The 72,089-nt window shown below is 40.8% G+C and overlaps 1 protein-coding gene and 1 non-coding gene across 2 annotated transcripts; one reads left to right on the top strand and one right to left on the bottom strand.

Moving 5' to 3' along the window:
- Positions 1-46,624: 46,624 nt before the first annotated feature.
- On the bottom strand, positions 46,625-47,296 carry LOC127127199 (uncharacterized; the record flags this gene model as incomplete). Its single annotated transcript, XM_051056324.1, has 2 exons — positions 46,625-47,110; positions 47,156-47,296. Coding segments are annotated over 2 exons (627 nt in total), but the record flags the coding sequence as incomplete, so codon positions are not given.
- Positions 47,297-48,277: 981 nt separating this feature from the next.
- On the top strand, positions 48,278-48,384 carry LOC127133892 (small nucleolar RNA R71). The gene has a single exon (XR_007807695.1). It is a non-coding gene; the product is annotated as a small nucleolar RNA R71 (small nucleolar RNA).
- Positions 48,385-72,089: the final 23,705 nt, after the last annotated feature.

Here is a 72,089-nt window from a genome sequence, read left to right as displayed (position 1 = left end):
GGCTGCCTCCATATCGGCCTTCTCTTTGGCGAGTCGATCATACCTCCTCTTCCAGAACTTAGAAGACTGAGGAAGTAGAGAAGTCCATACATCATCAGGGTCATCAATAACCTGACGCTCAAGAAACTCAATCAACGCATCCTTCTCCTTAATCTGCTGAAGCAACTCTTCACGTTCACGGATCCAGGCACGTGAACGGTCTTCGTCTCTCAACTCCTCTACTCCTTGATTAGGGAGGGTTGAAGGCCCAGCCATAATCATAGGTGTAGGTCTCGGATACTCATAAGGCATGAGATACTCAGACGCCCTCTTCCTAACCCAAACAGTGTAAGGCTCCAAAACGATGCAATTCTTAGGACCCAACTCTTTCCTTCCTTTCCTATGAATCTTGCGCCAAGCACGGACCATCCTAGCTTTCAAGCCTTGGGGATCTTTACCATCCTGAAAGAATACACCCTCTAACAGAATGTTATTGGGTTTATCCTTTAAGGGGAACCCAAGCTGCCGACGTGCCAAAACGGGATTGTAGTTAATCCCACCACATGTACCAAGAAGAGGTACATTGGAGAATTCGCCACAAGAGTCAATAATCTGCACACCATCATACACACGGTTATACCAAGAGATATCATCATTAGTGAGAGACATAAGTCTCGTGGACCACCGTAGACATTCCTTGTTCTCCTTGAAAGTGACCGTCTGAGGTAAGTGAGAAATAAACCACTTATACAACAAAGGCAAACAACACACAATGGCTCCACCACCCTTTGCATTCCTCATATGCAAAGAGAAGTAGGTATCGCCCAACAGAGTCGGAACGGGATTAAGAGTAGAGAAAATCCTAATAGCATTCACATCCACAAACTTGTCGATGTTGGGGAATAACACTAGCCCATAGATGAGAAGTACAAATATGGCCTCAAAGGCGTCCTCACTCATGGCCTTCCCATACATAGTAGCTTGAGCAATGAGGAACTCAGAAGGGAGACCTTGAATTCCCCCTTTGGTAGTCATATGAGCATCAACCAGAGATTCATCTATGTGTAACATGTCTGCTATCTCTTGAGAAGTGGGAACCCTTTCCAAGCCACTGAACGACAACTGATCTAGAACAGGTATACCCACAAGATAAGCATACTCCTCAAGTGTAGGCAAAAGCTGAAAATCCAGAAACGTGAAGCAACGGTACAAAGGATCGTAAAACTGCACCAATACACTCATCAATCCTTCATCCACCTGAGTAGTCAGAAGAGGAAGAAGCGTCCCAAAACGAGCTTTGAAACCCAAGGGATCTAATACATAGGATGTCAGATTCCTTAACTCTTTCAAATCTGGTTTCCTGAAGCTGTACTTCTTTGTATTCCTTCTTTGTCTTTCCATGTCTGAAAATTTTGCAAATAAACCCCTTAAGTTCCTTGAAAATTTTCTTATTTATTGATGATATGAATGCAAATGGGTGCATGAATGCATGAATGCAACAATCACACTCAAGGATCAAGCAAAGCACACCAAACAAAGGTCATGGGATGGATCATGTTATCCTTAATATCAACCATCCATTTTGGTGGATTATGGTTTACACCTTATCAACACCCAAGTTCCATTGATATTAAGGATACCCGAACGGATCAACCATGAATCAAGGGTTTGTTGTAAGTCACGAGCATGGAGTTAGGTTAAGAACCACCCAAAAGGGAGTGTACTAGGGTTTAAACCTGCCAAACATGTTCTACAAGAGGTTCCCATAGTCATCATCCCATCTTTCGGATATTATTGGAGAAACGACTACTCGTATTCCGAAAATATTCTCAAGAGAGACTCTTATGAGTGTAGTATCGTGTAACAATCATATCAAATCTTACACTTGAACGACTTTCGCACAACATCCTAAGAATAGGCCAAGATGGGCTTGGTAAACTAAGGTCCTTGGCTTCTAAGGTCTATATTGGAAAAAGTAATGTCTAACCACAACTTACTTGTGTGACAATATTGATCCCAACATGACCTCCACCAAGTGAATGGGCTTGCAAGTCAACTTGCTAAGGAATAACTCCACACAAGTCGACAAGACTATTCCATTCTCTTATCCTAAGTGCACTCGAGTTTGGGTATAGAACTCATCTCACAAAGATCACCAAGCATACAAGGAATTAATATTCAAACAATTCAATCATTACATACAATACAGTAATCCCAAATTGCACAAAAATATGTCACACAAAAAATATACAATACAATACAACAAATATGAAAAGTAGGCAAAACTCACTAGGATGATTCATCCCCAGCAGAGGTGGGTTGAAAACCCGAAAGGGCGGTCCAGGCAAAAGTTAGAGACATAAAATAGAAAAATTATCCCGATAAATTGAGTACCCACCTTTGGGCAATTTATGCAAAAATTAGGGATTATGGAAAGTAATTGTATCTTGTTGATATTCAGTTTTGAAGACATTCTTGAGCATGTCATTCAATTTTGATTCGTCATTCTCAGCCGAAGCCAAGAGCACAGTGGATATTGAAGTTGGTAGAAGGATTAGTGATCATTGTATTCAATTTAGCCCTTTCCCATGTAAATTACCATTTTTCAACTTTTGTAAAGATATATGAGTCTTGTCATTTATAGACTACCATTAAAATTAAATAAAGTTGAGTTTTTTATCCAATTGTTTCTATTCTTATTTATCTTTAAGCCAGATAGAATTAAATATTATGATGATCATTTCAAAATTGAATTTTAAAAATCAAAATCACGTTTTCTTAAATAATAAAAGCAGTTACTTTTTAAAGAGCAATCGATTTCATTTAAGGAATATCAACAGCGTTCTGAGAATAGGTGAGCCCTAAAATGCGAAGCATTGTTGGTTTTCCCCAAGAAGTTGGCGTGATCTCTGTTTCCTCCCCAGCAACATTTCGGCATCTCCAGCCGAGTTTTGTTGGTTTCCCCAGCTGAATTTGCAATTGCCACCCTCGAGTTATAGGCACATTGTCTCGGCAGTTTGCATAGATCCAACACAAGATTTTGTTTCCCCTCAAGTCGCCAGCAGATTTCATTCAGCACTGATTCTAGAGTAGTATGTCTGATCCTCTGTAAGGTTGTCTCCCATTTGATATGGTGTTGACCTAAAATTCCCCACAGAGTTGATGGTGCAGATTCTCGGCAGATCTTTTCCTTTTCCCCAGCCAGGGTTGAGCCTTTGAGATAGATGATTGACATTCATCCTTCACCTCTTTTTGTCCAATTGGTTCTCTCCTGTTGAGATTGGCTGAGTGTTGTATTGATGATTCAGACCAGTGACATTTGTATCCATTGTGATCATTTTGTCAACAGAATCATCATATATACATATACATATACATTCATAGGTTTCATTATGGCATTATTATTGCACTTTGTGATTCGTTATTTCTCTAATTCTCTGCTATGATGGTATCCTTTCCTCCCGCGCAGATTTGGTGTGTTTGTCCTCCTTCAATTGTAGTGTCTCATCCCCTTTAAGCATGAAGAATTTAACCTTTCTCATTCCCCACTGAGTTACTTCCTCGTGGATGATTATTATTTCAGCTTCCTCCCTAGTTGATTATCTGGAAGGAACCACTCCCCCTGGGTTATATCCTCATTGGGTTGAGTCTTTGATTGACCTTTTCTTTCTAGCTCTTACCTTGATGGATGCTTTTGGTCCCCCGAGATTCTATTACCCAGTAACGGGTAATATTCTTCTCGATTTGTAAGTATTTTACTCTTGCCCAATGCCCGACAAAGGTAATCTACTTCCTTTTTTTTCTCCCCTGTAGCGGTGTATTCGTCGCTATATGATTTATTGATTAAATCAAAAGCAAAGCATACAATGAATTCGAGTCGCCACCGCACTTTTATTTATCCAAAGGACTGGCTAAAAAGCGAACAAAAGCCTAAGAAGTTTTACGCGTAGAAAACTAATCAAAAGATCAGAGAGTCTGGGTAAGGGGTAAATTACACAATGGGAAGGTGTTAGGCACCCATCACGTTCTAGGTACTCCTAGGGAGCCCTTTTCACACTTGTTGTATAAAATTGTTATTTGTTATGAAATATTTATTGTGCAAACATGATTGGGATGATGAGAAAAGAATATACAATTTAATTATTTTTGTGTTCGAACGGATGAACCCGTTGCCTACGTACCTTCCATCAAAGGTAAGGATCAAAACGCCGTAGTTCGGCTAAAAGATTTCCAAAAGTTAGTGGATTCAATTTTAAACACAAGCCTTAAGGTCTTACGTTATCCACGGGAGAAAACTCAACCTTATACAAACAACGAGTCCAGCATGTGAGAAAAGCTTCAACTTGCTAGTGAGGGGTTAACCCTATAATAAGCAAGGAAGACTTACAATTCAATCAACTAAGGACAAATAGGTGAGGTTAACATCAACCAACTAGGATAAATCAAACCTATGGCTAATGTATGAAAACTTAACAAGAATGGACAAAGCCACAAAACAATTGAATGGGTGAAGTTAATTGATTATGATTATTCACAAAAGGAGGGTCAAAGTATGATTAAGATTGATTCAAAAGAAGTATTATGAAATGGAGTTTGAAAAAGTCAAGGACTTGGGGTCCAGGTTTTTAATTTAAAAGCATGAAGATGTTTGCACAATATTTATCTCAAGTTTTGAAAGCAATGTGTGAAAAGGTTTAGGACAAAATGGATGAATGGATGAAGATGGAGTGTAAAACTTCTTAGAAGGTTCACCTCTTGAAATCATATAGAAGATGACTCAAGTGTGTCCTTTGGAATAGGCAATGAGCAATAACAAACAAGCAAAGCAAAAGAGGAAAGTCAACTAAAGCGGATACCGGATGCCAATTACTGGACTTATACCAATCTCCTAAAGCAAAACTGGATATCAGAGGCCACTCTATGGACTTATACCAATCTCCTCAACAAAGAAATAAAAAGTGGATACCGGATGCCAATCTATCTGGGCTTATACCAATCTCCAACAACAAAGCAAACACTTGGATGTCAGATGCCAATCTATCTGGGCTTACTCTAACCTCCAACATATGATCATAGGAAAACAAGTGCCAAATTACATGGACTTACAATTGCATCCTCACATAAATCAAACCAATGCATCAAGCAAAGAGAAGATGAGTGGCCAATGAAATGGTCTTATACTCACTTCCATATCATAGGAACAATGGCCAATGAATGGTCTTACAATTGTCCTCAATGGGCAAACAACAAGGATATGTCACAAAGACAAATGAAATGATCATGCACTAATGAGCAATTAATGATGATAAATGCACAAAGCATGCAAGCAGACATATGCATATGAAATAAGCAATCAATCAAATGAAGTCATTCAGCACACACTATAACCAAGCAATAAGGCTCATACAAAAGGGTTAGGCATTAAAGCCAACTGGAATAGGGTTAATGGTGCTCTTAACCTTGACATTGAGAGCCAAGGTGAAGCAGATGAAAGGATATGAGGGGTGTGCCTCATGCTCTTATCCCTGGTCAGGGAGAGCTTTGAATATCAGAAGGTGCGGGAGTTCAGAAAATAGGAACTCTCTCCATAAGTTATTGACTCGATAGATCTTGGGTTTTTACTCACTATGCATCAACACATGTGGTGTGAGCAAGGTGAGTGACTCACAGAGTAGTAGGAGATAGGTTACATATCTCTTTTGTCTACCAATTGCCTTATTTAAAGGACTTTTCCTGCTTGGGACAAAAGTAAACAAGCACAAACATCGCCTCTTAAGGAGGACTTCAGACAGTTGCCTGGCCAAGTAACAGGCCAGGTCTTCCAGACTACATGGAGTAAGGAAATTATACCTCAATGCAAATTGCTTATCAAGCAAAGCAAAGCAAAGTTCACAAGGAACTAATAGCAACTAAAGTACCTGAAATCAGTCAAGCACAATTAGTATACCAGACACAAAGTTAAAACAAAACAGCATAAGCCAACAGATAATACAGTCAAGCATATGTGCAAAGCAACAAGCTCATAACAAGTGAGCTAGGCAACCTACAAAACAAACAAGTTAGTTCATAATAAACAATCAAACTTATTCAACTTGTATTGATCTCTTTGAAGCATTTGTTGCTTAACCTGAAAAACCAAGCTTAAACATGAGTGACAAGACCACTAGGACAAGCCTAGGGTCAAAAGGAGATAAAAAATCCAAAACAGCAAGTGAAAGATATCCAAAATCAAGTTCAAACAATCAAGAAACAAACCCAAGTGGTTTCACATTCATATCATTCATCATTATCATTTCACAAACAAATTAGGTCAAGGCATGTCATATAGAACCTTAAAGAAGTCAACAGAATGATTCAAGTCAAATCCAATCACAAACATTTCAATAAATCCTCAAATAAATCATGATCAAACATCATCCATAACATGATAAGCATACCAAATTTCAGCTCATTTGGGTCAAAGGAAGTAGGTCAATGAAAATCAGAAAATCAAAGCAAGTTCAAGCATACTCATACAAAGCATCAAAACATGCACCAACTTCAATTAATCATAAAACAGTGACAACACATGATAAATGAATGGGACTAAAACCATGACAAACTTTAAGATGTCTACAATTCACATGTCAAATTTCATGTCCATCCAATTAAGCATTATAATTTCACAAATCAAATAAAAACATTTGTCACAAAAAGTCAACAAATGACCAAACAGGGGAGAAAATTCCAATCAAATAGGAAATGCCATCAATAATTCCAGAAAAATTCACATGTATTCTGAACATCCATAAGTATGTTCATGCAAAAATCCAGACCATTTTGAGTTCAATAAACATGGTAATTAAAATCATGAAGTTGGGCATGAATGGTGTGACACAAATTGTCACACCCCTATTCAAAAAATCATATCTCCACAACCAGCAAGGATAAAATCACAAACTCTACACCAAAATCACCATGAATATGTCTAGTTTAAGCACAAAAAATTTCATGGGCATTGGATAAAGTATCATCATTTCACAAGTAATTTGGCAAGGCATACACAAAACGGACAACATGAACAAACCCTAGCACATTTTAAAATCCACACATGCAAAAAATCTGGAAAAATCATCATAAAAAACTAGAGGTCATGAGGAGCATTTCACAAAAAATCCCATCAAATTTGGATTAAAAATGAGTGACTTATGAATTTTTGAAGTCAGCCATACAAAATGAAATAAAAATTAAAAAAAAAAGAAATGATTTAATGGAATTATAACACGGCAGTGGCAAACTTGTAATATAGCGTCCATTAAATGGAACGCTGCGTTCCAATTAGAATGCGTGGCACGCTGCCATTCGCTACATGGCAATGCAACAGTGATAACATGCAAAACACGGGTTCCAGCAAGCAAAACAAATTCTGGGTTTTCAAATTAGGGTTCGTGTTTACTGTTCATCATCATCATCAATCGTGATGAACTTTTTTCTCAGAATTGGAAAATGAGCATACCATTCGAATCAGCTAAACATGTACATCACAAATCCAACCTTGATTTTCATTATTTCAAGCTAACCAAGAAGAACTAAGCACAAACATATTTGAATGTTAAACTTTAAATCCATGTTTCTCCCTCAATACACAACCATTTTTCACGATTCAAAGTTCAAAATAATCAGCATGGCAAGATCTTTCTAAAGCATAGCATGATTTTGAGAATGGTGTGATTCGAGATTTTACCTAGCTTGAAGCACAGTGATGAAATAGAGGTTGTTTGACTGTGTATGCACGAAACAGATGCTTCTTAATGCTCCAGATGATGAATGAATGAGTTTTGAAAGTTCAGTTGTCTTGATTCTAGCTCCAAATTCGAGCTGCCATGGAAATGCTTCAATAGAACAGTAATGGATTCTTGCTGTACAGCTAAGAAATAACACTTGCTAAAGCTTCCAAAAGGATGGCATATGATGAAACAATCAACTCAAGCTCGAGCTCTTTGAAGATTTTCAGCAAAAAGTTCAAATGAAGAAATGAGTGTTTTGAGAGCAAATGAATTTTTGATCTGTTTTGCAAAGTGTGGCTAGGGCTTTTGCAGTCAGAAATGTCAAATATATACCCTGTTTAATGTTGCATAAGCTTGGTTAGTGGAAATGATAATCACAATTTGGTTAATGGAGTGTTTTGGCCAATTAATGAAATTCCACTTAAGTTGCATGTTCATGGCTCTACAGTGCGAAATTGGGCCTAAGCACATCCAAAACATGATTTCTGAACATTTTCAATTGGTAAAATATGTTGGAAATGGTTAATTTGCAAAGTCATTTTTTCACCTCCTCTTTTTAAATTCAAGCCACTTGAAAAAGGCCATTTTGATTGGTTGATTTTTGGTGAATTGTGATGAAGGATTTGGATAGAGCACATCAAATATGACTTGTAGCAAAAAACCTCACTCAATTTGGCCAAATGGTTTGGAAGATATGCCACTTTGAAGTTCAAAAATGTTTGAGAATGATTTGATCATAACTTGCCAACCACACATGAGAAAAGAGTGTTCTTGGACTTTTTGGAAATGGGAGAACAAGATCTTCAACTTCCATGTTGGACAAAAATTCATTTGAAGCTTGTATGATGATGTAATTTTGAGGAGAAGAACTTTCCATTTTTGGCAAATTCCAATTACAGGTCAACTTTCTATTTTGGGAAATTTCTTGTCTGACTTCAAATTCTTCACTGTGGATGTTTGACATGTTATATGAGGCTTATATGGACATGAATGAGACCTCTCAAATCAATTCCCACCATCAAATCACTGATTAAATGCACAGTTGACCACAGTTGACTTCTGTTGACTTTGCTAGGGTTTTGGCTGACTGAACCATGTTCTGATGAATTCCAAGCCCCTACCACTTGATATCTTGATTCAAAATGATGTCATAACTCATATGAACTCTTGATGAATGATCATGGTGTCCAAATTCTTCAAGAATGGGCACCATCTATTGCTCAATGACTGGTTTGACTGATTTGACCTAGTTAGCTTCATCTGCAAGTAACATGGTTAGATGATAATATTTTTGTACCTTTGGTTAATAGATAGATGGAAAGCAATGATATACAAATGCAATACATGCTTGGTGATCAAGAAGCACACTCACAAGATAACCCACTCACTAGGAGGGAAGCAAAGGTGTTCAAAGATCCTTGAGGCAATGATATGGTATGATATGATGCCATGAGGGATCTTAGGGACAAAATTGGGGTCTTAAAGATGCCCCTATTTAAGGTCATTCTAGCCGGAGAAGTGAAGTTTAGAAATCTTCATCTCGACGCGGTAGAATGGGCTTAAATAACAGTAATGAGACAAATTTTGGTCCCTAAGAGACCTCGTGATGCAAATGTATGCATGCAAAACAAGCAAAACTCTGTGGGGGATATGGGTCCACAAAGAAGAAAAGACGATCCATCGGAGTAATTCACTCACCAGGAACAGAGACATTAACAAGACTCTCATTGGGGATAGTAAAAGAAAAAGGATGCGTGAGCAGGACACGACTTCAAGTTGGGAAAAACAAAACTGACACAGCGGGAACAAGACACGACTCTGATTAGGGTGACAGAAATCAGACTGGAGACCTCACTGGGGAGTGAAGGACTCACACTGGGGAAAAGAAAATTCCAAAGGCAGAACATCCATTGGAGATACATAAGCTGACTCCTGGGGAGCAGCAACAGGAAAACTCCACTGAGGAAGCACCAAAGAATTGAGGTGTTACCGGTATAAGGGTAACAAACTCAGGACGAATGAATATCTAAGACCGGTATAAGGGTGAGAGATATCAATCAACCAAACATCTGAGAAAGACCTGGAAAAGGTACATAAACTCAGGAAAATCTGACTCCATAGGGGACCGAAGTCATAATAGGGAGCAGAAAGGAAGGGACACCAGGGATACCGAGGTATATAATAGGTGACCGACCAAAGCGTGAATTGGTATATATGCCAAAACACTCATCATCCGAAAGGAGGGCTTGAAAAAGAAAATCGACTTACAGGATGGACATTCGAATCCGCAACGGGAAAACGAATCTTACTCAAACTGGGGACACAAACCCAAAGAGTGCATGAGATATAATATCCATCACCGGCAGACCGTGGATAAGAAAACTCGCATGAGATATATTATCTATTACCGTCAGAACGTAGATAATAAACTCGCATGGTAAGAAACACCAGAGATACCGAAGTATATAATAGGTGATCCACCGAACACGTGAATTGGTATATATGCCAAAACACTCATCATCCGAAACACAAACTGGTTAAAGGATGGATATTCGATTCTACAAAGAATACGAATCTTGCTCAGCTAGGGAAAATCAACAAAGGATTCCAACTAAAGAGCGCTTGAGACATATTATTCATTACCGGCAGACCGTGAATAATATACTCGAAAGGAAAAGACACCAGAGATACCGAAGTATATAATAGGTGACTAACCAAAAAGAGAGACAATCGATACCAAGCATCCGGGTAAACGAAAGACAACTCAAAGGGATAAATTGCAAGCATTCGGCAATTACCCAACAACAAAGAATATTCGATTCCGCAAAGGGGAAATAACGAAACTTACTCGACCAGGGAAACACAAAAAGGCTTCAACTGAAGAGTGCATGAGATATATTATTCATTACCGGCAGACCGTGAATAACATACTCGCATGGAAGATTATCCACAACCGGTATAAGGGTTAATAAAGGATAAATCAACCGAAAAGAAAGGTATCGGGATACCAAACTAGGTATATAATGATGACCAATCAAAAGGAGCAACAGACATTACCAACAAGAGGGTAAATGAAAGGCGATCTGCTGAGGATTCACTGGTGAGAATCAATGATCCGGGGATGAATTGCATAAATAGCAATTACCCACAACGACAAGCTGGGGATATATTGATGACATTCAACTATCCGGGGAACACAATCACTGACAAACGGTGAAGGGACCCGCTGGGGATAAATTGCAATCATCCGGCAATTATCCAACTGTACCACAAGGCACAAACTCCGCTGGGGAGAAACATCAACACTTGGGATTTACAGCTACCGAATACGGGGTAGAAGACCACAAACTCAACTGGGGATAGAAATCACCACAGGGAGACACCAACTCTGTTAGGGATAAAACCACAACAACAAGAATCCACTTACAATCAGGACGAACCACAAAGGTTACCTCTGTTAGGGGAAAAGAGATAGGACTTACAATTACCGAATACGAGGTAATAGCCATACTCTGGTGGGGATAACTATGAATTAGGGTTTACATCTACCGAATACGGGGTAGAAGACCAACAACTCTGCGTGGGGATAGAACAAATCACAAATCCGCACGGGAAACCAAAATAGGGCTCATAACAAACCACAAACTGCTGGAGAGCAGGAAAAAAGGATTTACAAACCGATTGCTAGGTAGAAAATCAAAACTCTTGCCGCGGAATAAAGGTATATAACCACCAATTCCATCAAAAGGGCAAGGAAAATAGGACTTACAACTACCGGTATGAGGGTAGAGGCCCGAAAAAACTCCGCTGGGGAACAACCCACTGGGAAGCACAAGACAGTTGACAAATAGCCAATTCGGGAATAATCCGAAAAGACAGACTGAATCAAGACACGTCCTAATGAGGATGTAACTCAAATAGGAAAATCCATCCCAATATATGTGTTGGGAGGAAACGGAAGAAACCGTCATCCACGAGGATATATCTCAGTGGGGAACTGCAGAAGGAAAGATAACAGACACTTTCTGCTTATGGGGCTGACTCTATATGGAGAGATTTAACACCCGATATTTGCTAGGGGAGATCTATTGGGGATCTGCACCACCATAGCAAGTAACAATCAACAAAAGATATATGGCGAGAAATGCAACATGAATATCTGAATGTTTATGAATATGCATGAATATGCGTGATTTATGTTTGATGAATGCTGACAAAACAGACATATCTAACACAAACAGGTCCAGGAATCAAACGCCCGATATTATACTTCCAGGGGAAAACCAACTGGAAAGTCAATCTGCGGAGATCTACATGCTATAAAGCATAGATCTGCGGGTACTGCTGGGAAAGCAGGGGATCAAAGATATCAGGAAACACCAAATCTCTGAGTGATGGATCAGCAAACAACCCAACCAGGGTACAGAAAGTCACAACGGGCGAAACAGCCACCAAGACGAATCTATTGGGGAACAAGAAAAAATCTCGAAGATCCACAGAGGATCTCAGCATCAACTGAGAAACAAAGAGCTTTGCAACTCCAAACAACTCCTGGGAACAACCCACTGAAGGAGAAAAACATCATCCAAGTAGAATCCAACTTCATAAGCAACTCTACTGGGGAAAACTGCTGCTGGAGAAAACTGAGTCTTCAACAATACTCTGCTTGCAACTATGCTGGGGAACAACCCCATCACAAGATCTGGAGAAAGAAGATACAACCAAACCAGGCATATGAACCAAATGTCTTACCTGTTGGAGATCATGCCACCCTTGGGAGAGCACTGAGATATTCTTGAGTATCCTTTCAACCTTGTGAATATTCACTTTGTTTAAAAACAACAATTTTAAAAAATTTGATTTGTTTAACAACAATGATATTTTATCAATTAAAACATGCAAAACATTTGTTGAATTGAAACAAATAAGAGTGCAAATAATTGGATAAAGCTCAAATTCATTTGATGGAATGGTAGCCTGCAAATGGCAAGACTCCATAGATCTGTACAAATTTGAAATCAGTGATATATATTGGAAGAGGGCTACATTGAACATAATGATCCTTTCTCTACCAATTTGAATCTCGATGTATTCGAAGCTTCAGTTTGACGACGAATCGAGAATCTTCTGACGAAATGACAGCTGGTGAAACAGAAAGTCTTGTCAGGATGCAGTTACTTGCCAAATCCCTAATTTTTGCCTAGATTGCCCCAGAGTGAGGTACTCAATCTAGCGGGATGCAAATATTCTCTCTTTTTTTTTCAAGTCTCTAATTTTTTGCCTGGATTACCCTTGCGGGTTCTCCACCGAGACGCTCATTTTTGCCTAAGCCTCCCTTTCGGGTTTTCAACTTAGCGAGCTATTTTGTTTTTCATTTGCATATAATTTTTTTTTCTAGGCAAAGTATTTCTTGACTGCATCTGAATTCACAGGACGAGTGAAATCCTCCCCATCCATTGTTGTAAGCATCAAAGCTCCGCCTGAAAAGGCTCTCTTAACAACATATGGACCCTCGTAGTTTGGAGTCCACTTGCCCCTGGAATCGGGCGCGAAAGACAAAACTTTCTTGAGCACAAGGTCACCCTCCCGGAACACACGAGGCTTGACCTTCTTATCGAATGCTTTCTTCATTCTCTGCTGATATAACTGACCATGACACATGGCAGTTAACCGCTTCTCTTCAATCAAATTCAATTGGTCATAACGACTCTGCATCCATTCAGCATCAGTCAACTTGGCTTCCATCAAGACTCTCATTGATGGGATCTCCACCTCTACTGGGAGAACAGCTTCCATGCCGTAAACAAGAGAGAAAGGGGTTGCCCTTGTTGAAGTGCGTACAGACGTACGATATCCATGCAAAGCAAATGGCAGCATCTCATGCCAATCTTTGTACGTGACAGTCATCTTCTGGATAATCCTCTTGATATTCTTATTAGCAGCTTCAACAGCCCCATTCATCTTAGGTCTGTAGGGAGAGGAATTATGGTGTGCAATCTTGAATTCAGCGCACAACTCATCCATCATCTTATTATTCAGATTAGATCCATTATCAGTAATGATCCTCTCTGGCACACCATAACGGCAAATTAGTTGGTTCTTGATAAACTTCACAACCACCTGCCTGGTTACATTCACATACGAAGCGGCTTCAACCCATTTGGTGAAGTAATCAATTGCTACGAGAATAAACCGGTGTCCGTTGGACGCTTTCGGTTCAATCATGCCGATCATGTCGATTCCCCACATAGAGAAAGGCCATGGTGACGAAATCACATTCAGAAGTGTCGGAGGAATATGAATCTTATCCGCATAAATTTGACACTTGTGACATTTCTTCACATACTTGCAACAGTCAGACTCCATTGTCAGCCAATAGTAGCCTGCTCTCAACATCTTCTTAGCCATGGCATGTCCATTGGAATGAGTACCAAATGAACCCTCATGGACCTCAGTCATCAATAGGTTTGCTTCGTGTCTATCCACGCATCTGAGCAAAACCATGTCAAAATTTCTTTTATACAGCACTTCACCACTGAGGTAGAAACTGCCTGACAACCTTCTCAAAGTTTTCCTATCTTTCACAGATGCCCCAGGCGGGTAGACCTGGTTCTGGAGGAAATTTTTGATATCAAAATACCAAGGCTTGTCATCTTTCACTTCTTCAATTGCAAATATGTGAGCTGGTCTGTCCAAGCGCATCACAGTAATATTGGGGACATCATTCCACCATCTGACCACAATCATGGAAGCAAGCGTAGCAAGCGCATCTGCCATTCGATTATCCTCTCGAGGAATGTGATAAAATTCAACTTCTGTGAAGAATGTTGAAATCCTTCTTGCATAATCTCTGTACGGGATGAGACCAGGTTGATTCGTCTCCCATTCTCCCTTGATCTGATTAACAACCAGGGCCGAATCACCATACACATCTAGATACTTGATTCTCAAATCAATGCATTCTTCAAGTCCCATAATACAGGCTTCATACTCCGCCATATTATTCGTGCATTTGAAAGTCAGCCTTGCTGTAAACGGAATGTGTGAACCTTGAGGAGTAATGATTACTGCCCCAATTCCATTTCCATATTGATTAACAGCGCCATCAAACACCATCGTCCATCTGGAACCAGGTTCTGGACCTTCATCAAGTATAGGCTCATCGCAATCTTTCATCTTCAAATACAGAATTTCCTCATCAGGGAAGTCATACTGAACAGACTGATGATCTTCAATCGGCTGGTGCGCTAAATGGTCAACCAAGATACTACCTTTGATAGCTTTCTGAGCTCGATACTCAATATCATACTCAGACAACAGCATCTGCCAACGGGAAATCCTCCCAGTTAAAGCAGGCTTCTCGAAGATATACTTAATCGGATCCATTCTGGATATCAACCAAGTTGTATGATTTATCATGTACTGGCGCAAACGCTTAGCAGCCCAAGCTAAAGCACAGCACGTCTTCTCAAGCGTAGAGTACCGAGACTCACAATCAGTAAACTTCTTACTGAGGTAGTATATAGCAAATTCCTTCTTCCCTGATTCATCTTGTTGACCGAGTACGCAACCCATCGAGTCTTCAAGAACTGTCAAATACATGATCAGAGGTCTTCCTTCCACAGGCGGAGACAATATCGGAGGTTCAGACAGATATTCTTTGATACTGTTGAAAGCTTTCTGGCAATCCTCGGTCCAATCATGAGACTGATCTTTCCGAAGAAGCTTGAATATCGGCGCACATGTGGCAGTCATGTGGGATATAAACCTGGAAATGTAATTCAAGCGGCCAAGAAAACCTCGGACTTGCTTCTCAGTTTTGGGTGCAGGCATCTCTTGTATTGCTTTGACCTTTGCAGGATCAACTTCAATACCTCTTTTACTTACCACAAAACCCAACAATTTGCCAGAACGGACTCCAAATGTACATTTGTTCGGATTCAGGCGAAGTTTAAACTTCCTCAAACGTTGAAAAAGCTTCAACAAATGCTCAATATGCTCAACTTTCGTTCGGGACTTAGCAATCATATCATCAACGTAGACCTCTATCTCCTTGTGCATCATATCATGAAACAAGGTAGTCATAGCTCATTGATACGTGGCTCCGGCGTTCTTCAAACCGAAGGGCATCACTCGATAACAGAATGTTCCCCAAGGTGTGATGAATGTTGTCTTCTCCATATCCTCTGGTGCCATCTTGATTTGATTATATCCGGAAAATCCGTCCATAAAGGAAAAGACTTTGAATTTAGCTGTATTGTCTACCAACATATCAATGTGTGGTAAAGGAAAATCATCTTTCGGACTAGCTTTATTCAAATCTCTGTAATCAACGCACATACGGACTTTTCCATCCTTCTTAGGAACAGGCACAATATTGGCCACCCATTGAGGATATGTAGAAGTCACCAGAAACCTCGCATCAATTTGCTTCTAAACTTCCTCTTTGTTCTTCACTGCCATATCTGGATGAGTTCTTCTGAGCTTCTGCTTCACAGGTACGTGTCGCATCCGCGAAAAACAACCGGCGGGCTAAAACAAAAAAACAACACAGAGCCGCCACTGCGCGTTATTTATCCCAAAATAGGGAAAGGAAACGCTCAGAGAAACCTGGAAAAAGCATGGTCTCGCGACCAAAGAGAAAGGGTAAGGGAGTCGGTTACGCAAGGGGAAGGTATTAGCACCCCTCACGTCCGTCGTACTCGACGGGATCCACGCTCTAAAAGAAAGAATAGGTTGCTAAAATAAACAGACAAACATCATACACACACGCTAAGACAACACAGGTGGGGTTAAGAAGAAGAGAGCTCGATAGGACGTCGCATCCTATGCCTACGTATCTCGTCTGGAACGAGAATCAGAGCTGCCGTAGTTAGGCTCACGCACGCCAAACAAGCAAACACCAACACAGGCAAACATGGAGCCTGAATGCCAATCACTGGAGTTACATCAGCATCCGAACCAAAACGCACCCAAGAAGGCAAACGTGGAGCCCGAAAGCCAATCACTGGACTTACATCGGCATCCGAACCAAACACACACAAGAAGATAACAAGCAAACACACACAAAAAAGAAAAAAGTGCCCGGAGAGACCTCGCACGGTCTCCTGCCTACATACCTCGTCTGGAACGAGGATCAGGGCAATGTAGTTCCCCTGAAAGGGAAGGAAATTCTAGCCAGAAACCAAGGGGAGGCACACTACCAGGGAGCTGTACTCGAGCCTAGTGTTATCATGCATCATTGCCCTATGTTGTGGTTTCTACCTACTTGCACAACAGCAAGCTAATCCTATCCAGGAAGAAAGCAAGCATGCAAGCATCAACAGATCAAAACAAGCATTTCAAACAAATATTCACAAAGCACACACTATATCCAGTCAAGTGGGCTCAAACAATGGGTTTGACTGCCTAGGCAAGTCATCTGTACAGGGGTAGTATTCGCTCTTAACCTTGCCATTGAGGGGCTAAGGTGAAGCAGATGAAAGGTGAGTGAAGATTAGACTTCACAGCTCTTATCCCTGACCAGGGAGAGCTTCAGACAAAGGAGCGTGGGTCCAGAATGGAGGGACCCTTCTACGCTCAAGACTCTGACACAACTGTACAAAGTACAAGATCTTGGGTTTGTGTCCCAATGCATCAACACAGTGGTGTGAGCAGAGGGACGACTCAACAGAATAGCGGGGGATAGATTGCATATCCCTTGGGTTCCGCCAATTGCCTCACAGAGGTCTTCACCTGCTTGGCACAAAAGTAAACAATCACAATCATCGCCTCTTAAGGAGGACTTCAGACAGTTGCCTGGCTAAATAACAAGCCAGGTCTTCCAGACTACATGAAGACAAGAAAGTCTACCTCAACTGGTTTAAAAACCAAGCAACAGCAAGCAAGTTCTTAAAGAACTGTAAGCGACTAAATGTACCTGAAATCAATCAAAGCATCATCAGTACTCAGACAAACCAACAATAAACAGCAAAAGTCAATCTATACAGACAACACAAGTTAATGCACATAAGTGCAAGCCATGAGCTCAAGCTCAAGCATCAAACCTACAACACAAAGCCAATGTTAGTTCACAACATCAAACAAAACTCAATTTAATCAACTTGCACTTTTTTCTTTAAGCCTTTTGCATTTCAACCTGAAAATCCACACCAAATGTGAGAAACTAGACCACTAGGCCAAGCCTAGGGTCCAAAGGGGATAAAAAAATCAAAACAGCAAATGAAATTTATCCAACATCACATTCAAACAAATAAAAAGCAAATGCAATTGGTCCCATGCTCATATCAATCACCATTATTATTTCATGCACAATTTAACATCAATCATGTAATTTGCAACTTCAAATGACCAAACAGAACTATCTCAATCAAATCCATATCAAAACAATTCAATTAATTCCACAAAAATTCACACCTAAACAGGACCCATTAAATGTATAGCATGTCAATTTTCAGCTCAATTGGACAAAAGAAAGTAGGTCAATGAAAATCAAGAAGTCCAGACACATTTATACAAGCCAAAACAAGGCATTCAAACAAGCATTAACTTCCATAAATCATAAAACAGTGACAACAATTAAGAAATGAATGGGATCAAAACCATAATGTCCTATAATGTGTCTACGATGCTCACACCAAATTTCATCTTCATCCAATACAATATGAGAATTTCACAAGCAAAATGCGAACATGTGTCACACAAGATCACCAAATGAGCATACAGAGAAGAAAATTATCAATCAATTAGAAAACTCCATCAAAAATTCCAACAAAAATCACATGTTATCTTGACATATCAATGATCATTCATGCAAAAAATTAGAGAAATCAAACATTTCTAGGCTAGGCAAATAAAATCAGAAAGTTGACCTAGCTTGGTGTGACACAAATTGTCACACCTTAATTCAAAAATTTATATCTCCATCACCAAGTATCCAAAAATCACAAACTCTACATGAAAATAACCATCAACATGTCCAGAATAAGCACAAAAATTTTCATTCATTTCTTTGTAAGTATGAGTATTTCATGAAGGTTTTGGCAAAACATACAAAAATGTGACACATTCCACAAACCCTAAGCCAATCATTTTTCCACACATGCAAAAAATCCAAAAAAATCATGATAAAATTCTACACATTTCAAGAAGAACAATGCAAAAAATCTCACCAAAATTGGACAAGAAATGAATGAGATATGATTTTTACAAGATCATGTAACAAAAATGAAATTGAAATAAGAAAAAGAAAATGAAATAACAAAATAAATTGAAGGAATGGCATTTTTGTAATACTTATGAACTAAGCCAAAACGGCGTCGTTCCGAACATAAGCCAAGGCGCGCTCTGATTGGCCAGAGCTGGCGCCAAACACGAATTTAAATGAGGCGAGGCAAATGGAAGATCAAAACGCATATTTTCCAGAAAAAACTCCAAGAACTTCATCGTTCTTCATCATAACCAACTCAGAAATTGCAGAAAATGAAAATCCTCAAATCTCAATGAAAATCAACAAACTCATAGTCAAAAGAACCGTCTCTCAACAAGGAACATGAACATGTAATCTATTTCTCCTAATACCTAACATAGCAACGGGATCGAACGTTTTAAGTTATGCACATAAAACCTAAAATCGCGATAACTTTCTCTACAGTTAACCAATTCACAAACCAAGCATAGCATGATCATCTACATTCAAAGATCTACACAACGCACATAACAATTCACGCAATGATGAGATTCGAAAAAATCACCTTGTGAGATGGCAGTGATGATTCCTGAAGCTTTTGCGTATGATTATCCAAAACAGATGCAGATGAAGCTTTAGGAAGATGATTGGAGAAGCTATCTCAGCTCAAACACGATCCAGAAGCAAGAATTCTTAAATCACCATTGATGAGCATCACATGAACAGTCGAGGTTCTTGAAGATTCTTGCAACAATTCACCAAAACAGTTGGAGAGGAAGATGTAAGGAGCACGAATCAAGAAGAATTTCACAATTTGGTTGAGAATTGGTGAAGATTTTGTGAAATATGCTTGATGGAGTTCTTGATGAATTTGGAGAAAATGGAGGGAAAGTTTGTTAGATTCTTGAGAATTGTGATTATGATTTTCAATTCTGTTACAATTAGAACTTTATACTTCAGCTTAATCATTCTCTTAATCACCAATTAGCCAAAATGAAATAATTAACATAATGTCAAATTTCAATGAAAACTCCAAAATGCCCTTGCCAAATATTGAACCATGACAGCTCATGACAGCTCAAACCACTTCTATTTGGCATTTGTGATGTGTTGCAAAAACCCCCATTCCAAAATTCCAATTATTTTGCAAGTTGGACCATTTTGCCCTTGGATTTAATTAGTACACTTGAAAATTGACCTTTTGCATTGACCATTTTCGATGAATTCTGATTATGCACCATGAAAGTACATGTGAAATGGAGTTTGCTCATAAAAAGATCAACCATTTTGGACATTCCATGTGGAAGTTATGCCACTTTGATTATAGGCATTTTTGGAAAATGAATGGACCATAACTTGCCAACCATACATGGGAATTTCAAGTTCTTGGACTTTTTGGAAAGGTTAGAACAAGATTTACAACTTTCATGTTGAACAAATTTTCATTTGAAGCATTTTTGGACACGTAATTTTGTGGTGAAAAACTTTCCATTTTTGGAAACTTCCATTACAAGTCACTTTCTATTTTTGGCAATTTTTGTCCTGACTTTATTTTCTTCATTCTTGAGCTTTGACATATCAAATGAAACTTGTTTCAACATGAATGAAGGATATCCAACTCTCTTCCACCTTCAAATCCATAAAATCAAGCACAGTTGACCACAGTTGACTTTTCCAACTGATAGATGAATTTGGCAATGCACTGATCAATCTGAGCCCCAATCTTCTGATGAAATGGCTCAATGGTGAAACCCTAGCCTCCACAAGCTCAATACAATCACATGATGATCCCCATATCCATTGTAGACCCCATCTCCTTGCCATGCCCTAATTGGCCCAATGCAACTGATTAGGGTTGACCAGTGGTCAAAACCCTAATCTCAAGGTATCTGATCAATCTTCTGAATCCTCTGGATGATATCAAGACCATGATGATGATGATGTATCACTTCAACCAAGATGAAGACCAATCTCCTTGAGAAACCCTAATTCATAGCCCAATCCTCAGATGGCTAATGATCAGTCAATAAAACCCTAGGCTTGCATCTCCACCTCTTATCTTCTGACCAAGACTTAGGAGGATGACTTGCACAATGTAACCACATGATATGCAATATGCAATGCCTAATGTCCTAATAATGATATGCAATATGTTATGCTAGTCCCAAAAGAGGAGGGCAAAATTTGAGGTGTTACAGCTGCCCCTATTCAATCTACTGTGAACCTGTCGATAGGAATAGCCTCGGCTTTCAGATGATCAGGATGAAGAGTGATTGAATACCAAGAACAGACGAACAATTTGCACTCTGATGGGAAAATAATTAACAACGCCTGTCAGAATCGGCGAAGAACACAATCTTGCAGGAAAATCCGTCGGGAACGGAGAAGTCGGCCTGATCACCGAAACAACAACGTCGACATGGATACCAAAATAAATGGTAACACAGGGATAACCATGGCCTGAACACCACATCCGCTGGGGATTATCATCTCTTTTCTTGTGCTTTACTTGAACCCCGAAGATTTCTTTCGCGCAAATGATCCCAGATCACTGCATTTGAACCCCGACATCTTGTTTTTCGCGAATGATCCCCGATCACTGCATTTGAACCCCGTTCTCCTGTTTGCCAAAATAATGAACCCCATTCTCCAGTTTGAACCCCAGTCGCCTGACGATTACTCGCGATCGCCATTGTGAACCCCATTCTCCAGAAAACACCTCGTGTCTCCTTTTCTCCATTTGAACCCCGCTCTCCAGAAAATGCCTCAACACTTCCCTTTCTCCGTTTGAACCCCGATCTCCAGTTTCTTGTGATAATTCCGCTGGCAACGTCGGAAATAACACCAAACACCACTCTGAGGGCGACATATCAGAGGGTATACCTTCACAAAAGGAAGGTAACATGTGCATCTCTTCTTCAGAAGACACCCCTAACGACTTCCACTGGCATCCGCCAAAGTCTAAGGTGACACATGAACAGAAGAAAATCCTGAGGACCCCATCCCGGACATAATCTTCAACTCCAATCTCCATTTGAACCCCGCTCTCCAGAAAATGTCTCCACATTTCCTTTTCTCCATTTGAACCCCGAAATCGCGCTGGTCGCGTAACGTCCTCTGATTTTATTTCCATCTCTGTTCGACGGAAAAATTTCCTCCAATATCGCACTACTGGGGATCATTGCTGATCTGACGTCGTAATGCTAAACTCCACAGAGCAACATCTTCACCAACCAGTGAACCCAAATCCCAAGCGGTAACCACGGCTCGAGTAACTGATACTTGCAATGCTGATGATTTTCCAACTAGTGAAATCACTCCTCAAACGGTAACCACGGCTCGAGTAGCATCTTCACCTCCGGAAAAACCACCTCTCAAACGGTAACCACAGCTTGAGACTAGCCTATGCTTGCAATGATGCATGATTGATTTTTCTGCGTAATGCTCCATAATTATGGAAATGCTACGCGATTTATTTTTCTTCTTTTTTTTTTCTATGCAATATGCTATGCTTACTCTACATGATGATTGCATAAAAGGCATCCCCCTCAAGGGATTCTGCTGAGGAGCACGAGACACTCTGCTGAGGAACTCGTCAATACTCCGCTCTCCAACCTGCTGGGGAATAACACTGTTGTTGGGAAAAGGTAACCCTTGCTGGGGAAGAACTTCCTTTGCACCCAATCCGCTCGGGAAACTGCTGGGGATAAGAACCACCAACACTCTGTGGGGATACAACAGTCTTCGACTTGCTGGGGATATCAATCCCGACTCTGCTTGGAGAAACCCTCACAGATACCTGGCGACTTCACTGAGGAAATGCTCACAGATACTCTGCCGGGAAACAGCCACCTCCAGGCCTGGCGACTGGGGAAGCACCGATCTGACACCTGCTGGGGATAACCATCCTGACCCTGCTAGGGAAGCGAATGCCACCCTGCTGGGGATTACCCATGCAAACCATAGGTAGAATCAACTCAGTTGGGGATGCAGATATCAGTCTGCTACGGAAACTCATCCAATCCACTGGTAGGATGAACACTGCCGGAGATATATTTCATTGAAACCCGCTCCACTCGGGGAATAGCAACCTTCAGGCCTGGCTGCTGAGGAAACACCGTTTTCAACCTGTCGGGGATAACCATCCTGACTCAGCTAGGGGATCCACAGACCTTGGATCTGCTGGGGAGTTAGCCCTCACAACTCTGCTTGGGGACCTCGCTGGGGAAATGAGAAAAGTTGGTACAGAACACCCGTCGACTCGTCGAACCACGGTATCCGCCTCCCAATCTCGTATCAGCTTTCCACTTTCGAGAACTCCCAGACTCGTCTGGACCTTTTCTGCTCCATCATCTTGTACTCCAAGTCGCGCCGCGCTCGACGGAGAGCGAACTCCTGGGATTTATACAGAAATTTCAATTTTCCGACTTTGAAGAGTCTTCTTGATTAATTCCAAAGGTCGTCGTACGTCTCGATGTCTTCTCGTCATCCCTCCATATTCTTTCGTCCGTCCCTCGTCCCTGATCGGACTCCATGGAGATTTGTTTTGTCAACAGCTTCCACATCACAACCTGCAAGTGAGTGAAAATACCTAACAGTTCCTGCGAAACAGATCGTTAGATAGAACCGTGCCCCAGGCGTGTCAAGATTTCAACACTTGGGTCACTCATCCTTCCAAATAAGATTTCAAGCTTTCAATCTTATAAACATGCATTGGAAGGGACCTGTATGTCTTAAAATGCAAGATTCTTTATCACAAACAATCTGGATGTTTTTGCAATCAAAGCGGTAATGAAAACAAAAACAAAATTATTTGACTGAATGTTCATTTTATTGATTGGAAAAGTGTGGCTCAAATGAGCAATACAAAGGAAGGCAATTCCTGAAAAGAGGTAATTGCGCACAAAAAGAAAAATCTATCCTAATGGCAATGTGAAACCCGTAATCTCATCGAGTTCCAACTCGGTTACACCCAATATGTCCTCAGACTCTCCGTGCTTTCTGCCTTCTGAATAAGACAATTCCAACTGATCCCTACCGGGTATTATCCATGATGCCTCAACCAAAGCGCAAACAATCATGCTAGACGCAATTATTCGTTTCAATCCCTCTTTTGCCTGGACCGCCCTTTCGGGTTTTCAGTCCACCGGGATACCCTTTTTTGCCCAAGTCGCCTTTTAAGGTTCTCGACTTGTCGGGTGTACATTTTTCTTTTTATCCCTAATTTTTGCCCGAACCTTTTCTTTTCTGTTTTTGGTTCGCCGGGATGCCCATTTTTGCCTGGACTATTTTATTCTTTTCGTCCAGCGGGTCTCTTTATACGAAGTATTTTTTAACTGCGTCCGCATTCACAGGGGATGGAAAATCCTCGCCATCCATGGTCGTTAGCAACAAGGCTCCGCCAGAGAAGACCTTCTTGACCACGAATGGACCTTCATAATTCGGTGTCCATTTTCCCCTTCGATCGTTTTGAGGATGAAGGATCCTTTTCAGCACCATATCACCTACGTGATACACCCGAGGTCGCACCTTTTTGTCAAAAGCACGCTTCATCCGCTGCTGGTACAACTGCCCATGACAGATGGCTGCCAGCCTCTTTTCCTCAATTAGGCTCAGCTCTTCGTATCGGGTCCTTACCCATTCCGCCTCTTGCAATTTCGCGTCCCTCAGGACTCTCAAAGAGGGAATTTGGACCTCAACCGGTAGCACGGCTTCATTCCATACACCAACGATAAAGGCGTTGCCCCAGTAGGCGCACCGAGGTTCGATACCCGGTATACAATCTTCGTACTTGCCACATTGTCAGCGCATTCAAATGCTATCCGGGAAACGAAAGGAACATGGGATCCCTTTGGCGTAACCAAAGCACTAACTCGTCCACATTAACCCCATCAGACATCAAAACCCGTTCGGATTCGGAGTCCGGCCCCTCCTCCGGGATCGGTTACTCTCAATCTTTCGATTAGAGTACCTCGAGATGTCCTCATCAGGGAACTCAAACTTCATCGGTTGATGACCCCCAATGGGTTGCGGAGCGATGTAATCAGACAATACACCCCTTGATTGCTTTCTGAGAGTATCCCAAATCAGTCAACATTCTTTTGCTCTTTCGCAACCCGTCCGGTTAATGCTGGCTTCTCAGATATGTACTTGATCAGATCCATATTGAAATCCACAAAGTGACATGAACCAGCACATACTGTCTCAGTCGGCGAGCAGCCTATGCCAAAGTACATCAAGTTTTCTCGAACAGTGAAGTACTGTTTCACAGTCGGTAAACTTTTTGCTTAGGTAAATTGCATGCTCTTTTCAACAAGACTAGTCATGCTGCCCCAATACACCTCACAGACCCCTCGAAGGCTGTCAAGTACAGATTAACAGTCTCTCTCCATAGGGAGGCATCCGAATCGGAGGTTCCTGCAACTTTTTCTTTTATTCTTTCAATGCCCCTTGGCAATCATTATTTCACCTGACCGTTTGATCTTTTCCTTTCCAACAGCTTGAGTATAGGTTCACACGTGGCTGTCAGATGAGATGTGAACCATGACATGTAGCTCAATCTACCTAATAGACCACGAACCTCTTTCTGTTTTCGGTTCAGGCACTTCTCTTATTTTCTTTTCTTTTTTTTTCTTTTTTTTTTATTTTTTTTTAAGCAGGATCAACCTCGGATTCCTCTCTGACAATAAACCCCAACAGCTTACCGGATCGCACTCTGATAGTGCACTCACTTGAATTCAACCTCAGTTTGAATTGTCTCAACCGGTCAAACGACTTGCCCCGGTCTGCCAGATGCCCCTCTCCTGTTTGGGACTTTGCTATCATGTCATAGCATAGCATTCATTTTCATGATGAATCACATCATGGAACAAAGTCACCATGGCTCTCTGATACAGGCACTGGCGTTCTGCTTCTTTAGAGGACAATCTTCTCTCCATGGCAGCTTGTGCGCAACGACATCGGTATCCGACCTGGCATATCCTACCACGACCAGGCGAAGGCATCCACATGCTTTTCCAACAGGACTACCATTCTGCTCTCGACTCGCCTCTGAAGCGGCCCCAATTTTTTTCTTTCCTGACCTCGGCGGTGCTTGGAATAACAACCTCAACCCGCTCCTCGTGCAGCTGAATCACCTTCTCCTCTTGTTTTGACAACCTGGCTAATTCCAGCAGATCACAATCTTCTTCGCCTTCTTCTTCGGCATGATAGATCGGTTTGTCGAAGTCATATGAGGTGTAACCAAATTGTTATCAACGAGATCCGGAGAATTATTTTTGAATTCGGAACGAGACAAATCAAAAAAAAGAAAAATGAAAACATTGCCATTTTATTTGTTTTTAAACTGCAAAAATAAATGAAAAACAGGGAACACCGCTTTTTATTGAAAAACATCCATTTATTTATGATGCGAAATGCTGCAGAATGAAACATGAGGTGGCCCTTACAATGAACCATTACGTGTCGGGAAACACATATGGCTTTCATGCAAATAAAGACTAACAACAAGAAATATTACTCTTCCGGACGAGTGACAGTGCTGATCTTTTTAAGCCTTCCAGCTTCCTGGTACGCACGATTTTATCCACGGTTCCAGCTCGCGGTTACTGTCAGTCTCTTCACCTACCGCACAGGCGTGATCTGAATCTAGCATTCCAGCACTGACAAAGGTGAACGACGGACGACGTCCTCTGTTCTGCTCAGACAACCCTTGATCTGGCTGATAGCCAATCCCAAACATGTCCGACTTTACCACAATGCCTATGATTTTCCCCAGCCTGGGATCCCTCCATTTCTCAACATTTCCAGTGCCTGTTTGTAAGAAGACACAGACGGTTTTTTTCTCTTTTCCAATACCAATGGCATTTTCCACCGTGACGGCTTCAACTACCAGACTGGGTGTTTCAAATTTTCCACCGTCCATTTCCACCCCCTTCATCTTCTGGGTCATATCCCCCATCAGTACACCCCTCTCTGCGGCGACGGCCGCACAACTAGCATCAACACTAGGGAAACCTCCCTCCTTCCTCCGAGGTTTTGGGACCACAGGCCCTGGAGCTTTTAACTGATCCCCATTCACCAACCCAACCGTCTTACTATCCTCAGAAATTGCATTCATCCCCATCTGACCATGCGCGGGCATGTGATCAGCATTAACGTTTGGAAATTGTGCAAAATTAATGGCCTTAGAATCCACCAGGTCTTGGACAGCATGCTTAAAAGCTCTACAACCCTCAATGCTATGTCCAGACGCACCGGAATGGAATTCACACTTGGCATTCTCATCGTAGTTGGCTGGCCTCTGATCAGGTTTTAACGGAGCTAATGTCCTCAATTGTACCATTCTGAGATCTTTCAACTTCTTCAACAGAAGAGCATACGGTATGGGTGGCTTATCAAATTGACGATCAACCCCCTTTCCTCTTACTTGGTTCCCAGCTCTCTGTGCTCCCGGGTGAGGTGACGGATATCTCTGTGGTGCAGGCGAACTACCAACAGGAATAGCTACAGTGGCAGCATAAGGGTGATAGCAATCCCTAACGCGTTCTTTCTTTGCCGGCACACCAATTGGCTCAACCTCTTTCTTAAGCTGACCACTGCTAGGGGTTTCTTTGTTATGGCGACCGAGGGATTTGTTACTTCGAATGGCGGAGCCTTTCCCAGAACTTTCTCCACCATTAGCCACTTCTCAATTTTCTTCAATCTCTCAGCCATGGCTTTCTGCCCCAAGGCAAGCCCTTGCACAACACTGAACAACTCCCTCACCATCTCTTTCAATTCGAGGATATCGTCGTTGGGCGGATTCATCCTTCCTGCGTCAATCAAAATAGGTTAGAAACTGACACCTGCAAAACAAAAAACAAGTTATTATGCATGAATGCAATGTCCATCCACATGAGGGACACTTTGTCTCTTGCCCCTGGTTTCATCGAGACAAATAACAATCCGGCAGCAATATTCCGACATTCAACATTTGATTTCATCGTGCAGATCAGAGATATGTGATTTAGCATGATACCCCCAAACCATGTGTGTGCTTGTGTGAGTGCATACAGTAAAGCAAATAAAGCTTTGAAGATCGATCACTGAATGAAAATAACCATCACATAACAAAATGCACAATAAGTGCCATAGTCATACATCAAATCATACAAAATTCAGATACAATCTTCCAGAACCGGGAAAGAAATACAAGCAAATGGACTCCGCCAACAAGCCTGACGGTAATCCACACAAATGATGAAGCTAGCCTGATAAGGGTCCCACAGATGGCCCTACCTCATCCTCCATCTTCGCGAACTCTACGGCGAACCTGAGCTCGGTGTTTTCTTGCTGTAATCTCCCCACCTCTTTCTGGTGAACTTTCATCTATCTGAAGTAGTGATTTCTCTCAGCCATGTAGTGATCCCTCTCGGCGATGATCTTCACATTCTCCGCTTCCTTAACCTTCAGCTTGACCTCCCACTCAGCAATGAGAACTCGGACTCTGTCGTCCCTCTGATCTCTCACGAGGATTTGCCTTTTCTTCTCATCTTCAATGACCTTTGAAGCTCTAGCCAATCTCTCTTTGGTGATGTCGTGCTCCCTGTTGGACGATGCCAAAGCCTGGTTGATCTTCCCATAATAGGCAGTATCCATCTCAAAGCGCTTTGCTTCCAAGGCATGCCGCTTGTCTTGATCCTCCATCTTTACCTTGATCTCTTGATTAACCGTCTGAATCCGAGCAACAGTCATCTCCAATTCCGCTTTCTCTGCAAGCAACTGATCTCTGGCTCTCTTCATCTCGAGGAATTCTTCCATACTGACAGAAGAACTTGGACCCTCAATCCTAGGACACCCAAGATCACCTCCAGGAAATGGTAGAAGTGTGAGCTCTATCCTCTTCCGCAACCAATCTTCGAATAGGGGAAAATACCGACTGTTGACCTTACCAAACGGAACCTTTCCTTTCCTCTGAATGTTACGCCATGACCCAGACACTTGCATCAACTTGGCATGATCGCCCTCAGCTGAGAAGTAAAAGGACTCCTGAATCTCCCGCTCGAGAGGAGGAACCTCCATGGCAAACCCCATCTGTCTCCTAAGAAGTGTCGGGTTGTAATTAATGCAACCCTGAACTCCTATAAGAGGCACATTGGGGAATCTCCCACAGCTATATATGAAGTCTCGTCCAGCCATGCCGTTATGAGTCCAAGCAATGTCATCAGCCCGCAAACCCATCAACCTGACAGACCACTTGACCGTAGGATCAAGAGAAGCAAAAGCACCCCTGGAAGGCAAATACCCCATAAACCACCTGAATAGCAACTGAGCACAGCACCGGATCAAACCCCCACGCCGCTTCTCGTTCCTGTTATGAACCGAGTAGTAAACATCTCCAATCAGAGTAGGAATAGGGTTCCTCTGTATGAACAATCTGATAGCATTATGGTCCACAAAACTCTTCTGGTTAGGAAACAGAATAATCCCATAAATGCTTACAGCAATCACCGCACAAACCGTCTTCCAATTGCCCATCGCAGCATGTTCCTTGGCATTAGCTTCCAAGAAACTCAAATGAAAACCAGGTAATTTTCCTTTCTCTTTCAAACCCTCCTTGATCATCTCCGGACTCAAATAAAGAGCACGGGAAATCCCAAGGACATCAGGCTCTCCTCTAATAGCACAGAAAGGAATCTGATCGCGGATCTGCATACCCAGAATGCTAGCATAGTCCTCCATCAGAGGTCCCAACAAATAGTCTGGAAACACGAAGCATCTCAGGCACGGGTCATAGAACTGGAGAAGAGTATGAATGGCGCTCCTGTCGCTGTCAGTGAGTCTGAAAACCATCTTCAGGATACTACCGTATGCCTCTCTGAACATCCCCACATGGTCGGGTGTAATCAATGCTATCATATCTCTCAACTCGTCAATCTCTGGGTTGAAGAAACTGTAGGCAACGTTGTCTTTCAGACCGGTCCTCATATCTGAGCAGAAAGTCTCTCAACCAGGATCTCGATCAAAATGTCCCTGCATATGGATAAACATGTGTTAGATGCAATTAATGCAAGATGTAATGATGCTGATGAATGAATGCAATGCGTTGCCATCCTCCAAGCCGTCTGATCATCTGTTGCCCTGAGTCACAACCCTGACTTCTGAACCGATCACAACCATCTGAGGGAATATGTAACCACAAATCCAACTCAAAGGGTTCCGAAATAAACGGAACTGCCAAATACATCATCATCATCATCATCAGCAATCTCTGAGCAGATAACCACAACCCTCTGAATCGGCCCGGGGAATCCTGAAATAAACGGATCCCCACTGATAAATAACTCGGACAGCCCTCCGGCGTCTCTGAAATAAATGCCCATAAATCCGACTCATAAATAGGACCCTGATCAACGGAACCAAAAGTCACCATCTGAGTCACCAACAGAACATGCATCTGAAAGAATCACCCTCCCCTCACAGGTAAATTCTAAACAGGTCACCCTAAGGCGGATAATAGTCTCGACAATCGGGCAGAGATACTCAATGGGTTTGCCCTTTCGGGTGTGCCATTGTAGCTCCCTTAAGACCATCTAAACCAAAGATCCGGGAAATGATCGGTCACCGGAGTCAATAGTTCAAAAGAGATAACCCAACCAAAGTGGAAAACCCCACTAGAAGAGCACTTCTCAGATGAACCTCGTCCGGCTTGTGGTACGTCACGTTGCAACAATATACTAATATAGCAAATGAGGAACGTGAGACCACACTAGTCCTAGGTGTACACTCGGGCCTGGGTTTTAGCCCCACTCAGAACACCCACCCCAAACAGAGGAACCACCTGCACAGAGGACGGCAACAACATGATAGTATGATGCATGCAAATATTTATGCAGATATATACACAGTCAGAATAATAAATGCAATAAATAACACAACACAAGCAACCTAAACTACCCTAGAACGTTAGGAGAGACTCGCTTAGGGAAGATGGACCAACACAGGTCAACATCTTTTAGTCCCCAGCAGAGTCGCCAGCTGTCGCATCCGCGAAAAACAACCGGCGGGCTAAAACAAAAAAACAACACAGAGCCGCCACTTCGCGTTATTTATCCCAAAATAGGGAAAGGAAACGCTCAGAGAAACCTGGAAAAAGCATGGTCTCGCGACCAAAGAGAAAGGGTAAGGGAGTCGGTTACGCAAGGGGAAGGTATTAGCACCCCTCACGTCCGTCGTACTCGACGGGATCCACGCTCTAAAAGAAAGAATAGGTTGCTAAAATAAACAGACAAACATCATACACACACGCTAAGACAACACAGGTGGGGTTAAGAACAAGAGAGCTCGATAGGACGTCGCATCCTATGCCTACGTATCTCGTCTGGAACGAGAATCAGAGCTGCCGTAGTTAGGCTCACGCACGCCAAACAAGCAAACACCAACACAGGCAAACATGGAGCCTGAATGCCAATCACTGGACTTACATCAGCATCCGAACCAAAACGCACCCAAGAAGGCAAACGTGGAGCCCGAAAGCCAATCACTGGACTTACATCGGCATCCGAACCAAACACACACAAGAAGATAACAAGAAAACACACACAAAAAAGAAAAAAGTGCCCGGAGAGACCTCGCACGGTCTCCTGCCTACATACCTCGTCTGGAACGAGGATCAGGGCGATGTAGTTCCCCTGAAAGGGAAGGAAATTCTAGCCAGAAACCAAGGGGAGGCACACTACCAGGGAGCTGTACTCGAGCCTAGTGTTATCATGCATCATTGCCCTATGTTGTGGTTTCTACCTACTTGCACAACAGCAAGCTAATCCTATCCAGGAAGAAAGCAAGCATGCAAGCATCAACAGATCAAAACAAGCATTTCAAACAAATATTCACAAAGCACACACTATATCCAGTCAAGTGGGCTCAAACAATGGGTTTGACTGCCTAGGCAAGTCATCTGTACAGGGGTAGTATTCGCTCTTAACCTTGCCATTGAGGGGCTAAGGTGAAGCAGATGAAAGGTGAGTAAAGATTAGACTTCACAGCTCTTATCCCTGACCAGGGAGAGCTTCAGACAAAGGAGCGTGGGTCCAGAATGGAGGGACCCTTCTACGCTCAAGACTCTGACACAACTGTACAAAGTACAAGATCTTGGGTTTGTGTCCCAATGCATCAACACAGTGGTGTGAGCAGAGGGACGACTCAACAGAATAGCGGGGGATAGATTGCATATCCCTTGGGTTCCGCCAATTGCCTCATAGAGGTCTTCACCTGCTTAGCACAAAAGTAAACAATCACAATCATCGCCTCTTAAGGAGGACTTCAGACAGTTGCCTGGCTAAATAACAAGCCAGGTCTTCCAGACTACATGAAGACAAGAAAGTCTACCTCAACTGGTTTAAAAACCAAGCAACAACAAGCAAGTTCTTAAAGAACTGTAAGCGACTAAATGTACCTGAAATCAATCAAGCATCATCAGTACTCAGACAAACCAACAATAAACAGCAAAAGTCAATCTATACAGACAACACAAGTTAATGCACATAAGTGCAAGCCATGAGCTCAAGCTCAAGCATCAAACCTACAACACAAAGCCAATGTTAGTTCACAACATCAAACAAAACTCAATTTAATCAACTTGCACTTTTTTCTTTAAGCCTTTTGCATTTCAACCTGAAAATCCACACCAAATGTGAGAAACTAGACCACTAGGCCAAGCCTAGGGTCCAAAGGGGATAAAAAAATCAAAACAGCAAATGAAATTTATCCAACATCACATTCAAACAAATAAAAAGCAAATGCAATTGGTCCCATGCTCATATCAATCACCATTATTATTTCATGCACAATTTAACATCAATCATGTAATTTGCAACTTCAAATGACCAAACAGAACTATCTCAATCAAATCCATATCAAAACAATTCAATTAATTCCACAAAAATTCACACCTAAACAGGACCCATTCAATGTATAGCATGTCAATTTTCAGATCAATTGGACAAAAGAAAGTATGTCAATGAAAATCAAGAAGTCCAGACACATTTATACAAGCCAAAACAAGGCATTCAAACAAGCATTAACTTCCATAAATCATAAAACAGTGACAACAATTAAGAAATGAATGGGATCAAAACCATAATGTCCTATAATGTGTCTACAATGCTCACACCAAATTTTATCTTCATCCAATACAATATGAGAATTTCACAAGCAAAATGCCAACATGTGTCACACAAGATCACCAAATGAGCATACAGAGAAGAAAATTATCAATCAATTAGAAAACTCCATCAAAAATTCCAGCAAAAATCACATGTTATCTTGGCATATCAATGATCATTCATGCAAAAAATTAGAGAAATCAAACATTTCTAGGCTAGGCAAATAAAATCAGAAAGTTGACCTAGCTTGGTGTGACACAAATTGTCACACCTTAATTCAAAAATTTATATCTCCATCACCAAGTATCCAAAAATCACAAACTCTACATGAAAATAACCATCAACATGTCCAGAATAAGCACAAAAATTTTCATTCATTTCTTTGTAAGTATGAGTATTTCATGAAGGTTTTGGCAAAACATACAAAAATGTGACACATTCCACAAACCCTAAGCCAATCATTTTTCCACACATGCAAAAAATCCACAAAAATCATGATAAAATTCTACACATTTCAAGAAGAACAATGCAAAAAATCTCACCAAAATTGGACAAGAAATGAATGAGATATGATTTTTACAAGATCATGTAACAAAAATGAAATTGAAATAAGAAAAAGAAAATGAAATAACAAAATAAATTGAAGGAATGGCATTTTTGTAATACTTATGAACTAAGCCAAAACGGCGTCGTTCCGAACATAAGCCAAGGCGCGCTCTGATTGGCCAGAGCTGGCGCCAAACACGAATTTAAATGAGGCGAGGCAAATGGAAGATCAAAACGCATATTTTCCAGAAAAAACTCCAAGAACTTCATCGTTCTTCATCATAACCAACTCAGAAATTGCAGAAAATGAAAATCCTCAAATCTCAATGAAAATCAACAAACTCATAGTCAAAAGAACCGTCTCTCAACAAGGAACATGAACATGTAATCTATTTCTCCTAATACCTAACATAGCAACGGGATCGAACGTTTTAAGTTATGCACATAAAACCTAAAATCGCGATAACTTTCTCTACAGTTAACCAATTCACAAACCAAGCATAGCATGATCATCTACATTCAAAGATCTACACAACGCACATAACAATTCACGCAATGATGAGATTCGAAAAAATCACCTTGTGAGATGGCAGTGATGATTCCTGAAGCTTTTGCGTATGATTATCCAAAACAGATGCAGATGAAGCTTTAGGAAGATGATTGGAGAAGCTATCTCAGCTCAAACACGATCCAGAAGCAAGAATTCTTAAATCACCATTGATGAGCATCACATGAACAGTCGAGGTTCTTGAAGATTCTTGCAACAATTCACCAAAACAGTTGGAGAGGAAGATGTAAGGAGCACGAATCAAGAAGAATTTCACAATTTGGTTGAGAATTGGTGAAGATTTTGTGAAAAATGCTTGATGGAGTTCTTGATGAATTTGGAGAAAATGGAGGGAAAGTTTGTTAGATTCTTGAGAATTGTGATTATGATTTGCAATTCTGTTACAATTAGAACTTTATACTTCAGCTTAATCATTCTCTTAATCACCAATTAGCCAAAATGAAATAATTAGCATAATGTCAAATTTCAATGAAAGCTCCAAAATGCCCTTGCCAAATATTGAACCATGACAGCTCATGACAGCTCAAACCACTTCTATTTGGCATTTGTGATGTGTTGCAAAAAACCCCATTCCAAAATTCCAATTATTTTGCAAGTTGGACCATTTTGCCCTTGGATTTAATTAGTACACTTGAAAATTGACCTTTTGCATTGACCATTTTTGATGAATTCTGATTATGCACCATGAAAGTACATGTGAAATGGAGTTTGCTCATAAAAAGATCAACCATTTTGGACATTCCATGTGGAAGTTATGCCACTTTGATTATAGGCATTTTTGGAAAATGAATGGACCATAACTTGCCAACCATACATGGGAATTTCAAGTTCTTGGACTTTTTGGATAGGTGAGAACAAGATCTACAACTTTCATGTTGAACAAATTTTCATTTGAAGCATTTTTGGATACGTAATTTTGTGGTGAAAAACTTTCCATTTTTGGAAACTTCCATTACAAGTCACTTTCTATTTTTGGCAATTTTTGTCCTGACTTTATTTTCTTCATTCTTGAGCTTTGACATGTCAAATGAAACTTGTTTCAACATGAATGAAGGGTATCCAACTCTCTTCCACCTCCAAATCCATAAAATCAAGCACAGTTGACCACAGTTGACTTTTCCAACTGATAGATGAATTTGGCAATGCACTGATCAATCTGAGCCCCAATCTTCTGATGAAATGGCTCAATGGTGAAACCCTAGCCTCCACAAGCTCAATACAATCACATGATGATCCCCATATCCATTGTAGACCCCATCTCCTTGCCATGCCCTGATTGGCCCATTGCAACTGATTAGGGTTGACCAGTGGTCAAAACCCTAATCTCAAGGTATCTGATCAATCTTCTGAATCCTCTGGATGATATCAAGATCATGATGATGATGATGTATCACTTCAACCAAGATGAAGACCAATCTCCTTGAGAAACCCTAATTCATAGCCCAATCCTCAGATGGCTAATGATCAGTCAATAAAACCCTAGGCTTGCATCTCCACCTCTTATCTTCTGACCAAGACTTAGGAGGATGACTTGCACAATGTAACCACATGATATGCAATATGCAATGCCTAATGTCCTAAAAATGATATGCAATATGTTATGCTAGTCCCAAAAGAGGAGGGCAAATTTTGAGGTGTTACAGCACGCACTCAGGTTTTAAAGGCAGGAAATGTTGCACAATATCTGTATCCAAACCCGGCATGTCTTCATAGGACCAACCAAAGATATCTGAATATTCTCGTAGCAAGCTTATCAAATCTTCCTTGACAGACCTTTCAAGAAGTGCCCCAATCTTCACCAGGCGAACACAATCCTCAAACCCCAAGTTGACTGTTTCCAAGTCTTCGAGATGCGGCTGAATGATCTTCTCTTCGTGCTCAAGGAGATGGGTAATCTCATCAGGAATCCCCTCAACGTCATCTTCCTCTGCCTCAAATACAGGGAATTCAAAATTGGGAGATGGCGTTGGATCATTATGTTCAATGGGTTTTAGGATCAACTTGCATAATGATTTTGGTTAATGAAAATTTTTTAGCATTTAAACAAGCAAACCATTATGCAGATGAAAGAGATTGCTTTTATTCTTGTTTTTCATGGGTTTTTTGTGATCACTGATTTCATGCAAGAAAAAAGCAAAAAGTGAAAACAAAGGAAAAACAAATGTTTAACAATGCATTAATTGAATGAAAACATCATTGTATATATGCTTTGCCAACAATGTCATCACTTCTCCTTTTGGCATGGGAGAAGGGTTTTAAACAAAGTGAACAATTACTCTGATCTATGGATGACTGTAGGAACATCTACAGCGACCCAATTGTGGCAGACACCACCAGGAATAACGAAGTTGTTCACGTCTTCTGCATCCTCTTCCAAGATAGCAGCAGCTTCCTCCTCAGGTTGATCAGCATGGATGAATCCTCCACTTGTGAACAAACCTTGCTCATTACATGCCCCAGAACAGTAGCCAATGCCAGCCCGGGATCTATTGTCTTCAAGTTCAATCACCTTCCCTAATCCAGCAACTGCACCACACTCAATGGCCAGCTTTGCATCACGGTAGGAAGTGAATGAAGGAGACTTCTTCTCGATTGGTTCATCAATAGATAAAGCTTGGAATGGAGTTCCAACTTCATCCTCAGCGTCAATGTACGAGAAAGAAGACAGATGGCTAACCAGGAGAGCCTTTTCTCCCCCTACTACAACCAATTTCTTATTTTTCACAAATTTCAACTTCTGGTGTAGGGTGGATGTCACGGCACCAGCCTCGTGAATCCATGGTCTGCCTAAGAGACAGCTATAAGATGGGTGGATATCCATTACCTGGAAGGTAACTTGGAAATCACTTGGTCCAATTTTGATAGGGAGATCAACTTCCCCAATCACTGTCTTACGCGACCCATCGAATGCTTTCACAACAACCCCACTCTGCCTCATAGGAGGACCTTGATATAACAATCTGGCGAGTGTGGATTTTGGCAATACATTTAGAGACGATCCAGTGTCCACCAGTGATCGCGACTTTATGAGTCGAATTTGGGGTACAAACTGCAAGTGCACAGTTCTATCGCGTAGTTTTAAAAGATATCGATCCCACAGGGACTTATGAATCAATATACCGTTATCTAAGGTTACTTCGTAAAGCTAAGGTGAATAATGGTTGATTGTTTGGGGGCGAAGCTAAAAACTAAACTAAGATCTAGATTAAATATTAATAAAGCGGATATCGGTATGTAGTTCGTCGTAATTAGGGAATCAATTCTTTGTCGGTTTCTTGGTTTTAAAATAAATCGTTTCAGTTAACTTTATTGATTAAAGGTTTTATCTCAAACTCTCGCTCTGTTGAATAAACCATGATTTTACGTTAATGTAGCTGTCACTTATAATTAAGTCAAAAACCATTTTTTTGAAAGCAATAAAGTTGCAGAAACTCTTTTTAAGAAAACACTGAACGTTTTAAACACCCTTATCTCAAACTCTCGCTCTGTTGACTTAGGTTATACAATTAAACCCGAATGCTTAACTCTCGTCCTCACATTCAATCTTTAAAAATACTTTTTGGAAAAGGTCAGAATTTAATTAACTCTAAAACTTGCTCTCGCCCTGATCTAGAATTAATGCCTAATTTACACTGTCCAGTTAAAACCTCAAACTCTCGCTCTATTGATTTTAACTTCTTTATGTCTTTTACTTTTGTAAAAAATTCTTGTTATTAAACCTGTAAATTGAGACCGTAAAAAGATTGATTTTAATTTTAAATTTAATTAGACCGACTTAGTCTTGATCCCTTATTCCGCTTACTTTACATACCGATATCTAGGCGAATTAGCCAGACATGCTAAACAAACAAAAATATATATCATGCATAAACAGACTCATCCCAGGCAGATAATATAAATAAGTAATAAAACAAAGCATTAAATAATAATTAAAGAACCTGAATGCGTTAAACAATAGTCTTGAACACTCCACCACAAGCCGGTAGGATTTGTTCTTGGATTCTTCAATTAAACAACAAATTAAAACGAAGGAAATAAAAACTAGATTCTAACGTAAGGTTAGATCCGGTAAAAGTTGCACAATAGTTTCCGGTGTAGAAACTATTGTGCGAAAAGAATTAATTAAATGCTAAAAAGGAAAGTATAAATTGCAAGGGAAATAGTGTAGAACTTGTAAAAAATAAATAAAGAAACAATACTGAAATTGCTGGAAAAGAAAATAAGCAAAAGCGAAAAAGCGGCAAAGGAAAAAAATTGGAAAAGCTTCGGAACCACTTTAGGTTTTCCAAAGTGGCTATTTATATTGGTGTCATTAAGTAACTGTCTGCTGCCAACAGGTCTTCAACGTAGCTAATTGCATGGCGTGGATATAGGGCCCAACACTCCTCAACGTCTCTTCAAGTCTCTGAGGCGTTACTTGCGCCCAAAAAGTAGGGGAATGGTGTGACGTTCGTCACAAGGCTGTTTTGCGTGACGCTCGTCACGCCCTCTGTGACGTCCGTCACAGGCACAGCATTTATGTCTTGCGCTTTGGGCTGGGCTTTGGCATTTGGTTCTTTTTCTCTCCTTTTTGCACCTCCTTTTCTTCCATTTTTACTAGTGCTTCAAAATAAACCACCTGAGACAAATAGGAAGAAAATACCGCGTAATATCTTATAAAATGAAGTGAACTGAAATTAATAATAATAAAATTTAATTGAATTAAGTCCAAAAGTATGATATAATTTCGTGTTATCAAACTCCCCCATACTTAGATCTTTGCTTGTCCTCAAGCAAAATTCAGTATAGAACTCGTTTTAAAAATTTATCCAGATGAGATTTCAAAACACACATCAATTCGTAATAGGTTGCAAGTGGATTTTGTTTAGAGGCAACTTGAGTTAAATCTTGATATCAACAACCACCGTCACAACCTAGACAACCCCACCTTATGCAAATCAGTTCAAGTACACTATGATAGCTATCCTAGTTCCTTTACTCTTATTTCACCCGTTTTCATTCTAGCAAAATCACATTAAGCCCTTTATCTTTTCGCGCACATAGTGGAGTAACCGGTTAGTGATTATGATTCCCTTTTAGCTGGAAGTTCTGGTACATAAGTCGGATAACTTCGTTATTCAGTCCATTGCAAATTGTGGGGGATCGAACCGTAGTCCGCCCTACCAAGTTCAGTACCAGATACCTGCTGAACCAACTCATAATGGATCTTTCATATTATGCTTTTGTATGATCTGCAACCTTTAGATTAAATGATCTGGTAAGGATCACCTAACTTAATTAGTGCATTTCCTGATATATATTTTTTGTTATGTTACTTTGGGAATCATCCACTTATATTCATCGGCTCTCCACGTAGTTTGCTATTAAGATGGTGCTGACTTCTCGTATAAACTACTTGGGGTTACTATAAAACTTAAAAGTTCAAGGAATTGGTATAATAGGTACTTATCCTGATCTAACGTGTTGGGTTCGTTTAGAGTGTTTGGCGGTAGTAGTCTTTGTCTTGATTCGACTCAAGATCGATAAGATGAGCAACCTTTATACTTACTGGGTGTTGAGTTTTTGTTGTGTGGCTCATGAAAGCTTGAGGGAATAGATAATAGAAATTTATTCACACTCGGGACTTAACTTAAAATAATAGATTTTTTTTTTATTAATTAATAAAGCAAAATAATGGAGGGAAAGGTACATACTTGAAAAATGAAAATAGAAAGAACATGGTTTCCCCCCCCCCCCCCCCCCCCATACTTAAACTAAACATTGTCCCCAATGTTTTAAGGAAATGAAATACAATATGGAAAGGAAAGAGAAACTACAACTAAGGTTGTCTTCCGCCTCTGGTTCTTGGACCTGGTGATCTCTGACGTAAGTCTAAGTTGTCGAACCTGCTGAACAACTCAGTAAACCGCTGGTCGGTTATGGCATTCCTAGCATCCTGTTGTTGTTGCATTTGATGCATTATCTGCATCATCTCGACATTCTGTGCCTGCATACCCTCAATAGCATCTATGATGTCGTCGTTGGTTGCAGGCCTTCTTCGTCGACGACGTTGGGAGGATGGGCCAGTTGCATTGCCGGAAGGGTTGAGCGGGACTGACTGTTGTGTAGGCGGATGATCACCTTGCTCCATTGCTTCAAACTCGTCTGTGTGCGGGTTTGTTTGTGAAGGCTCGGTGGCTTCGGGAGCGTTTAGATCATAGAGGTGGCGGTCGGGGTTTGTGACATCAGTTAGGGCGATATTTGGTAGAACAACGCTTGGGACTGCCTGGTTGTTCACCATAAGATAATATCCTCCGCCTACTCTGTTCTTAATCAGGCTGCTGGATCGACAGTAGCTGATATCCATAGATAGGGGAGGTAGAGATTCTAAAGTTTGGAGTTTATCCCCTAGGTTTAGGCCAAGTGCTATGGTGGTGATTAATCCACCAATTATAAAAGGTTGCCGGCCTCTAGCACATAAGGTGCGGATATGATGAAATAGAAAGGAGGCGGCGTTTACCTGAGTATCTGGTTCGAAGACGCACTGGAGGAAGAATAGCTCCTTTGAGTTGACCTTGCTGTTGTTTGGTCTTCCAAAAACTGTGTTTTGCAAGATGCGGATAAAGTACCGGATAGTGGGGTTATGTATATGGGAGAGAAGGAGCTCTTCCCAGTTGTAGGTATCTATACCGGAAATTTTCTTAAAAAGGCCGAAAACGTCAACTGTGTTCCAGTTTGAGTTTGGAGGGATTCTGGGGTGTAGCAGACCTTCTATGGGGAATTGTAGCATGGTACTCAATTGGTTTTGGGTTAAGGAGTACTCGGTGTTAAACATACGGAAGGTTGCGGTACCGGTTAAAAATTCGTCTTCACCGGCGGGAGTGGTGTAGTCGTATGAACTTAAGAATTCTAAGGTTAGGGATGGGTAGGTGGGTTGATTATGAGTGCAAAGGAAGGTTAAGTTGGCTTGACGGAGCATCCATTCGATACCTTGGAGTAATCCTAATTGTTGTAAACAAGTTAAATCGGGGTACCTGGTGGAAACGACGCCTCGCTGTTGGAAACGCTCGAATTGCTCCCTTTGATAATTTTCATCTTCGGATCGGAAGATGATATTTCCAAAATTCTGATTTCCCGCCATTGTGATGAATGAATTTTGAAGGGGTGATTTGGAAAGAAAAGAAATGTATTTGGTAGGAGAGAATGGTTTGTGGTGAATGAAGGAAGGTTTGGAGGGGTATTTATAGGAGAAGAATTTGGAAGTTGGAAAGAAAAAGTGGTTGAAAAGTAATTAAGTGTGGTTGAATGGAAATTAATGGGGAAGGTAGAAAGTAAAAAAAAGTGTAACGTTCGTCTCCAACGGCTCCTTAACGTTCACTAGTCTGAAGGGTGTTACGCTCGTCACAGGGGTGTGACGTTCGTAACAGGCACTTGGCGTGCCGTCCGTTATGGATTGTGTGACGCTCGTCACACATTCCTTTTTGGCAAGGCTTCAGTAGCGTTTCACAGAATCACTTTGGTAAAGGATTTTATTTTTGTTATTTATTTTGTTTTGTTTTGCTTATGATTGGTTTATTCTGCAATTTAATTTATCGTGCACGCTTATTCTACTTTGTATAATAATAAGTCATAGGTAGCAACAGTAGAGCATAATAGCTATTGCATAATAAAATTAAATAAACAACTTCAATAAAATGATCATAATGTAATACAGGAAAGGAAAACAATGAAATGAAAGAGAAATAAATGTGAACATGAATTCAAATAACATTAATGAATAATCTAACTTAAAACTAAATAACTTAGAAAAATAACTAAATTCTATCCCTCTGTACGATCTCTGGCCGGAGGAGCAAAAGAGTTAACACGATGTAGCAACTCGTGAAACTGATCTGTCATACTGCTCATGTATCCTAGAACTTCGTGTCTCATGTTAGTAAATTCTCCTCTGAGGGCGTCTTGTTCTGACATCAAAGCTTCAATGGCGGTGTTATAATCAGTTCCGGGCATATGATGCCGGAGGTCGGATATGGCTGATTCTTCGGTCTGAACAGGCTGAGGAGGAGGGTCAATATCATAATAGCCGGATGGTGTCTGAGGGTCAGATTCAACATGAGGGATCTGGTCATCATAAGTCTCATAGTCATCACAAATCTCATAGTCCTGGATGGATTCAATGGATCTAGCAGGAGTGGGAGTTTCGTTCAGGTTGTAGAGCCAGTTACTGCGGTTATGAATGCTAGTCCTAGGATCGGGCATAGTGAATAGGCAAAGAACCTGGTTATCAATAATAAGCTCAAACTCGTCAGACCCTAGGTTTGCTATAAACATAGTGTTGAAGAGGAAGGGTATACTCATAGTAGTAATGCCACAAAAAGGGCTTAGGTCAAGCATAGGCTGACGTAATCCAATAGCATTACCTATCATAGTTATCAAACCGCCTATTCTAATGGGTGCTCGCTCATCCTGGATAAGGTGGTCCAAATTAGCTAACATAAAAGTGGCACCGTTTACTGGACGTTTCTGGGAAGCACAAAATATGATGAAGAGTTCATCACGTGAAACTGAAGTACTATTTGGCTTCTTCCCAAATAAAGTGTGGGTCAGGATCTTATGGAAATAGCGAAAGGTCGGGTTGTGTATGTTTCCAGAGAGAAACTCATGTTCTTCGGGCTCATCATTTCCAGTCAGCTTACCCCAAAAGTGTTCAAGTTCTCTATGTTCAAAAAGTTCTTCCTGGCTTACTGTGAATGTGTCAAAGGAGGTAGGAAAACCCAAAAGATTGGTAAAGTCTCTAATATTAAATTGGTACTCCATATTGAACATTCTGAACTGGATAAAACCTCTGCTAATTCCTTTTCCATGGCTGGGTAGATAGATTAATGAGCTAAGGAATTCTAGTGTGAGTCTCCGGTAGGTGGTGAAATGTCTCAGGATAGGGGATGTCTCCCATCCTATCTGGTTCAGCAAATACAGGACACTTTGTCTAAGTCCAAGGGCAGTCATAGCCCAATCATCAGCATATAAACTAGGTAGCATCTCTCTAGTGGCTAGTTCTTCAAACTTTTGTTTCTGAGCCATTCCTCTGAATTTGATACCCATACGATCAAAATGACCCATCTGGTTAGTGTTAGCTAGAGAAAAGAAAACATGAGTTTTAGTCAGGATTTGGCCAAATGCCGAAAGAAGAAAAAGATTATTATTATATTTTTTTTCTTTTGAATTAAAATAAATCAGGAATGAATACTAAACAGAAATTAAAAGAATAATTGAGGAAAAAAATAGGAAAATGATAATAATAGAATAAGAAAATAATAAAATAATTGTGGGTTGTCTCCCACTAAGCGCTTTGTTTAAATGTCGCAAGCTCGACAAAGAAACTGTTAAGTATAATCTATAGGTCCTGGGGGCATTTCGTCTAAGTGTAGGATTTGCGAATCTCCATTGGTTTCCGCATAATGATAGTGTTTTAGACGTTGCCCGTTTACGGTAAACGGTTCTGTGGATTTGCCTTTAATTTCTATTGCTCCACTGGGGAAGATGTTTGTGATATGAAAAGGTCCTGACCATCTGGATCGTAGTTTTCCCGGGAATAACTTTAGTCTAGAGTTAAATAAAAGGACTGCGTCGCCTTGCTTGAAGATTTTCCTTGATATACGCTTGTCATGCCATTGTTTTGTTCTTTCTTTATAGATTCTGGCATTTTCATAGGCGTCTCTTCTGAGTTCTTCTAATTCGTTTATGTCAAGGATTCTCTTTTCACCGGCGGCTTTATAGTTTAGATTCAGATTTCTAATAGCCCAATAGGCTTTATGTTCTAATTCTACCGGGAGGTGACAGGATTTTCCATAAATGAGCTTAAATGGGGTCGTCCCTATGGGGGTTTTATAAGCAGTTCGGTATGCCCACAAAGCTTCTGGTAATTTCAATGACCAATCTTTCCTTGAAGTGGCGATCGTTTTTTCTAGTATTTGTTTGATTTCTCTGTTAGATACTTCCACTTGTCCACTGGTCTGAGGGTGGTAAGGTGTCGCTATCCTATGTCTCACTCCATATTTAAATAATAATTTTTCGAGTACCTTGGATATAAAGTGCGATCCACCATCACTGACTACTATTCTTGGGATGTCAAATCTCGGAAATATTATATTCTTAAAGAGTCTAGTTACTACTCGGGTGTCGTTTGTTGGGGAGGCTACAACTTCGATCCATTTTGATACGTAGTCAACTGCCACGAGTATGTATTTGTTACCGAAAGAGGATGGAAAAGGTCCCATGAAGTCTATTCCCCACACGTCGAAGATCTCTACTTCCAAAATACCTTTTTGTGGCATCTCGTCACGTCTAGATATGTTTCCCGTGCGTTGACATCTGTCACATTCCTTAATAGCCGCATGTACGTCCTTCCATATAGTTGGCCAATAAAAGCCGGCTTGTAGGATTTTAGAGCAGGTCTTGGATGTACTTGTGTGTCCACCATAAGGAGTGGAGTGGCAGTGTTGGATTATATTTTCTACCTCTTCTTCGGGTATACATCGACGGAAAATACCATCGGGGCCTCTTTTGAAAAGTAAGGGATCATCCCAGTAATAGTGTTTTATGTCGTAGAAGAATCGTTTCTTCTGCTGGTAAGATAAAGTAGGTGGAACTATTCCGGCAGCTAAATAATTGACGAGATCAGCGTACCATGGTGTGGCAGATATAGCTAAGGTGGTTTCTACTTGCATGTCGGAGTTGTTCTCTTCCAAAGTAGCTATAAGTTTGTCATACGAGAAATCATCATTAATTGATGTTCTTTCCGGTTCAAGGTTCTCAAGTCTAGAGAGGTGGTCTGCTACTACGTTTTCAGTTCCTTTCTTGTCCTTGATTTCTAAGTCGAATTCTTGTAGCAACAAGATCCATCTTAGGAGTCTAGGTTTAGCATCCTTTTTTGTTAAAAGGTACTTGATAGCAGCGTGATCAGTGTAAACTATTATTTTAGCTCCGACCAAGTAAGAACGAAATTTATCTAGCGCAAATACCACTGCTAGGAGTTCTTTCTCGGTAGTGGTGTAATTCATTTGCGCTTCATCCAGGGTTCTGCTTGCGTAATATATAACGTGAAGCTTTTTATCCTTTCGTTGTCCTAAAACAGCACCTACAGCATAATCGCTGGCATCGCACATTATTTCGAATGGTTCATTCCAGTCTGGTGTCTGCATTATGGGTGCGGAGATCAATGCTTGCTTAAGCGTTTGAAATGCTTTTAAACAGTTATCGTCGAATATGAATTCAGCATCTTTCATCAACAGTCCGGTTAAAGGTTTAGTTATCTTAGAGAAGTCTTGGATGAATCGTCGGTAAAAACCGGCGTGTCCTAAAAAGCTTCGTACTTCTCTCACGGTTCTTGGGGGTTGAAGATTTTCGATTACCTCTATTTTGGCTTTGTCTACTTCAATTCCTCTGTTCAAGATGATGTGTCCTAAAACAATTCCTTCTTGTACCATAAAGTGGCACTTTTCCCAGTTAAGTACTAAGTTTACTTTTACACATCGCTCAAGAACTCTTTCCAGGTTTTCAAGGCATTCTTCGAAACTTTGTCCGTATACAGAAAAGTCATCCATAAATACTTCCATGATGTTTTCGAGAAAGTCGGCGAAAATTGCCATCATGCATCTTTGAAAGGTTGCAGGAGCATTACACAGACCAAACGGCATTCGTCTATAAGCGAAGGTACCAAAAGGGCACGTGAATGTTGTCTTTTCTTGGTCATCAGGGTGAATTGGTATTTGAAAGAAGCCTGAATAACCGTCTAGATAACAGAAATGTGAATGTTTTGCTAATCGTTCTAACATTTGGTCAATGAATGGTAAAGGGAAATGATCTTTTCGGGTTGCTTTGTTTAGTTTCCTATAATCAATGCACATTCTCCATCCTGATTCGATTCGTTTAGTTATAGTTTCCCCTTTTTCGTTTTCAATAACGGTTATGCCTCCTTTCTTTGGTACAACGTGCACAGGACTAACCCATTTGCTATCAGATATAGGATATATGATACCTGCCTCTAATAACTTGGTTATTTCCTTCTTCACTACCTCACTCAGGATCGGGTTTAGTCTCCTCTGGTGTTCCCTAGAAGTTTTACAGTCTTCTTCTAGCATGATGCGGTGCATACAAATAGAGGGACTTATTCCTTTAAGATCGGTGATGTGGTACCCTAGTGCGGTTGGATACTTCCTTAAGATATGTAGGAGTTTTTCTGTTTCGAGTCTTCCTAGGTCTGCATTAACTATCACAGGTCGTTTAAGTTCTAAGTCTAGGAATTCATATCTCAGATTTTTGGGAAGTGTTGCGTAGGATCCGGTGTTATTGCTAAACATTGGTTAGATCTGTCTTCTACAAGGCAGTCAGATGATTTGTCTTCTTCTAACTCTGCTTCTTTTATGCATTCATCGATGATATCCATGAAGTAACATGTATCTTCTATTGCAGGTGCTTTCAAGAATTGGGAAAGAATGAATTCAATTTTCTCTTCACCTACTTCGAAGGTGAGCCGTCCTCGTTTTACATCTATGATTGCACCGGCAGTTGCTAAGAATGGTCTTCCCAGTATAATGGGTGTAATATCATCTTCTCTAATGTCCATAATTGTAAAATCAGTGGGAATGTAGAATTGACCTATGCGTACGGGAACGTTTTCAAGGATTCCTACAGGATATTTGATGGAACGATCTGCTAGTTGCACAGACATTTTGGTTGGTCTTAATTCTCCCATTTCCAGTTTCTTACATATGGATAAAGGCATAACGCTAATTCCGGCTCCTAAATCGCATAAGGCTTTGTCGATGACAAATTTTCCTATGTGACAGGGTATAGAGAAACTACCTGGATCCTTGAGTTTAGGGGGCATGTTTTGGATTATAGCGCTACATTCGGCAGGGAGTGTAACGGTTTCGCTATCCTCAAGTTTCCTCTTATTAGAAAGGATTTCTTTTAAGAATTTAGCATATGAGGGCATCTGCGTAATAGCTTCGGTGAACGGAATTGTAACGTTTAATTGTTTAAGGAGATCAACAAATTTTCTAAATTGGCCCGCATCTTTGGTTTTAACAAGCCTTTGAGGGTAAGGTATAGGTGGTTTGTAAGGTGGTGGAGGTACATAAGGTTCCTTCTTTTCTAGGGTTTCCTTATTACTCTCTTCCTTTTCCTTAGGTTCACTTTCCTTAGTTGATTTTTAGGGTTTTGGTTTTCTATCCTTGGATCAGACGGTCCTTCCACTTCCGTTCCACTTCTTAATATAATTGCATGAGCGTGGCTTCTCGGGTTAGGTTGGGGCTGTCCAGGGAATGTACCAGTTGGGGCAGCAGTAGGTGCTTGTTGTTGGGCTACTTGTGATATTTGTGTTTCCAGCATTTTGTTATGGGTAGCCAAGGCATCTACTTTGCTTGCTAGTTGTTTAAGTTGTTCGCCAGTGTGTACATTCTGGTTTAAGAAATCTTTATTGGTTTGTTGTTGGGACGCTATAAAGTTTTCCATCATGATTTCCAAGTTGGATTTCCTAGGGGCGTTATTGTTAGGCATGGATGGGTTCGGTTTCTGATATCCCGGAGGTATAGCTGGGGCTTGATTTGGAGACTGTCCAGGTGCGTACAAAGCGTTATTACTCTTATATGAAAGGTTTGGATGGTTCTTCCAATTTGAGTTATAGGTGTTCGCATAGGGGCTTCCTTGAGCATAGTTTACTTGCTCTGCTTGGATTCCTGTCAAGAGTTGACAGTCCGTAGGAGTGTGGCCTTGGATTCCACAGACCTCGCAATTCTGAGTTATAGCAACCACGGCGGCTGGAGGTGATACGTTTAAACTTTCAATTTTCTGGACCAAAGCATCCACTTTTGCGTTAACGTGATCAAGGTTACTTATCTCGTACATGCCAGTTTTCGTTTGAGGTTTTTCCACCGTTGTTCGTTCGGTTCCCCACTGATAGTGGTTTTGGGCCATGCTCTCGATAAGCTGGTAAGCATCAGCATAAGGTTTGTTCATTAATGCACCACCTGCAGCGGCGTCTATTGTTAACCTTATGTTGTATAAGAGACCATTATAAAATGTGTGAATTACTAACCAGTCTTCCAAACCATGGTGTGGGCAAAGTCTCATCATGTCTTTGTATCTTTCCCATGCTTCGAAAAGAGACTCGTTGTCTTTCTGTTTAAATCCGTTTATCTAGGCTCTTAACATAGCTGTTTTGCTTGGCGGAAAGTATCGGGAAAGAAAAACTTTCTTCAACTCGTTCCATGTGGTGACTGAGTTGGAAGGGAGAGATTGAAGCCATCTTCTAGCGCTATCTCTTAATGAGAAAGGAAAAAGACGAAGTCGAATTGCCTCTGAAGTGACACCATTAGCTTTAACAGTATCAGCGTATTGGACAAATACGGATAAATGAAGGTTTGGATCCTCGGTAGGATTTCCAGAGAATTGGTTCTGTTGCACCGCCTGCAACAGCGAAGGTTTAAGTTCGAAGTTGTTTGCTTCGATTGCGGGCGGAGCAATACTTGAATGCGGCTCATCTTGCGATGGAGCGGCGTAATCTCTAAGAGCACGAGCTGGTTCTGCCATCTCGGTTATCGAAGGAAAAAGGTTTTTGAAATCAGGAAGTTCTATAGGAGGGAGATTGTTTGCAGCACGATATTCCCGAATTCGTCGTAAGACTCGGAGATATAGTTCGATATCGTTGATTCGTAAATAGAGCGGTTCGCCTTGTGAGCGAGTGCGTGGCATACAAATCAACGAAAGAAAGAATAGAAGAAAAAGAAACCTTAGTCTCTACAGCGTAACGGAAGAGTTACGATATCGGTTAAATAAAAGTCCCCGGCAACGGCGCCAAAAACTTGATCGCGACTTTATGAGTCGAATTTGGGGTACAAACTGCAAGTGCACAGTTCTATCGCGTAGTTTTAAAAGATATCGATCCCACAGGGACTTATGAATCGATATACCGTTATCTAAGGTTACTTCGTAAAGCTAAGGTGAATAATGGTTGATTGTTTGGGGGCGAAGCTAAAAACTAAACTAAGATCTATATTAAATATTAATAAAGCGGATATCGGTATGTAGTTCGTCGTAATTAGGGAATCAATTCTTTGTCGGTTTCTTGGTTTTAAAATAAATCATTTCAGTTAACTTTATTGATTAAAGGTTTTATCTCAAACTCTCGCTCTGTTGAATAAACCATGATTTTACGTTAATGTAGCTGTCACTTATAATTAAGTCAAAAACCATTTTTTTGAAAGCAATAAAGTTGCAGAAACTCTTTTTAAGAAAACACTGAACGTTTTAAACACCCTTATCTCAAACTCTCGCTCTGTTGACTTAGGTTATACAATTAAACCCGAATGCTTAACTCTCGTCCTCACATTCAATCTTTAAAAATACTTTTTGGAAAAGGTCAGAATTTAATTAACTCTAAAACTTGCTCTCGCCCTGATCTAGAATTAATGCCTAATTTACACTGTCCAGTTAAAACCTCAAACTCTCGCTCTATTGATTTTAACTTCTTTATGTCTTTTACTTTTGTAAAAAATTCTTGTTATTAAACCTGTAAATTGAGACCGTAAAAAGATTGATTTTAATTTTAAATTTAATTAGACCGACTTAGTCTTGATCCCTTATTCCGCTTACTTTACATACCGATATCTAGGCGAATTAGCCAGACATGCTAAACAAACAAAAATATATATCATGCATAAACAGACTCATCCCAGGCAGATAATATAAATAAGTAATAAAACAAAGCATTAAGTAATAATTAAAGAACCTGAATGCGTTAAACAATAGTCTTGAACACTCCACCACAAGCCGGTAGGATTTGTTCTTGGATTCTTCAATTAAACAACAAATTAAAACGAAGGAAATAAAAACTAGATTCTAACGTAAGGTTAGATCCGGTAAAAGTTGCATAATAGTTTCCGGTGTAGAAACTATTGTGCGAAAAGAATTAATTAAATGCTAAAAAGGAAAGTCTAAATTGCAAGGGAAATAGTGTAGAACTTGTAAAAAAATAAATAAAGAAACAATACTGAAATTGCTGGAAAAGAAAATAAGCAAAAGCGAAAAAGCGGCAAAGGAAAAAAATTGGAAAAGCTTCGGAACCACTTTAGGTTTTCCAAAGTGGCTATTTATATTGGTGTCATTAAGTAACTGTCTGCTGCCAAAAGGTCTTCAACGTAGCTAATTGCATGGCGTGGATATAGGGCCCAACACTCCTCAACGTCTCTTCAAGTCTCTGAGGCGTTACTTGCGCCCAAAAAGTAGGGGAATGGTGTGACGTTCGTCACACCATGTGTGACGTTCGTCACAAGGCTGTTTTGCGTGACGCTCGTCACGCCCTCTGTGACGTCCGTCACAGGCACAGCATTTGTGTCTTGCGCTTTGGGCTGGGCTTTGGCATTTGGTTCTTTTTCTCTCCTTTTTGCACCTCCTTTTCTTCCATTTTTACTAGTGCTTCAAAATAAACCACCTGAGACAAATAGGAAGAAAATACCGCGTAATATCTTATAAAATGAAGTGAACTGAAATAAATAATAATAAAATTTAATTGAATTAAGTCCAAAAGTATGATATAATTTCGTGTTATCAACCAGCACATTGGACATTGCATCAGATTTGCAATTCATGGAGATATGTAAAGCCATGTTGTGGTCTCTTCCCTCCTCAGGGAGATCAGCGTCACAAAAGCTCAAAGTGTTGCAAGCGGCAATGTTTGCAACAATACTATCAAATTGCTCGATGGTGACGTCGTGATCAACATATGCCAGATCCAAGACTTTCTGCAGAGCCTCCCTATGGGGTTCTGAATTCAACAGCAGAGAAAGGATGGAAATCTTAGACGGCGTTTGTAGAAGCTGGTCTACAACGTTGTACTCACTCTTTCTGATGAGCCTCAGCATCTCATCAGATTCTTCATCTACAATGCCACTCGGGCCAACTGAAGAAACGGGAGTTTTTTGTACAGAGGAGGATGGTTTGGCAACATCACGTGCTTGATTCTGAACATTCACAGCGGTCCCAACCGGACGCTCAACCGTATCAGAAGCAACAGCCTTAGGAGGCGCAGAAAACACACGACCACTTCGGGTCAATCCACTTACATCAGCGACGTTGGTCACAGAAGTTGAAGGCAAAGGCACTTCTACCCCATCTTGCACAGCGACAGGATTATATCTGAAGGGTACGGCTCTGTCAGATGAATAGGGCACAGGGCCGGCAGGTTTAATGACCAAAGAAGGGGAAACCTTCGGCTTGCTGCTATCATAGCGGATAACAACATGCTCAGGCAACTTGAATACCGGTGAAATCACATTCACTTCAGGCTCGTCTTTATCAACATTGCGATTCTGCAGAATCTCAATGGTACCCTCATCCAACAACTTTTGGAGTTCTCTTCGTACTTGATCGCAACCCAAGCGATTAACCGAGCAGACGCGGCACTTGTCGTGGTTATGCTCTAAGTAGCTGTACTGACACACCAAACGGTGTAATTCAACCAACGACTGCCTGATGTGGCTCACATATCTGACCTTGTACTTCCCAAGGTATTCCTGAACCATATTAACTGACTTCCCATGCGCAGGCAATGGGTTCTTGGTGACATTCGGGCCTGAATCTTCAAAGCTCAGAATCCCACATCTCATAAGGTCTTGAACCTTAGTCTTGAGTGGGTAGCAATTCTCTATATTATGGCCCGGAGCACCGGAATGGTAAACACAATGTTGATCTGGTTTGTACCACCATTGTGGATTTGCAGGAATGGCAGGAGGATCCATGGGAGAAACCAATTTCCTTTCCAACAAGGAAGGATAAAGCTCTGCATATGTCATAGGAATTGGATCGAAGCTGGTCTTCTTCCTATCATAATTCACGTTAGCTTGATTGGTTGTACTTCCACGAGGCTGGTAAGCCTGTTGCTGTGGACGGTGTTGTTGCTGATACTGAGGCTGTTGATATTGTTGCTGATGCTGATATTGCTGATGTTGCTGAGCATTGTCTTTAAAGACAGGTGCTATATGAGCCACCTGGTGCTGATGACCGGCACAACGTGCAGGCTTCCTCTGAGTAGAGGGTCTTCTGTGCTTGGGATGGGATTGCACAGCATGTGCTTCCCCATCCTTCCTCTTAAACGCTCCATATCGTTTAGAGGAAGAGCTCTCATCTTTCGCCAACCATCCTTCACGGACACCTTCTTCGAGACGCATCCCCATGTTCACCATCTCGGTGAAATCAGAGGGAGCGCTTGCTACCATCCGCTCATAATAGAATGAGCCAAGAGTCTTCAAAAAGATCTTGGTCATTTCCTTCTCCTCAAGCGGTGGAGTGATCTGAGCTGCCAGCTCTCGCCATCTCTGGGCGTACTCCTTGAACGTTTCCTTGTCCTTCTGCGACATGGACCTGAGTTGATCTCGGTCAGGCGCCATATCAACGTTATATTTGTACTGCTTGACGAAGGCTTCGCCAAGGTCATTGAAGGATCTGATGTTGGCACTGTCCAAGCTCATGTACCATCTGAGCGCAGCACCAGACAGACTGTCTTGGAAATAATGAATCAGAAGCTGATCATTATCAGTCTGGGTCGACATCTTCCTGGCGTACATGACCAGGTGAGCGAGTGGACAGGTGTTCCCTTTATACTTTTCAAAGTCAGGTACTTTGAATTTAATTGGTATCTTCACACCGGGAACAAGGCACAACTCGGCAGCAGACTTGCCGAATAAATCTTTGCCTCGAAGAGTCTTCAATTCCTTTCTCAGCTCAAGGAACTGGTCGTTCATGGCGTCCATCTTTTCATAAACGTCCGGGCCCTCAGACGGCTCGGAGTGATAGATGGTGTCGTCTACCCTTGGCATGGTATGCACGACAGGAGGAGCGGGAACAGGGACCGGGCTAGATGCCGGCATGTGAGCAAAAGTTGGTGCAGGCTGATCAGGCATAAAACCTGGAGGTATCCCCCACGGGAACCCGGCTGGCATAGCATTGGGCACAGGAGCACTGGCTGGCACAGTCGAAGTAGAGACCTCTGAAATGACCGTCCTCTGGACAGGAGTTGCAGGAGGTAGAGAAGGTTGATTTTGAGCAGCGAGGAGTTGCTCCATCAAAGCGCCAAGTCTGGCGACCTCTTCTTTCAATTCTCTGTTCTCTTGTTCTAGCTGCTCCATGACTCTTGCAGAATTGACTCGAGTATAATACCGGTGAGTCAGCTTGTCTTCAAAATAAATGAAGAACAGGGTTAGGACAAGAAGACCAGAAACAAAGGGTACCTGCTTATGCAAAAATGATGCATGAAATGCTTGTGTAGATGCTTTGTTTATTTTCAAGGAACCCTTAGGGTATTATTTGCAATATTTTGAATAGTTAAAGCATTTTAATTTCTCATGGAAAATATTTCATTCAATATATCAAGACAAAGAAGTACAACATTTTTTTTTATCATTACAAAGAGAAAAGGGAAATAAACATCCTATGGATCCCTAGAAGCTCGGGATGCTGGAAGACGAGAAGTACACAACTTCTTGATCTCTCTCTCATAGGCCGCTTCCATGTCTGCTTTCTCCTTTGCAAGTCGATCATACCTCCTCTTCCAGAATTTGGAAGACTGAGGAAGCAGAGAGGTCCAAGTGTCGTTCGGGTCGTCGATCACTCGATGCTCGAGGAACTCAATCATAGCGTCCTTCTCCTTAAGATGCTAAAGCAATTCTTCTCTTTCACGGATCCAAACACGTGAAAGGTCTTCTTCTCTCAACTCCTCTACACGTTGGGTAGGGAGGGTTGAAGGCCCAGCCACATCCAACGGTGTAGGTCTCGGGTGATCATATGGCATCAAGTACGCGGCAGCTCTTTGTCTGACCCAAGAGGTGTATGGCTCCAAAGCAATGCAGTTCTTTGGACCCAACTCGTTCCTACTCTTCTTGTGAATACTGCGCCAAGCACGGACAAATCTGGCTTTCAGGCCTTGGGGATCTTTACCCTCCTGAAAGAACACACCTTCTAACAGAATGTTATGAGGTTTATCCTTTAGGGGGAACCCAAGCTGACGTCGTGCGAGAATAGGATTGTAGCTGATCCCACCACATGTGCCAAGAAGAGGCACATTAGGGAATTCACCACAATAGTCAATGATCTGGACGGTATCATACACACGATCATACCAAGTGATATCATCATTGGTGAGAGACATAAGTCTCTGAGACCACTGTAGACATCCCTTGTTCTCCTTGAAAGCAACTGTCTGCGGCAAGTGCGAAATAAACCACTTGTACAGCAGGGGTAGACAGCAGACAATAACTCCTCCATCCTTTGCATTCCTCAGATGCAAAGAGACATAGGCATCGCCCAACAAAGTCGGAACGGGATTAAGAACTGAGAAGATCCTAATGGCGTTCATGTCCACGAACTTGTCGAAGTTGGGAAACAACACCAATCCATAGATGAGCAGCACAAACAAAGCCTCAAAGGCATCCTCACCCATGGTCTTCCCATAAAAGGTAGCTTGGGCAATGAGGAACTCGGAAGGAAAACCCTGAATTCCGCCTTTGGTAGTCAGATTAGCCCTAATCAAATCTTCATCTATGTGTAACAAGCTGGCAATCTCTCGAGCAGTCGGAATACTCTCTAGGCCACTGAACGGCACTTGATCCAGAATCGGAATCCCAATGAGATGAGAATACTCCTCCAAGGTTGGCAACAGCTGGAAGTCCGGAAATGAGAAGCAATGATACAACGGATCATAAAACTGAGCCAGAGTACTCATCAGCCCTTCATCAACCTGAGTAGTCAGCAGAGGTAGAAGCTTCCCATAGCGAGCTTTGAAACCCAAGGGATCTAATACATAAGATGTCAGATTCCTTAACTCTTTTACATCGGGCTGTTTAAAGCTGTACTTCTTCGTATGCCTTTTTGGTCTTTCCATGTCTGAAAATTTTGCAAATAAACCCTTTTAGGTTCCTTGAAAATTTTCTCTTTCTGATGACATGAAGTGCAGATGAATGCATGAATGCATGAATGCAACAATCACACTCAAGGATCAAACAAGTCACACCAAACAAAGGTCATGGGAAAGCTCATTGTATCCCTAATATCAATCATCCATTTTGGTGGATTTAGGTTTTCACCTTATCGACACCCAAGTTCCATTGATATTAACGGTACATGAACCGGCTCGAACATCCTTAATATCAACCATCCGTTTTGGGGGATTTAGGTTTTACACCTGATCAACGCCCAGGTTCCATTGATATTAAGGTTGTCTGAACGACTCAACCACGAATCACGGGTTTGTTGAGAGTCACGAGCATGGAGTCTCGGTTAAGAACCACTTAAAGGGAGTGTACTAGGGTTTAAACCTGCCAGACATGTTCTACCAGAGGTTCCCATAATCATCGTTCCATCTTTCGAATATTATCGGAGGAACGAATACTCGTATTCCAAAAATATTCTCAAGAGAAACTCTTATGAGTGTAGTATCGCGTAACAATCGCATCAGAACTTACATCTGAACGACCTCCGCACTACTTCCTAAAAAATAGGCCAAGATGGGTTTGGTAAACTACGGTCCTTGGCTTCTGCGGCACATGATTGAAAGAATAATGCCTAACCACAAATAACTTGTGTGACATTATTAATCCAACATGACCTCCACCAAGTGAATGGACTCGCAAGTCAACTGGCTAAGGAATACTCCACACCAGTCAACAAGACTATGCCATTCTCCTATCCTAGAGTGCACTCGAGTTCGGGTATAGAACTCATCTCACAGATCACCAAAGCAAACAGCAATTGTATATCAAGCAATTCAAACATTACAATCAATACAGTTATCCCAAATCGTACAAAAATATGTCAAATAACAAATAATAATATATCACACAACAAGGGTGAAAAGTAGGCAATACAACCAAGGATCGATGCATCCCCAGCAGAGTCGCCACTTTTCTGTAGCGGTGTATTCGTCGCTATATGATTTATTGATTAAATCAAAAGCAAAGCATACAATGAATTCGAGTCGCCACCGCACTTTTATTTATCCAAAGGACTGGCTAAAAAGCGAACAAAAGCCTAAGAAGTTTTACGCGTAGAAAACTAATCAAAAGATCAAAGAGTCTGGGTAAGGGGTAAATTACGCAATGGGAAGGTGTTAGGCACCCATCACGTCCTAGGTACTCCTAGGGAGCCCTTTTCACACTTGTTGTATAAAATTGTTATTTGTTATGAAATATTTATTGTGCAAACATGATTGGGATGATGAGAAAAGAATATACAATTTAATTATTTTTGTGTTCGAACGGATGAACCCGTTGCCTACGTACCTTCCAACAAAGGTAAGGATCAAAACGTCGTAGTTCGGCTAAAAGATTTCCAAAAGTTAGTGGATTCAATTTTAAACACAAGCCCTAAGGTCTTACGTTATCCACGGGAGAAAACTTAACCTTATACAAACAACGAGTCCACCATGTGAGAAAAGCTTCAACTTGCTAGTGAGGGGTTAACCCTATAATAAGCAAGGAAGACTTACAATTCAATCAACTAAGGACAAATAGGTGAGGTTAACATCAACCAACTAGGATAAATCAAACCTATGGCTAATGTATGAAAACTTAACAAGAATGGACAAAGCCACAAAACAATTGAATGGGTGAAGTTAATTGATTATGATTATTCACAAAAGGAGGGTCAAAGTATGATTAAGATTGATTCAAAAGAAGTATTATGAAATGGAGTTTGAAAAAGTCAAGGACTTGGGGTCCAGGTTTTTAATTTAAAAGCATGAAGATGTTTGCACAATATTTATCTCAAGTTTTGAAAGCAATGTGTGAAAAGGTTTAGGACAAAATGGATGAATGGATGAAGATGGAGTGTAAAACTTCTTAGAAGGTTCACCTCTTGAAATCATATAGAAGATGACTCAAGTGTGTCCTTTGGAATAGGCAATGAGCAATAACAAACAAGCAAAGCAAAAGAGGAAAGTCAATTAAAGCGGATACCGGATGCCAATTACTGGACTTATACCAATCTCCTAAAATAAAACTGGATATCAGAGGCCACTCTATGGACTTATACCAATCTCCTCAACAAAGAAATAAAAAGTGGATACCGGATGCCAATCTATCTGGGCTTATACCAATCTCCAACAACAAAGCAAACACTTGGATGTCAGATGCCAATCTATCTGGGCTTACTCTAACCTCCAACATATGATCATAGGAAAACAAGTGCCAAATTACATGGACTTACAATTGCATCCTCACATAAATCAAACCAATGCATCAAGCAAAGAGAAGATGAGTGGCCAATGAAATGGTCTTATACTCACTTCCATATCATAGGAACAATGGCCAATGAATGGTCTTACAATTGTCCTCAATGGGCAAACAACAAGGATATGTCACAAAGACAAATGAAATGATCATGCACTAATGAGCAATTAATGATGATAAATGCACAAAGCATGCAAGCAGACATATGCATATGAAATAAGCAATCAATCAAATGAAGTCATTCAGCACACACTATAACCAAGCAATAAGGCTCATACAAAAGGGTTAGGCATTAAAGCCAACTGGAATAGGGTTAATGGTGCTCTTAACCTTGACATTGAGAGCCAAGGTGAAGCAGATGAAAGGATATGAGGGGTGTGCCTCATGCTCTTATCCCTGGTCAGGGAGAGCTTTGAATATCAGAAGGTGCGGGAGTTCAGAAAGTAGGAACTCTCTCCACAAGTTATTGACTCGATAGATCTTGGGTTTTTACTCACTATGCATCAACACATGTGGTGTGAGCAAGGTGAGTGACTCACAGAGTAGTAGGAGATAGGTTACATATCTCTTTTGTCTACCAATTGCCTTATTTAAAGGACTTTTCCTGCTTGGGACAAAAGTAAACAAGCACAAACATCGCCTCTTAAGGAGGACTTCAGACAGTTGCCTGGCCAAGCAACAGGCCAGGTCTTCCAGACTACATGGAGTAAGGAAATTATACCTCAATGCAAATTGCTTATCAAGCAAAGCAAAGCAAAGTTCACAAGGAACTAATAGCAACTAAAGTACCTGAAATCAGTCAAGCACAATTAGTATACCAGACACAAAGTTAAAACAAAACAGCATAAGCCAACAGACAATACAGTCAAGCATATGTGCAAAGCAACAAGCTCATAACAAGTGAGCTAGGCAACCTACAAAACAAACAAGTTAGTTCATAATAAACAATCAAACTTATTCAACTTGTATTGATCTCTTTAAAGCATTTGTTGCTTAACCTGAAAAACCAAGCTTAAACATGAGTGACAAGACCACTAGGACAAGCCTAGGGTCAAAAGGAGATAAAAAATCCAAAACAGCAAGTGAAAGATATCCAAAATCAAGTTCAAACATCAAGAAACAAACCCAAGTGGTTTCACATTCATATCATTCATCATTATCGTTTCACAAACAAATTAGGTCAAGGCATGTCATATAGAACCTCAAAGAAGTCAACAGAATGATTCAAGTCAAATCCAATCACAAACATTTCAATAAATCCTCAAATAAATCATGATCAAACATCATCCATAACATGATAATCATACCAAATTTCAGCTCATTTGGGTCAAAGGAAGTAGGTCAATGAAAATCAGAAAGTCAAAGCAAGTTCAAGCATACTCATACAAAGCATCAAAACATGCACCAACTTCAATTAATCATAAAATAGTGACAACACATGATAAATGAATGGGACTAAAACCATGACAAACTTTAAGATGTCTACAATTCACATGTCAAATTTCATGTCCATCCAATTAAGCATTAGAATTTCACAAATCAAATAAAAACATGTGTCACAAAAAGTCAACAAATGACCAAACAGGGGAGAAAATTCCAATCAAATAGGAAATGCCATCAATAATTCCAGAAAAATTCACATGTATTCTCAACATCCATAAGTATGTTCATGCAAAAATCCAGACCATTTTGAGTTCAATAAACATGGTAATTAAAATCATGAAGTTGGGCATGAATGGTGTGACACAAATTGTCACACCCCTATTCAAAAAATCATATCTCCACAACCAGCAAGGATAAAATCACAAACTCTACACCAAAATCACCATGAACATGTCTAGTTTAAGCACAAAACATTTCAGGGGCATTGGATAAAGTATCATCATTTCACAAGCAATTTGGCAACGCATACACAAAATGGACAACATGAACAAACCCTAGCACATTTTAAAATCCACACATGCAAAAAATCTGGAAAAATCATCATAAAAAACTAGAGGTCATGAGGAGCATTTCACAAAAAATCCCATCAAATTTGGATTAAAAATGAGTGACTTATGAATTTTTGAAGTCAGCCATACAAAATGAAATAAAAATTAAAAAAAAATGATTTAATGGAATTATAACACGGCAGTGGCAAACTTGTAATATAGCGTCCATTAAATGGAACGCTGCGTTCCAATTAGAATGTGTGGCACGCTGCCATTCGCTACATGGCAATGCAACAGTGATAACATGCAAAACACGGGTTCCAGCAAGCAAAACAAATTCTGGGTTTTCAAATTAGGGTTCGTGTTTACTGTTCATCATCATCATCAATCGTGATGAACTTTTTTCTCAGAATTGGAAAATGAGCATACCATTCGAATCAGCTAAACATGTACATCACAAATCCAACCTTGATTTTCATTATTTCAAGCTAACCAAGAAGAACTAAGCACAAACATATTTGAATGTTAAACTTTAAATCCATGTTTCTCCCTCAATACACAACCATTTTTCACGATTCAAAGTTCAAAATAATCAGCATGGCAAGATCTTTCTAAAGCATAGCATGATTTTGAGAATGGTGTGATTCGAGATTTTACCTAGCTTGAAGCACAGTGATGAAATAGAGGTTGTTTGACTGTGTATGCACGAAACAGATGCTTCTTAATGCTCCAGATGATGAATGAATGAGTTTTGAAAGTTCAGTTGTCTTGATTCTAGCTCCAAATTCGAGCTGCCATGGAAATGCTTCAATAGAACAGTAATGGATTCTTGCTGTACAGCTAAGAAATAACACTTGCTAAAGCTTCCAAAAGGATGGCATATGATGAAACAATCAACTCAAGCTCGAGCTCTTTGAAGATTTTCAGCAAAAAGTTCAAATGAAGAAATGAGTGTTTTGAGAGCAAATGAATTTTTGATTTGTTTTGCAAAGTGTGGCTAGGGCTTTTGCAGTCAGAAATGTCAAATATATACCCTGTTTAATGTTGCATAAGCTTGGTTAGTGGAAATGATAATCACAATTTGGTTAATGGAGTGTTTTGGCCAATTAATGAAATTCCACTTAAGTTGCATGTTCATGGATCTACAGTGCGAAAATTGGGCCTAAGCACATCCAAAACATGATTTCTGAACATTTTCAATTGGTAAAATATGTTGGAAATGGTTAATTTGCAAAGTCACTTTTTCACCTCCTCTTTTTAAATTCAAGCCACTTGAAAAAGGCCATTTTGATTGGTTGATTTTTGGTGAATTGTGATGAAGGATTTGGATAGAGCACATCAAATATGACTTGTAGCAAAAAACCTCACTCAATTTGGCCAAATGGTTTGGAAGATATGCCACTTTGAAGTTCAAAAATTTTTGAGAATGATTTGATCATAACTTGCCAACCACACATGAGAAATGAGTGTTCTTGGACTTTTTGGAAATGGGAGAATAAGATCTTCAACTTTCATGTTGGAAAAAAATTCATTTGAAGCTTGTATGATGATGTAATTTTGAGGAGAAGAACTTTCCATTTTTGGCAAATTCCAATTACAGGTCAACTTTCTATTTTGGGAAATTTCTTGTCTGACTTCAAATTCTTCACTGTGGATGTTTGACATGTTATATGAGGCTTATATGGACATGAATGAGACCTCTCAAACCAATTCCCACCATCAAATCACTGATTAAATGCACAGTTGACCACAGTTGACTTCTGTTGACTTTGCTAGGGTTTTGGCTGACTGAACCATGTTCTGATGAATTCCAAGCCCCTACCACTTGATATCTTGATTCAAAATGATGTCATAACTCATATGAACTCTTGATGAATGATCATGGTGTCCAAATTCTTCAAGAATGGCCACCATCTATTGCTCAATGACTGGTTTGACTGATTTAACCTAGTTAGCTTCATCTGCAAGTAACATGGTTAGATGACAATATTTTTGTACCTTTGGTTAATAGATAGATGGAAAGCAATGATATACAAATGCAATACATGCTTGGTGATCAAGAACCACACTCACAAGATAACCCACTCACTAGGAGGGAAGCAAAGGTGTTCAAAGATCCTTGAGGCAATGATATGGTATGATATGATGCCATGAGGGATCTTAGGGACAAAATTGGGGTCTTACACCAGCGGATTTGTTTTCACGTTTCCCTAGGAAGTCTATCCTTGATATGTTCATCCTAACCGATGATAGATATTTCTTCCCCTGCTTGGAGTCTATCCTTGATATGTTCATCCTAACCGATGACGGATATTCTCGTTTTAGTATTCTACCCAGTAAAAAGGTAGTTGTAATCCCTATTTCTTTTCCCCAGAGGGTTAATCCTTGATATGTTCATCCTAACTGATGACAGGTTTTCTCCTTTTTGCGATCTTCTGCCCAGTAACCAATAGTTGTAAACCCTCCTTCCCCTGGTGGAGTCTATCCTTGATATGTTCACTTTAACTGGTGATGGGTATTCTTTTTTTGGTTTTCTTTCCAGTAACTGATAGATATAATTCTTATTTCTCCCCTAAGAATCTATCCTTGATATGTTCATCCTAACCGGTGATGGATATTCTCTTTTTGGTTTTCTATCCAGTAACTGATAGATGTAATTCCTACTTTTTCCGGCAGTCTATCCTTGATATGTTCATCTTAACCGATGACAGATATTCTTCCCTTCGAGTCTATCCTTGATATGTTCACTTTAACCGGTGATGGATTTTCTCTCTCTTTGGTCTTCTGCCCAGTAACTGGTAGTTGTAAACCATATTTGGCATTTTCCCCAGCAATTTATTCTTACCCAGCAATGTGTAATGAATACACCTCCTGGTTCATCCTTGATATGTTTACCCTAACTGGTAACGGATGTCCCCTCTGACAAATTTTGTTATCTCCTTACCCATTAACTGGTAGTGGATAATATACTTTTGTTACTCATGTGTTGATGATCATTTCTTCCCCAATTGAGTTTGGGTGCGTATTTCCTCAATGGAATCGCCGCCCCCTGTTTGGTTCATGCATTTCAGCTTTGTTCTGATTTACCTATTTCCCCTGCAAATTGTTCCTTTTATCCCCGGTTGAGTCTTTCTGTCATACGGTGAACTGACTTTGTGTATTTTTGCTTTGGAAAGCAAATGTCGCGGATAGCAAGAGTCGCCACCAACTTTTCTTTTATCCAATAAGGAAAGGTAGAAAAGAACAGGAAAGACCTTAATTAGATTTTGGGTTTGGGAGGTACATTATACAAAGGGAAGGTGTTAGCACCCTTTGTATCCATGGTTATCCATGGGCTCTTAATTGCTGGATCACTTATATTTTTCTTGTCTGAAAAAGTGTTTGTGAACTGCTTAGAAAATGTTTTGAAAAGAGAGTTTAGCTTTGTAATGATTCTTGTATGAATGTATACAAAGTATTTATCTCGTTTAATTTTGAAAGTTGTTTAGAAAAATATAACTTGGCAATGATTCTAGCACGAATGTATGCCAAGTGGTGATTTTCTAATAGATGTTTTGCAAAGTATGAAGCGTGAAAACTATTTTTAAATTGTGAGTCAGCATTTAAGAGTTATACCTACCCAAGGTCTTTATGGGCATTTCCTATCCTTATGAGGGTAAAACTGTCCTTTCTATTGAGAAGTAAGTAGTTTTATCCTTTGGATGTAAAAGGGACATCGTAGGGTCATCGATTGGTCATTGAAGGCAACATTTGTAAGGATACCTTAGCATTCAAAGGGACGATCATCATTTAACCGTAGGCTACAACGACGGGTCATCGAGGGATAAAAATCATATATTCACAGGCAACATCCGAGGGACTGTGATTTATCTTATAGGGACATGATGATTTAATCGAAGGGTCTTTGCTAAGTGTATCCCCACATTCGCGGGACATGACCGTAATACCGTAATACCGTAAGGCAACAAAGAGAGATCCAAGATCACATATTCAAAGGCAATATTTTATAATCAATTAGGTAATTAGGATGAATCTCCACATTATAATTAATTAGGTAATTAGGATGAATCTCCACAGGGGTATCCCACAAATAAAGTGGAATACCTAGCATGCTACCTTTTCCAGGAGTATGTGAGCCCTTACAATATTCAGCAAACAGGTCAGAATACCAAATCAGGGTGCAATCGAGAGTTGCACCAAACCAAAAGGAATCACAACAGTAATAATGTCAGGTAAACCATGCATGCTTACAATAAAACATGTCAGATTGGCAAAAATCAGAACAGAAAAATCAGCGACTGTCACGTTCGCTGCTGCCTCACCTAGCGAAGGCTTAGCGAGCACTCGCTACATGTTCGCTTAGCGATGTACTAGCGAACGGCTGCGGGTTTTGAATTTAAGAACAGTACGATTTCAGCAAGCTCCAAACCCTATGGCATCCATTACAGAAATTTTATGGTTAAACATTCAAGATATCCATACATATTTAAATCCACATGCAAAACCTAAGATATATTTATAAATTCAATCATAATACCACATGTAAATTGGAAGCATAAAGCGATAGTGGTAGTGCAAACCTGTTGGCAATTGAATTGCAACATTGAATTAGCAGATTACTCTTAGGGTTGGTGCCGGATTGAGTTGGGCGGAGGTAACCTTTGTGCAGATGAGTTTCCTTCAGGGTTTCCTTTAGGGTTGCTCTGAATTCTCTTGGTTAGCCTCCAGGGTTTGCTCGGTTGCTTCTGTTAGGGTTTCCTTGCTAGGGTTTCTCTCCGTCTGTTTCTCTCTGTCCCGTTTGTGAATGAAGCTATGCTATTTATAATAATTTTGATGGGCTCAGAATGAAGCCCAAAATTTCTGGTATTCGCAAGCTTCGCTAGGCGAGTGGTGCAGCGAAGGGTTTCGCTAGGCGAATGATTTTGCTCGCCTAGCGAGCAAGCCATTTTAAGCCATTTTCTGGATTTTGCCACCTGTGGGCTGGGTCTTTGTTCCTTTAAGATCAATGCCTTAAAAAAATGAGTTGGAGTTCCTTGAAAAAATGTCTTGCAAGATTAACGGGCAAATTTTGGGGTATGACAGCTGCCCCTGTTCAATATTCTTAAACCGAGAGAGTTAGAATGGTATTTACGTTGTTCGGGGTCTGGAGGTGGAAGATTATTGAACATTTAGAATGCCCCAAAAATTTGCACTTGTTAATTAGTCTTGATGGAGATGGGCTTAAAGATGCCATCCAGGAGAGCTTCAGAGTGCGTCGTACATCAGACCAATTTGAAGACATGGGTGCCACACTGGGTCGTACGCTAGACCGTATAGTGAGTCATCCATTAGGCTGTCGACTTCACTGGGGATAAAGGATCAGAATGGATCATGCGCTAGATCGTATCTGAATTGCAGAATGAGCCGTCCATTAGGCTGTATCTGGAGAAATAAGAATCGGAATGGATCGTACGCTAGACCGTATCCGAGTTGCAGAATGAGCCGTACGTTAGGTTGTATCTGACGAAGTAAGAATCAGAATGGATCATACGCTAGATCGTATCTGAGTTGCAGAATGAGCCGTACGTTAGGCCGTATCTGACGAAATAAGAATCGGAATAGATCGTACGCTAGACCGTATCCGAGTTGCAGAATGAGCCGTACGTTAGGTTGTATCTGAAGAAAGTAGTCGTACGCTAGACTACACCTCGGAATATACCGTACGCTAGGTAGTATCTGAGGAATGAAGATCAGAATGGATCGTACGTTAGATCGTATCTGAGTTGCAGAATGAGCCGTACGTTAGGCTGTATCTGAAGAAAGTAGTCGTACGCTAGACTACACCTCGGAATGTACCGTACGCTAGGTAGTATCTGAGGGGATGAACATCCAAATGGGTCGTACGCTAGACCGTATTGGAGTAGTTGAAGGAATCATATGTTGGGCTGAATCAGAATAAACCGTACGTTAGGCTATATCTGATAATATTTGTGTATGTTGTATTTGCAATAAATGTCTAGGATGGGCTTAAAGATGCCATCACTAGGAGGATATCAGAATGCTTGTCAGAATGAATGTTCATATGGATTATATCTGAAAGCTGTGTCTGAATCTTGAATGTAATCGATAAAGATATCTATCTGAATGGATCTTTATTTTGACTGTATCAGGAGGATAATTGACCTGAAAAATAAAGTTAGCTTCGTGCCATGTCATGATGCATGAGATGTTTTATGTTTTTTTTGAAAATAAATGCGAACGTTGTATGCATGCATATGCAATGATGTAATGAATGAATTATGCGTCTGAAAAGTTCTTCCAGGGGAAAATAAATCCCAATATCCTGGTTGGAGATATTTGCATTGATGACCTTTTCTTAGCTGGGGATACTTGATTTCTGTCTGATGGTAGAAATATTCAACAGAAGCCTGGCTGGGGATGGAAGAGATGACCAGTCTGTCTAGTAATGCCAATTTCTTCTGGGGAATAACTGGTTTTGCTGGGGAATAGAATTAGCAACGGGATTCATTGGAAAGCATGGTTAGACCTTATCTTCGACCCTGAAGTCCTTTAGTAATTGCTATTCCTATTTTATGCATGTATTTTTGGTAAACAACAATCATATTCAAATGCATATATTAATTCAAATTAAATCAATGGACGTTTACGCAAACAAAATAGAGAAAGTAAAACAAAAGCATCTTTTTGGAAATAAAATTGTATTGATTTTGAAAGAGGGCCTATAAACAGGCAATTTGTATACAAGGAGACAGAAATCCTAGTAAGAGGAAATTGTCAAGAAAGCAAAAAACAAGCTATGAAGGAAAAGTCCTATTGACTTTAATTCTGCTACTGTCATTATGTCTTCAAGCGTCTCATCTCCTGCTGTCGGATAGAAGTGATTGGCTTGTTCAGTCCCTTTGACTTGGGTGAAGCTGACTGAGAACGGGACATAGTCGTACGCTTTAATCCCTAATTTTTTCCCGGACCGCCTTTTCAGGTTTTCAGTCCACCAGGATACCCTTTTTTGCCCAAGCCGCCTTTTCAGGTTTTCGACTTGCCGGGTGTACATTTTTATGCGTTTATCCCTAATTTTTGCCCGAACCCTTTTGGTTCGCCGGGATGCCCTTACTTTTTCCTAGATACGTTGACCTAGCGGGTCTCTTTTATGCGTAGTATTTTTTAACTATGTCCGCGTTCACAGGATGCGGGAAGTCTTCGCCATCCATTGTAGCAAGTATCATGGCTCCACCAGAGAATACCTTCTTAACTACAAATGGCCCTTCGTATGTGGGAGTCCATTTGCCTCTGGGATCACCTTGTGGTAGAATGATACGCTTTATTACCAAGTCGCCAATTTGATACACCTGTCTCTTGACCCTTTTGTTAAATGTCTGGGTCATGCGCTTCTGATATATCTGCCCATGACAAACAGCCGCAAGTCTCTTTTCATCAATCAAATTTATCTGATCGAGTCGAGTCTGAATCCATTCATCCTCGTCTAAACCTGCCTCTTTAATGATTCTTAGAGAGGGAATCTGAACTTCCACCGGTAAGACGGCTTCCATTCCGTAGACTAAAGAGAAAGGAGTTGCCCCTATCGAAGTGCGCACTGAAGTGCGATAACCATGAAGAGCAAATGGTAACATCTCATGCCAGTCTTTGTATGTTACTGTCATCTTTTGTATAATCTTCTTAATATTCTTATTAGCAGCCTCCACAGCGCCGTTCATCTTTGGCCGGTACGGAGAAGAGTTATGGTGTTTTATTTTGAACTGCGTGCAGAGTTCAGTAATCATCTTGTTGTTCAAATTAGTACCATTATCAGTGATAACTCTTTCAGGGATGCCATACCGACAAATAAGACTATTCTTGATGAACCGTGCCACCACATTCTTGGTGACAGAAGCAAATGAGGCTGCTTCTACCCACTTTGTAAAGTAATCAATAGCAACAAGAATGAAACGATGTCCATTAGAAGCAGTAGGTTTAATCTCTCCAATCATATCAATGCCCCACATTGCAAAGGGCCAAGGTGCTGTCAATACGTTCAATGGAGCAGGAGGTACATGTACTTTGTCCGCATAGATCTGGCACTTGTGGCAAGTTCTGGAGTGATGGTGGCAATCAGCTTCCATGGTAGACCCATAATACCCTGATCTCAGAATTTTCTTGGCCATCGTATGTCCACTAGAATGAGTCGCAAAAGTACCATCGTGTATGTCTTCCATAATCTTTTCTGCTTCCTTTTTGTCCACACAGCGAAGCAAAGTCGAATCATGATTACGTTTGTATAATACTCCATTACTCAAAAGAATTTAGCGGAGAACTTCCTCAGAAATTTTCTGTCATTGATGGATGCCCCTTCAGGGTATTCCTGAGTTTCTAAATATCTTTTTACTTCGTAGAACCAAGGTTTCTCTTCTACTTCATCAGTATTCAGTTCATAACAATATGCTGGTTCATCTAATCGTGCAATGGTGATCATGGGAGCTTCATGGTCCCATCTAACTCTGAACATAGATGACATGGTAGCCAATGCGTCTGCCAACTGATTCTCTTCTCGTGGGATATGTTCGAATGTAATCTCTTCAAAGTATGGGATTAATGTCAACACCCGCTCTTGATAAGGGATGAGATTCGGATGTTTAGTGTCCCATTCTCCTTTGATCTGACTGATTACTAAGGCTGAGTCCCCGTACACACTCAAAAACTTGATTCTTAGGTCTATAGCAGCTCTGAGTCCCAAAATACATGCTTCATACTCAGCCATATTATTGGTACAATCAAAACATAGTCTAGCAGTGAAAGGCGTATGGCAACCCTTGGGGGAAGTGATTACAACACCAACACCGTTGCCCAACGCATTAGAAGCTCCGTCAAAAACCATAGTCCATCGGGATCCCGGTTCGGGTCCTTCATCCGGTCCAGGTTCTTCATAATCAGTAACAAGCATGATATCCTCATCTGGGAATTCAAAATTCATAGATTAGTAATCATCAACTGCTTGATGAGCCAAATTATCGGCTAACACGCTTCCTTTGATTGCTTTCTGAGTAGTGTATTGGATATCATACTCTGTTAAAATCATCTGCCACCTTGCTATTCTTCCGGAGAGGGCAGGTTTCTCAAATATATATTTGATAGGATCCATCTTAGAAATCAATAAAGTGGTATGATTCAACATATACTGTCTTAGTCGGCGAGCAGCCCAAGCCAAAGCACAACAAGTTTTCTCAAGCAGTGAGTATCTTGTTTCACAGTCGGTAAACTTTTTGCTAAGGTAGTATATGGCGTGCTCTTTTCGACCAGACTCGTCATGTTGTCCCAACACACACCCCATTGAACTTTCTAACACGGTCAAATACATGATTAGAGGTCTTCCTTCAACTGGGGGCATCAAAATCGGAGGTTCTTGGAGATACTTCTTGATTTTGTCAAAAGCTTCTTGACATTCATCATTCCATATCATCTCTTGATTCTTTCTCAATAATTTGAAGATGGGTTTGCAGGTAGCAGTCAAATGGGAGATAAATCGGGCAATGTAATTCAAACGTCCCAAGAAACCTCTGACTTCTTTATCTGTACGAGGAACTGGAATTTCTTGAATAGCTCTCACCTTAGCCGGGTCAACCTCAATTCCTTTACTACTGACAACAAAGCCCAAGAGTTTACCGGATCTTACTCCAAAGGTGCATTTGTTCGGGTTCAATCTCAACTTGTATTTCTTCAACCTCTCAAACAGTTTGTATAAATGATCGAGATGTTCTTCAGTATGAGATCTGGCTATCATGTCATCCACATATACCTCTATTTCATGATGGATCATATCATGGAACAAAACCACCATAGCGCGCTGGTACGTTGCCCCTGCATTCTTTAAACCGAATGGCATTACTTTATAACAGAAAGTGCCCCATTGCGTCACAAACGTAGTTTTCTCCATGTCCTCAGGTGCCATCTTAATCTGGTTATAACCCGAGAATCCATCCATGAATGAGAATACCTTGTGTTGAGCGGTGTTATCCACCAGAACATCAATGTGCGGAAGTTGGAAGTCATCTTTGGGACTCTCTTTATTCAAGTCTCTGTAATCTACACACATTCGCACCTTACCATCCTTCTTTGGCACTGGTACCACATTAGCAACCCATTGAGGATAAGAAGTAACAGCCAGAAAACCTGCATCGAATTGTTTCATAACCTCGGCTTTGATTTTCTCAGACATTTCAGGACGCATGCGACGAACCTTTTGCTTAACAGAACGACAATCTTCCTTCATCGGCAAACGACGCACTACTATATCAGTATTCAGTCCTGGCATGTCTTCATAAGACCAAGCAAAAATCTCTATATAGTCATGTAACATCTGAATCAATCTTTCTTTGACGCTGTTTTCCAAGCCTGCTCCTATTTTGACTTCTTTCTTGTCTACTTCGGTACCCAGATTTACAGTTTCAATTGATTCCTCATGCGGCTGTATAGTCCTTTCTTCTTGCAGTAACAGTCTGGCAAGCTCTCCAGGTACTTCACAATCTTCCTCACTTCCATCCTCGGCTTGGTAGATCGGATTTTCAAAGTCCTAATGAACAGTAGTAGAATTATTATCAACAGGATCCATAGTGGATATGGATCTGCAATTTGTTACGTGAGTGTGTGTAAGAAAGCATAACTTATTTGAAAGAGCGCAATATTTGAATGCAAAAAGTCCATTGATTTACTGAATGTGAATATGCTTATGAAAATGACAAGACCCTTAACAAATTAGCTATTGTGCCCCGGGCATAGACACAATGCTTTAAGAAGTTCAATTGTAAAATTAAAAATTTGCAACACTAAAATAGACAATAACAATTACTCCTGACTAAAGGAAATCGGGATAGTGTCTTCAGCTTTCCAATTATTGAGTCCGTCACCAATTGTTGGGAAAATCCAGCTATCCAAGTCGCAATCGCTATCAGCATCTTCTGCAGCATTAATCTGATTTTTGACTGCCTTTTCAGAGCTAAACCCCAGGCCAAATTTATCAGACTTGTATGGTACATCGATCAGAGGACCCCAGCCAGTACGACCACCATCTTCAACCACGGCTTGAGCATATTTCAGAGAAATCATAGCAGGAGGAGCACGAATAACCTTGGGCACACGGGAAGTTGGCTTAAGGACAGGACTAGTCGGAGGAACTACTTCAAATGACTGAGAAGGAGTCTCAACGAATTCACCATCCATCTCGACGTATCTGAAGGTATGCACACTACTGAGTATATACTCTTCTTCTCCACACACAGTGACAATCTTACCCTCTATTGGATACCTCAGCTTTTGATGGAGAGACGAAGCTACAGCACTTGCCCCATGAATCCAAGGGCGTCCCAGCAAGCAGGAATAGGCAGGACGAATATTCATTACGTGAAAGATAGTGTTGAAAACCTGAGGTCCTATCTTGATAGGGAGAACCACTTCACCATGGACAACACTCTTCGCACCATCGTAAGCACGCACCACAATGTCACTAGGTTTCAGTTCAATGCTTTTATAGTCAAGTTTATCGAGCACAGCTTTCGGTAGCACATTCAAAGAAGAGCCATTATCGATCAACACATGAGACAAAGTGATTCCCTTACACTCAATAGAGATATGCAGAGCTTTATTGTGATTCTTTCCTGCTGGTGTCAGGTCAGCATCGGAAAAGCCTAGGCCATTGTCAACAGCCAAGTGAGCAACATAATTTTCGAACTGATCGACAGATGTCTCTTGAGGCACATGAGCGGTCTTCAAGAATTTTATCAATGCATTGGCATGAGATTCAGAAGATAACAACAAGGATAACATCGAGATCTTAGACGGAGTATGCCCCAACTGTTCTACCACATCAAAATCACTCTTGCGGATGATTTTCAGCACTTCTTCCATTTCTTGTTTAGCAACATCTTCGGTAGTAACTTCGACCGGTGTCTCTGACTGAGAAGGGTTGACTGGTTCCTTTCCTCGAGTTTCAGGGGCGGGATGTGAGATTTCTGGAGAGAAGATCCTCCCACTTCGAGTTATTTTACTAGTCCCAACAATGTCATTAGGATTAGCAGAATTATCAACTTGCTTTACGCCATGGATGTAAACATCACCTCCATAATTCCACGGAATGGCTTTGCTTGAGGAATACGGTACCGGGTCAGGTGCAGTAATAATTAGGGGAGCTACCTTGGGCTCGACAGTAATCTTCACAGGCACTCTAGTAGCGGTAATCTTCACCGGAACTTTGGACCTAGCAATCACAGATATTTCCTCAATAGAGTTTTCCACCTTAGGAATCTTTTCAAAGAGAATTGTACGATCATCCATCAGCCGTTGAATACCCTTCCTCAACTTCAAGCAATCATTGGGTCGGAGTATACAGAGATCGCAATTTTCAGCACAACTTGGAAATAAACCAGCTTGCACTAAATTCTTCTTGATGATCAGGAGAGGAGATGCTAAGTCAGCTACATTAGTAATGTGAGAATTGTTATCCATAGCATTAACAGTCTTGTCATGATTAGGCATAGGAGCAGTGATGACATTAGGAGTCTCCGGAGGATCAAATTCAATTTCCCCAGCGTCGATCATATCCTGAATCTTATTCTTCAACAACCAACAACCGTTTGTATCATGCCCGGGGCTATCAGAGTGATATGCACACCTGGCATTGGGATTATAACGAGGAGAAGTAGTGTTGGGATTTGTAGGAGGATCT

This window comes from Lathyrus oleraceus, chromosome 3 (assembly GCF_024323335.1).
Source record: "Lathyrus oleraceus cultivar Zhongwan6 chromosome 3, CAAS_Psat_ZW6_1.0, whole genome shotgun sequence".
Classification (NCBI taxonomy): domain Eukaryota; kingdom Viridiplantae; phylum Streptophyta; class Magnoliopsida; order Fabales; family Fabaceae; genus Lathyrus; species Lathyrus oleraceus.
Note: the sequence above shows the minus strand (reverse complement) of the source record. Positions and strands in the feature narration are given on the sequence as shown.